At 40.8% G+C, this 72,089-nt stretch overlaps 4 protein-coding genes across 4 annotated transcripts in view; all 4 read left to right on the top strand.

Moving 5' to 3' along the window:
* Positions 1–23,536: 23,536 nt before the first annotated feature.
* On the top strand, positions 23,537–38,373 carry LOC307156490 (uncharacterized protein). Its single transcript, XM_079867883.1, has 7 exons — positions 23,537–23,601; positions 23,991–24,326; positions 24,424–24,504; positions 24,634–24,762; positions 37,485–37,544; positions 37,748–37,769; positions 37,881–38,373. Exons 1-7 carry the CDS (start codon positions 23,541–23,543, stop codon positions 37,942–37,944), a joined length of 753 nt encoding a protein of 250 aa, XP_079724009.1. The 5' UTR covers positions 23,537–23,540; the 3' UTR covers positions 37,945–38,373.
* Positions 38,374–40,340: 1,967 nt separating this feature from the next.
* Positions 40,341–46,529, top strand: LOC307165811 (uncharacterized protein; the record flags this gene model as incomplete). Its single annotated transcript, XM_079883793.1, has 3 exons — positions 40,341–40,347; positions 45,136–45,832; positions 45,943–46,529. 3 exons carry the CDS (start codon positions 40,341–40,343, stop codon positions 46,028–46,030), a joined length of 792 nt encoding a protein of 263 aa, XP_079739919.1. The 3' UTR covers positions 46,031–46,529.
* Positions 46,530–65,329: 18,800 nt separating this feature from the next.
* LOC307169263 (uncharacterized protein) lies at positions 65,330–68,088 on the top strand. The gene is made up of 6 exons (XM_079889799.1): positions 65,330–65,515; positions 65,905–66,216; positions 66,306–66,668; positions 67,215–67,274; positions 67,420–67,500; positions 67,612–68,088. Exons 1-6 carry the CDS (start codon positions 65,455–65,457, stop codon positions 67,665–67,667), a joined length of 933 nt encoding a protein of 310 aa, XP_079745925.1. The 5' UTR covers positions 65,330–65,454; the 3' UTR covers positions 67,668–68,088.
* Positions 68,089–70,755: 2,667 nt separating this feature from the next.
* The window catches only part of LOC307156453 (uncharacterized protein), a 6,839-nt gene continuing 5,505 nt past the window's right edge, over positions 70,756–72,089 (top strand). Inside the window, exon 1 of the mRNA XM_079867804.1 lies at positions 70,756–71,571. Coding sequence (XP_079723930.1) covers positions 71,511–71,571 — 61 coding nt within the window. The 5' untranslated portion in view covers positions 70,756–71,510. The remainder of the gene's footprint in view (positions 71,572–72,089) is intronic.

Genomic DNA, 72,089 nt, shown 5'->3' with positions numbered 1-72,089 from the left:
AGTGAGTCAAATGCTGAGGACTTGTTTCCAGTAATGAGGCTTTCTCCAGACTTGCCAGATACAGATACTAATTGTCCTTTAACAATGTCAAAAGGTTGGAAGGACCGAAATATTATGTTTATTGGTGGAAAGAGTTTTTATAAAATGTGTGTAAAAGTGTTGAATAAAGAACAATTGATGCATCGTTCTGACAATCCTTGGCGATGTCACTTAAGTGTGGATTCTAGTTTTAAGCCAATGTGGGGTACGTTATACAAGCCACCATTGACAAAGTTTATTGGAGACTTGCAATGGAGAATCATGCATGGCATTATTGCCGTTAATGCTTTTATTTCTATTCTTAATCCGCTTGTAAAAGAAAATTGTGCTTTTTGTGAACAGAGGGAAACAATATTTCATTGTTTTGCACATTGTGAGAGGTTGAAGCCTCTGTTTGAATTGTTGAAAGTGATTTTTAATGATTTTGGTGAAATATTTAGTATAAATGTTTTTATTTATGGTTTTAAGGATTCAAAAACAAAGAGAAAAATGGGGCGTTTGCTCAATTTTATTATTGGTCAGGCAAAAATGTCTATTTATGTAAGTAGAAAACAGAAAATTGAATATGGAAATGAATGCAATATAGTGAGTGTGTTTAAAGGTCTTATAAAAGTGAGAATTAAGCATGATTTTTCTTTTTATTTTCATATGAAAAATTTATTGGATTTTGAAAAGATCTGGACTTATGGAGATGTACTTTGTGAAGTTGAAAACAATGCTTTACTATTTTCTGATGAATTGAGATGAAATAATGTGTAAAACTTCTGTGAATGATTATTGTGTAGTAAAGTTTTTCTAAAAATCAAAATCTCTACACACTCTCTGTCTCTCTCTCTACTCTCTCTCTCTCTCTCTCTCTCTCTCTCTCTCTCTCTTTACCTCCTCTTTCCTCTTACTCTCTCTCTCTACACACACACTCTCTCTACACACACTCTCTCTCTCTTTACCCCTTTCCTCTCTCTCTCTATCTCTCTCTCTCTACACACACACTCTCTCTACACACACTCTCTCTCTCTTTACCTCTTTCCACTCTCTCTCTCTCTCTCTCTCTCTCTCTCTCTCTTCCGGTGCACGGCGGGGAGCGTTTGGGGTGTGCATGAGGGTTTCTTTCGCGGGGAGTACGGGAGTTTACTTTTTTTTAGTTTTTCTATTTTCTACTGCACTTTAATTAAAATGTATTAGAAGAGGAATACGTTTTGACCAAGGAAACAAAGACTTTTGTTTATTTGGAAACTTTTGTGGCGGCACCGAGATGGCGTCTCACCCCGCGGCCGCGGAGGTGGTGGTGTCACCTGTGTTGCTCCGTCACGGCGTCAGGTGTGTGCCTGTACAAGGCGTGACGGTGGAGGATGTGTTACTGGTGGTTGGAGAACTAATCGGATATGAAAACATTTCTTCGGCGTCGAGGATGAATAAGGCGGTAGTGGTGTTTGTAAAGGAGGAAGAACTGGCAAATCGGTTGATAAGCGAAGGAATTGTGGTAGGTGGAGATTTTCTTACCATTTCACCGCTGGTAACGCCAACAACCCGTATAACCGTGTCTAACGTTCCCCCTTTCATTCAGAATGATGAAATTGAAAGAGCGTTAGCGAGATATGGAAAGTTTGCAAGTGGGATTAGAACTATTCCACTGAGATGCAGAAATGAAGCTTTGAAGCACGTTATGTCTTTCAGGAGGCAAGTGTTTATGTTTTTGAATCAGCCAGAGCTGGATGTGTCGTTCAGAGTTGGCCACGAGGGAAAATCGTATGTGGTGTACGCTAATACTGGTAGCATGAAGTGCTTTGAGTGTGGCGATATTGGGCATAAGCGGATGGCGTGCCCACATAAGGCCCAGGATAGGCAGGAAGAGGTACATAGGCCTAGTGCTGTTGCTGAGGATGTTCAGGAACAAAATGAAGATGTCCAGATTAACACTGGTGAAACAAATGATGAGAGAGTACCAGCTCAGATTACAGAGGAAAGGAACGTTGTTAATGCTGATTTTATTGACAGTAATGATCAGAGAGATGATGTTGATGAAAACGAGATTTCTACTGGACAAAACGATGCATCTAAAATGGGGGAAAGTAGTGTGATGACTGATGATGTCACCAAAGGAAAAATAAATGTTGAAATGGTTCAAATTGACGATCCTGAAGTGTTTAACAGTGTTGAAATGTGTACTGATTCTGAAATGGGAGATGATGATAATTTCTCTGAAATTTCAGATATTGGTTCACAAATCATGGAGGACACATTGCAAGAAATAAATGATTTTCTAGATGCAACTTTTGGAAAGACTGTGGAAGTCAAGGATTTCTTCCCAGATATAGGGAAATTTATAGTGTCGGTGACTTTGTTACAAAGAAACGTTAGTCATGAGGTTCTTAGCAAGCAGAAAAGATTTCGGTTAAGGAAGATTTTAACGAAGTTAAGAAAGAGTAAGGCAAATGCTTCACAAAATGATTAAAACACACAGGGTGTCGGCTATTCTTTGTCTTTTCACTCTATTTCTGTCCTTTTTATACTTTTCCCTTTTTATGGAGTTTTTGAGAGCAGGCTCCTTAAATATAAATGGGGGTAGGGATGGAAATAAGTTGGCAATGGTGTCAGAATTATGTAGAATTAAGAAGGTGGATATTGTTTTTTTGCAAGAGACACATTCTAATACAGAAAATGAGTCGGAATGGGATAGATGGTGGGAAGGAAAATGTGTGCTAAGCCATGGGACAAATTTGAGTTCTGGTGTAGCCATATTATTCTCAAAAAATATAAGTGTAAATATTTTAGTTGTAGAAGAAGTTGTAAAGGGAAGAGTATTATTAATGCATATAGAATATAAGGGAACTGTGTTTGTGCTTATAAATGTTTATGCACCAAATATTGGGCCTGAGCGGGTGGAGGTTTTTATGAAACTAAAAAATGCTGTTCAAAAAATTGGAGATCAGGTGTGTGTTATCATTGGAGGTGACTGGAATTGTACTGTGGATTTTATAATTGATAGGAATGGGGAGGAACCTCATAATGAGTCAAGTGTGGTATTATCAAAAATTATAAAAGAGCTTAATTTGATTGATATTTGGAGTAAAAGAAACATAGGAATTAGGCAATATACATGGGTTAAAGCATCTGAGAATAGGGTTAGTGGGGCAAGGCTAGACAGATTTTATATTGATAAAACATGGAATAATAAGGTGATGAATGCTGTTATTGTACCTGTTGGGTTTTCAGATCACCATTTGGTTTTATTTGATTTAAACATGAAGGCAATTACAAAGCCAAACTATTTTTGGCATTTTAATGTTAAATTATTACAAGATGCTTTATTTTGTGATAGTTTTGAATTATTCTGGAATAAATGGAAAATGCAGAAAGAGTCTTTTGAAAACATGTGTCAGTGGTGGGATGTTGGCAAAGTAAATGTAAGAATATTTTGTCAAAATTACAGTTCACATAATACATCAAGGGTGAAGTTTGCAGTAAAAAGCTTGGAGAAAGACATTCAAAGAATGGAAAGTACTATTTTTAATAATAATGAAACTGGGCAGAGTGAGCTGTTGAATAAGAAAAAGAAAGAACTTGGCTCGTTACTACAGGAGCAAGTGAAAGGAGCAATTGTAAGGGCAAGAATCTGTTCTATTAAAGACATGGACGCTCCTACATCATTCTTTTTCAACCTTGAAAAGAAAAGCTCCCAACAAAAACAAATGTATCACCTTCAACGGCCTGATGGGACTATAACGTCAGACCCGGTGGAAATAAAGAAGCTGGCGGTTAACTTCTACAAAAACTTGTATGAAGCTGAGAACTGTGAAGTTGAGAGTGCTTCTGATTTGCTGAGTGATTTACCTCAGGTGGAAGATGAGGGGAGAACATCACTAGACAGTCAAATAACTTTTCAGGAGATTACAGAAGCAATGAAACAGTTATCAAGAGGACGTTCTCCGGGAATTGATGGACTGCCAGTTGAGTTTTACCAAGCTTTTTGGAATATATTAGGACAAGATCTGTATGAAGTACTCATTCAAAGCATCAAAAGTGGAACACTTCCTATAAGCTGCCGAAGAGCTGTGCTGTCTTTGCTTCCAAAAAAAGGAAATCTAGGTCTTCTAAAGAATTGGAGACCAGTTTCTCTATTATGTTTGGACTATAAAATACTGTCAAAGTGTTTAGCAAATAGGTTAAAGTGTTATCTAGAGTTATTGGTTCAAAAATGACCAGACGTATTGCATTCCCAAAAGGTCAATCATGGATAATCTCTTTTTATTGAGGGATGTAATTGATTTTAACCAATTTAATCATTTAAACCTGGGTATTCTTTGTTTGGACCAAGAGAAAGCATTCGATCGGGTTGACCATGTGTATCTTCTTAAGGTTTTAAAACAATTTGGATTTGGGGAGAATTTTATTTCTTATATTAAGTTATTATATTCAAATGTTTTTGTGATGGTTAAAGCTGGTGGAGGATTAAGTGGACCCATACCGGTATCAAGGGGTATTAGGCAGGGTTGCCCACTTTCTGGACAATTGTACAGTCTCGCTATTGAGCCTTTGTTGTGTAGGATAAGGAGAGATCTGAATGGAATTTTACTTCCTGGTATAAATAGCAGTAGTAGGGTGTCTTTATCTGCTTATGCGGACGATATCACAGTCTTTATCACGAGTCAAAATGATGTTGACATTTTAACTGGAATTATTAGTAAATATGAGAGGGCATCTTCAGCAAAAATGAACTGGGGGAAAAGTGAAGGGCTTATTATTGGTCAGTGGGGAGGGTTAGGACCTCCAAAGTTACCAGGTGGATTGCTGTGGGTAAGAGAAGGGTTAAAATTTTTAGGTGTTTTTTTAGGAAATACAGCATTTAAAGGAAAGAATTGGGAGGGAATGCTGGAGAAGGTGAATGCTCGATTGTCTAAATGGAAATGTCTATTACCACAATTGTCGTACCGAGGAAGAGTTCTGGTGGTAAACAACCTGGCTGCCTCTATCCTGTGGCATAGACTTGTGGTGCTGGAGCCTCCTGATGAGCTGATTTGCAGGATACAAAGGACTCTTGTGAATTTCTTCTGGAGTGGAGAGCACTGGATTCGTGCAGCAGTGCTGTATCTTCCAGTTGAAGAAGGAGGCCAAGGTCTAGTGGACGTGAGGAGCAGAATCTGTGCGTTCAGAATCCAAGCAGCACAGAGACTTCTCTACCATAAGGACTTGGTTTGGTCTCAGACTGCAAAGGCAATTCTTCAGAAAACTGGGGGTCTTGGATTGGATAGACATTTATTTTTAATGAACCTGGAGAAGATAAACATGTCTGAGCTTTCGCATTTTTACCGGACAATGTTGCATTCATGGAGAGCTGTTTTTAAAGTTGAAAGAGAGGTTGATGAACCTGGGAACTGGGTTCTAGAGGAACCATTGTTTTTTAATCCAATGACTCTAACAAGACTTTTGTCCTCTGTAAGTGTGAGTGCATGCTTACAGAGAAATGGAATTGTCAAGCTGGGACACCTCTTGAATAGAGATGGATGGAAGTCGTTGGAGGAACTTAAGGAAATGACTGGCTTAAGATCGTCACGCTTGACAGAAAAGTTGATGGAGGAGATTGTCAATGCCTTACCAAGCAGTTACAGAGAGTACATTGGGAGAGGAACTCTGATGGACTTGACGAATGAACAGGAACTCCCAGGAATTAAAATCTCACATCTTATAAAGACGGAAAATGAAGATGAAGATGTGGGGTCAATTCTATCTTTTAAAACCCCGCAGCTGGAATATTTTGAATATGCATCAAAAAAAGCAATATATTACTCTACAGTCAAAGTTTTACACCAGGACTCTCTTAAAGGACAGAAAGCCTCCAGGTGGCCAGGTTTGTTGAAGCCGGACTTCCTCGTGAGGGACAGGTGGAGAGCCCTGTATAAGCCTCCCATAGAGAAGCGCACCGCTGATCTGCAGTGGAGGCTTATCCACGGGGCGATAGCTACGGACAGACATGTAGCGCACCTGAATCCAGCAGTGGGGGAACAGTGTAGGTTTTGTGGAATGGTAGAAAATTTGGAACATTTGTTTTTAAGATGTAATAGGTTGAAAGGTCTTTTTAATCTTCTTGATAGATGGTTTCAAGCATTTGATGAGAATTTTTTAGAAGAAGTGTTTATTGGGGGTGTGATGTACAGATTCTTAATCAGAAGGAAAGCGTGTTTGTTAAACTACTTGATCGGAACTGCAAAATTAGCAATTTGGAAGACGAGGAAGAATGAGGGGCTGAATCTTCTTAGTACTGATGCTGAATTAATGTTCAAGAACCTTGTAGCTGCCAGGTTAAATATAGAGTTTGTATATTATAAGCTTATAAAAAATGAGGGATGTTTTGATGATATTTGGTGTCTTAATAATGTTTTGTGTGAAATTGATGAGGGCCAGTTGGTTCTTAATTTTTAAATTTTTTTTTTTTTTTGATTAACGAGTATTTGATGATGTTGTGAATAATGTTTTTATTATGTAAATAATAAAGTCTTGTTAAATATCTCTCTCTCTCTCTCTACACACTCTCTCTCTCTCTCTCTCTACACACTCTCTCTCTCTCTTTACCTCCTCTTTCCTCTTACTCTCTACACACTCTCTATCTCTCTCTACTCTCTCTCTCTTTACCTCTTTCCTCTTACTCTCTACTCTCTCTCTCTCTCTCTCTCTCTCTCTCTCTCTGGTAACATATTTCATATATGCTGGGTACAATTAGTGGTACAAGTTATAATCATCTCATACATCTATTTTGTAACTATTTTAAGACTGAACCCCTGCAGGAAATCCACCCTTACAGGCTATTCTTAGCATTACTGTTAGTTTCACTTCTTTATTTTAGCAGTTTCCAGCATGCCATTAAACTCTAGAAGTAAAATCATTACATTATTAGTGATAAAATTGGTTTGTTACTGAAAATGTTTCCACTATCCATGACTCCTGAATTATAAAACAGATTTTAAAAGTATTGTAAATTAATTATTAGCATCAGCTTGGTAAAATAAACCTGCATTTGCACATTGAGCGTCTGTAAAGCAGATATTAACTGTCTTCAGGGAGTTTCTGCACTTTACCTATTTTATCCTTTGATTTTCCATAGGAGTTTCATACATCAATCGATTCTGTTAAATGTGTATTATTTTTGTGTATACTCAAAATAAAAACAAAGTGTTGTGTTTTTTGCCAAATAAAGAAAAATAAACACGAAGCGAGTTCTGCCTTCTCTCTGTCCGTGTAGTCCATTCTGAAACGCGTCCAAAAATGAACAATAACTCAGCGAATACTCAGTCAAACAGACATACAGACACACAGGCATGAAGCTTGAATTCTCCTCTTTTAAATGAAGTAATTTATATAAAAAACAAATATTCTCATCTTGTGAAATCTGTATTTAAAGAGAGTGATTCCAGTCAACCTCATTAGAGCTAATTCAAATGTAATGTGACTCCGCCCACGGAGAGCATGCGCTATTCAAACGCAAATGGCTGAGGCAATCCGCGCAATTCTGTGAACGCCCCCATATCAGCTCGAGAAAACATACAAGTTTATCAGATCATTACATGTTTACACTGTTTCGCAGCGCTGTGAGGAATAATGGAATGTATCTCAGAAGTGCGGGTATATCGAGGAGCGAGCTGAGAAATGTAAGTTCACGTGAATCGGGTTTCTTTATGAATGAATGAATGGCGAGATGCGCGCTGTTTACCACAGCTGGCAAAGACAGTTTAAATTTAAATCGCGTGTGTTAGGGCTGAACGATATTCTGTTTTAACATCGACATCGCGATGTGCGAATGAGCGATAGTCACATCGCCGGAACATGCGATGTGAAGGGTAACGTTAGTAGTACCCATAAGAGAACAGTAGCACACAGTAAACACGAGTTTGTTGTATGGCTTTTTGCTGGGGTGACATACGCGTTCTGCGTGCCTGCACAGTGATTGGTTCGCTGTGCCGCAGCTCACCGCGCTCACAGCCAACATTCAAAAATGCGCGACGAAGAGGATCCGCCGCAAAAAAAAGTCAAAATCAGCTATTTGGGACTAGCCTATTTCGTCTACAAAAAGGAGGATGTTGACCAAAAAGAGGTAGGCTACTTTGCTGGAGTGTTATAAAGTTGTGGATGGTTGTCTTTTTTAAACATTCGTTTATTTTTCGTGTTCGCATTTATGAGGAAAAAACAATGTTACGTGATATTACGGACCGTTATGAAAGCGGCACTAAAAGACTGCTTTAAAACTTTCACAGAGACCTCAAACAGAAAGCACAAAGCCTTTCTTTAAAACGAATTTCGTTTTGTATTAATTGTATCTTAATTTTAATCAGTATTTCATTATCCAATTTCCTGGATTTAATAATGATTAATAATAATTAAATATAGCAGCCAGCGCCTGAACCCGAGATTAAGCTATGATCTATGAACCGAAACTCAGCGTAAAAGGTAGCCTACTCGCCTCACACACCTAAAAAAAAAAAAAAAAAAAAAGAAAGAAATATATCTATTATCTACAGAAATCTCTACTTTTAAACAGAACCATTAAAAAAAATATAGCTATATTTAATCTGTATGAAAAGTGCATTTCTCCCGATCACTGCTGCGAAGATCGCGAGTCAGTATATTGTCAACTTCATCTTTACAGAAAACACTTGTTTATTAATAAACAATTAAAATGTCTCATTGTAATATTTTACATATTATTAATCATTACTTTTGCTGGGTCTAGGTGCCGTTTACATGAACACGTCACTGAATCAGCACAGAAAACATAATTTTTCAGGTCCTAGAACCTGAAGAACGTTAGGTCCTGCGTAGAACGTTCACCGAATTCTGAGAGAAATATGTTTCTGGAATAAAATATTAAGTGGCCTTTTTGTTACTTGTAATGAAGCTTGCTTATTAGTGAAATTATTAATAACATGGAATGGTAATTATTGACTTTAGCCTGGATTGATGGCTCGCAATATCGCGATATATATCGTTGGGAAAAAAATATCGCAATGTAATTTTTTTTCCAATATCGTGCAGCCCTAGCGTGTGTGAATGAATGATGATGTTTTAGCAAACTGTATTGCTATACTGAGATGAGTAAAAATCGACTGAAATATGTTGAAATAAAATGTAGGCTATTTGTATAAGCAACGTATTAAACTGCAAATTAACATTTATATGCCCTAATATTTTATAAAAACAACGTTACAGTCAGGCGAAATATGAAAGACATATATATACTGATACAAATATACTGTAAGATTACACTTGAATTGTTGTTGTAATTGTAACCTTTTTAATAAAAAAAATATTTAAAAGGTAGATGTAAACAAACTATTAAAAGGTAAATATAATTTTTTTCTTTAAATAATTTGTATTGTGTTTTATTAGTGACAAATTTGGGGAGAGGATAAATATTCCAAAACTGAAAATACAGTATGAGAATTAACTGCACAATTACTAGACATGTTTACCTTGGATATTATACAATTTGCAAGCACAATTTGTGGAAAAATAAAAAAAAATTGCAATGCTTCCAACTGTGAACCAATTTGGTAGTGTATATATATATATATATATATATATATATGTATATATATATATATATATATATATATATGTGTGTGTGAGTGTGTGTGTGTGTATGCATATATATATATATGTGTGTATGTATGTGTATATATATATATATATATATATATGTGTGTGTGTGTGTGTGTGTGTGTGTGTGTATGAAGAGTTCAGATGCAAAAGCCTCTAAATGCCATCTGAAATTTTCTTCTAGAATGATCATTTTTATCAAGCTCGTATATTTAAGTTAGCTGTAGGTGACACACCTGAATGAATGGCTCATTAAGTATGCAGGGGCATTGTCTCACCAGGTGTGAACTACTAAATATGCATGATCGTTTACGCCCCATCCGCATATTGGCTTTCCAAACTAAATGTGTTTCACAAAACTAAAATCAATTTATCGTTTTAAGTGAATGATAAGGCAGGATGATTTTCACATAATTTTGAAGAAAAAACTCTAGGGAAGGACATCCATTAGTCAAAAGTCTTATTGCCACATATTTAGTATGTGTTTTGTGGCTTTATTTCAGAAACTTTCATTTTTAGTTTTTTCAATAACCATGCATAAACATTATTCTCTCAAAAATGAAAACATGTACATACATGTGGCTCACATATTATGGTAGCCCTGTTTGTGCTAAATAGAGTGTGTTTTTTTTTTTTGCCATTGATATGTTTATAAGCAACTGAAAAAAGCACAAATGTCAGGGCATGTCAGAACATCTCAAGGACCCCAAAAACACCCTAAACCTCAGAGGGTTAAAAAGCAATTTTAACCAGAAAAATCTAAAATTTATTCCCAATAAATTTTAGAACTATATTCACTATTTCTCTTGATATCAGTATGTTCACTTTTTTTTTTTTTCAGGGACCAGATGCCACTGACATGAGTCTCTGTACATGAACATGGTAAAATGAAAATGAAAAACATCTTGGAAATGAAAGGTATGTACAATGTTTTTAGGAATGGCACAAAAGTCTCTGTCTTTGGATTATTGTTTTCAATAGTGTGATTTTTTTTTTTTTTGTCATTTGTTGTGTATATTTGGATTATGTTGTGTTGTAAATAAATCCAAACAATCAAAAAGCCATTCTTTTTTAAATCTCCTCATTCTTTGCTCAGAATGATAGGGCCTGATAGCTCCTAAAATAGGGCCATTAGGGAGTGTCTTTGTCTTCCTCAGGTGTGAAAAGCTTGCATATTAATGAGGTGATCCGCCCCTTCGCATATTGCTTTTTCACACAAAACACGTCTTAGAAATTTTAAATCAATATATTGTCTTCTCTGAATGAGCAGTCAGGATGATTTTCACATAGTTTTGGAGCAAATATTCTAGGCTACGTCATACAATTTTCAAAAGTCTTGTGAAGAAATAATCAGTAGGGGTTTCATGGCCTTATTTCAGTGAGAATTTTTTTTTTGTATTTTCACAAACCACGCATAAATGTCATTATCTCAAAACTACAAACTTTTACATACATGCTGCTGATATATTATTGTAGCAGAGTTTGTGCTGAATACAGTGTAATCAGACTTTAGCCATGAAAATGTCACAAGTAACAGAAATAAGCACAAATGTCAGAGCATGTCAGAACACCTCCAGGCCCAGAAAACAGCTCAGACCCCAGAGGGTTAAGGTGTATGTGGCTGCTATTGGGGCTTTCCACTCACCTGTAGGTGATGGGCCTTTGGGAAAGCACCATCTGGTTGTACGTTTCCTCCGTGGGGCTCGGAGGATGAGACCTGCGGCTCACTCCAGAGTCCCAACTTGGGACCTGGCGGTGGTACTTGAAGGGTTGGCTGAGGCCCCCTTCGTGCCACTGGAGTCAGCTGAGGCAAAGAACCTGACCTTTAAGGTGGCCTTTCTCCTTGCTATCACCTCTCTGAGGCTCTCCAGGCTCTGGCTATAACGCCAACTTGCCTGGGAGTTTGCTCCCGGTGGAGTTAAGGCCATCTTACATCCTAGACCGGGCTATGTGCCCAAGGTGCCGTCTAGTGTGGCACAGTCAGTGGTTCTTCAGGCCTTCCATCCTCCACCTCACGTGACGGCGGAAGAGGGGAGACTTCGACTGCTCTGCCCAGTCAGAGCCCTAAGGGTTTACTTGGAGAAGTCTTCTCAGTGGAGGAAGTCAGACCAGTTGTTGGTGTGCTTTGGTTCACCCAAGAAAGGGCTGCCTGCATCTAAACAGACAATCAGCAATTGGATTGTCCAGGCGATAGCCACGGCTTATCAGGTGCGCAATTTGCCTTCACCAATGACCGTGAGGGCTCATTCCACCAGGGGCATGGCCTCCTCGGTGGCCCTCCTTTCTGGTGTCTCGCTTCAGGAGATTTGTGAGGCGGCTGGGTGGGCCACCTTTATACGTTTCTACAGTCAACGCCTGGTGCAAGAGTGCTTGCATTCATGCTTCAGATGCGCTACGCTAAGGGCATTCCCCAAAGTGTCGTCACGACGACGACGCAGTGTCTCGTTCCCTTCTCGGGGAACAAGGGTTACAGTCGTAATCCGAGACGTTCTCCTCTTGCTGGATCTGTCTGCTGCTTACAGTTAACCACCAAGAAGAGCATCTCAGGAACAGTGCTTCAAGTCTGACCTCTCAGTGGGTCCTTCAGGGTGTCGTGAGGTGTTTAAGACCCAATATCTAGCTCTCGGTTATTGAAGCGGCTTCTCAACTACAACTCGCTTCAGTGGACTTACAGATACATTACCAGCTCATGAAGGGGAATTAACATATTCGTAACAAACATCTCAGGAAAGGAGACTTATTAAACACAACTGCAGAGGTTTTATTAAGAAAATTTTAGCAATCATTCAAAATGAAAAAAAGATGCTAAAAACAGAAATGAACAGACAAGATCCAAGAATCCTCAAATCAGCTCCATCACACAGAACAGAGAGAGATTATACAGTCTGAGTCTGTCCATTACTGTATTAATATTATATTTAAAGCAGTTTACATATGAAGCGCAAGAGAATGACTTTCAACACTGTAGGCAAATATATCCATAAAATCCATATAAATAAAAATAAATCTTGGCTGTTATTTGCACACAAAAAACTTTCTTAACTTTATGGATTACATTTACATACATTACAGATGCTTTTATCCAAAGTGACTTACAAATGAGAACAACAGAAGCAGTTAAACTTACAATAGGACAACAATATGCAAGTACGATGACCCTTTCCAGTTTAATCTAACGCAGTAACAGTTGTTGTTGTTTTTTTTTAATATTGAAATATTGATTCATCAATATTTGTGCATTTGAATGTTTTCATACATGAAGCATTGTATGTTTTAGATGCCGTCAATACATAGATATTCCAAAGTAGGATCTGCTGCTGTAGTTCGGCTTGATGTCTTCTCAGAGTTTGAGCTTCTGACTGGAGTCAGTGTTGGTGAAGCGACTGGAGCTGCAGAAGATGAATGTTCAGACGCATCATCTGTAGGACATTAACATCATATGTTCATATCGATCATGACCTGCAGTTTGTGTTCATCATCACAGTTTACAGTGGCAGTAGTTGAGAAGAGACTGTACTGTATTACTGTATAACTGTATTACTGTATAATCTATTCCTGGTTTATATGAGAGTGAAACACAGTTGAGCTTCTGCAAATAAACCTTCAGCTTGAATGAAGGACATAAGCCTTATAATTCCTAAAACCGACCACCTACATGGGTCATAATTTAATACACTCGTCTGATTTATGCAATACATCATGTATGACCCATGTAGGAGGCCAATATTGGGGATTATAAGGACTGTTATGCAGTTTATGACTTTGACCACTAATATTTTACAACTCCAAAACGTATGAAGCCATCAGAAAGAGTAGAGCCAATCTGTGGAAGTTTTCACAAATCAGAAAAGAGTGTTTTCTCACCTGAATACTTGACAGTGTATCTGACTGAGGTCTCGAGCTGATTTCCCTGAGTAAGCTGACATCTCCACTCTCTGTTGTCATCTTCATTCAGGAGTGTTGTAGTCAGAGTGAGGATACAGTGATATTGATCTGATGATGATAATATCTGATATCTGGAGTCTGTCTTCAAATCATTCACCCACAACAGCTCAAGTCCCTCAGAACTGACCAAATCATCACAGGAGAATCTATATAGGAATCCAGCATATGAATACAACTGACAGGAGAGAGTCACAGAGCGGCCTGGACTGATCTCAGTCTGTGAGGATGAAGATGATGATGATGGAGACACTGAAACTGAACACAAGACACAAATCACAGACTCTTCAATCATCATCTGAGTTTAAAGGGAGAATCTGCCCTTTTTAAATTGACCACATAATCATAAACTTACCATGAAGAACATGCAGATAAACAAAAGCAACAGGTTCTTGTAGTCTGCCATTCACATATTGTCTGCAGCTGTATAATCCATAATCTTCTACTGTGACTTTCTTGATGTTCAGAGAGCAGTCAGACTCCAGACTCAGTCTCTCATGTCTCTCTGAGTCTTTATTCTTTATCCCTCCAGTAATCAGTTCAGCTAATGAATAACCTGACTCACTGATTCTGTCAAAGTAGATCCATGTAGTTGATTTGCAGCCAGAAAGAGCATTATTACAGGGCAGACGGACATTTTCACCAGAACTGATGAACACACGATCCGCTCCACTGGTTCCTGAAACACAGTATATCTCAGTGATCATTATGATATATATTAATAAATGAAACCATAAAACACACCAGCATAAAAAGCAGAAGTTTTAAATCATAGTATTTTTCCTGACTTAAAGCAAACCACACACTCTCCAGAATAAACTATTAGTCTTTATCAGAGAGCTGTTCAAATCACTGACACACTCTTAATATGAAGATAATTCTTCATCATCAGATGTTTGAGTGACACTATGTCCAGTATCAGGAATAATACAGTATGATCTGTGTGTATCAATACACAACTCTGAGATCACAACGTGAATGTGTACAAGAATAAACTGAGCATGTTCAAATGAACTCTTTCCAGACTAATCCCACTAAATGTCTTTAGAGAAAATACAGATTTCTTTACCTGTGAGAAGTGAATAGGGTTGTAACGGTATACCGGTATGGCGATTTATCACGATATTGGCATGTACGATTATCATATTGTAAACATTTGCTAATCCACGGTTTTGGAAAAAAAATCAAACCAGATCTCACCTGCGCATATGCAACTTCTTTTCACTTGACTGCTTAGACTCCACCCATACATGTGCAGCAGAGAAAATGTCTGAGACAGAGGCTGCGAATTCTAATCTCTATCCCCCGCCGAAAACAAAGTTAAAATCTGCAGTGTGGGAATACTTTGGTTATCTGAAAAACGAACGCGGGATTTTCCTTGAAGATGGATATCCAGTTGTGTCCAGAAATATGGACGAAGAGTGGCTGCAAAAGGAGGAAATATGTCGAACATGTTCTCCCATATTCGCGAACACCATCCCTCCCTGCAGATAAATTTATAAATGGTAAATTTACCATTTATAGCTTAAAGGGGGGGTGAAATGCTCATTTTCACTCAATCTCCTGTTAATCTTGAGTACCTATAGAGTAGTATTGCATCCTTCATATCTCCAAAACGTCTTTAGTTTTATTATATTTAGAGGTGAAAGATTGGCTGTACCGAGTCTTTCCGGAAAAAAACGAGCGGCTGGGGGCGGGCCGTGTGGGCGGTGTGCTATAGCTGTGCTAACTGATCTAACAACAACACAGAGAGACATTTTAAGTAGTTTACTCACCGTGACTGCTCGATCCTTAAGCATTAGACGATCTGCAAATAAGTCGATCTGGGCTTTGTTTATAAAACAATCATCGTCGAAATGCATGGAACAAAGAGTCGTGCACAACCTCCGTTGATGCTTCGAAAAAACAAACTCCATCCACTATTCCCTTAACGCTGGGTTCTTTGGGAATCTGTGCAGGGTTGTCTTGCCCTGCCAGCCAAAAACCCACTTCTTTGGTGACATTAACTTCCCTAAAAGCCAAGCATAGCGCTTTGAGGTAACGTACTGCTTTCGCTCTCTTCTCTCTCTGGTCTGCGAGTGCGCGCGCGGCCGCGGAGAAGTGCCCTTAGGACCCATATAAGGAAATTCCGCTCTATCTTACGTAAGACAGAGCCATACTCGGAAAAAACTTTCCGAAACTTGTGACAAACCGGAAGGAGTATTTTTGGAACAAAAATACTCCTTCAAACGTACAACTTAACTTTTGAAACTTTGTCCATGTTTAGCATGGGAATCCAACTCTTTAACAGTGTAAAAAACTCAGTATGCATGAAACAGCAATTCACCCCCCCTTTAAGGCCATATTATTTCCGTGTTGCTGAGGAAATTTACAATATAACAGATGTCACGTAAAATGCTCGATTTTATAGATAGATGAATAAATCTAAAATATAGCTGCGCAATTAATCAAATCGCTATATGAGTGTGTCTATTAATATACAGCGGAAAAAACTGCTATACTGTAAAACTATATTCTGCTTGTTCTGCGTGTCTGTATGAATGAGCAGCGCCATTTCGCCTAGTACATACTGAAGTATGAGTGACGCTCATGGTGTTTAAAGCGTCTGCCGTCTCACTCACTATATGAGGACGTGAACACATGAACATATCCAGAGCTGCTCTGCTTTTATTTAAAAGAATCATCATCAAATACACTCTGACTAAAACTCATAGGTGTTTAGTACAACCTGTCAAAATAAAAGTTTGATTTAGCTTAAAGAAATATGTTACTATTGTACAATATAATAGCTATAACTAACTTAAAGAAATATAGTGTTTTATCTGTTTTAATTTAGTAAACAGTGTTGTGCAGAGTATGCACACAAATAAAAGTTGTTACATTTCATCTGATTGCATTTTCAATAATATATTTGTATTAAATCATAGAATCCAGACAAATTATATCAGACAAGTTACCCAGAATTTCTGAGGAAATAAAATACATTTCATAAGACTCTACTATCTTATAATTATCTTAAATAATAATTAATAAATTAAGAATAAAAATAAGTTAAGGTTTTATGAATTCAATTGATTAGACATGTTTGTTCAAATGGGAATTTATTTTTTCTTTCTTTCTTATTTTTTCAAAAGGTAGACTCATACAAAAAAGTTTTTTTTTTTTTCATTAAAAAAGTTTGTTTTAATAAACCATATGTTCAACCAAAAAAACCCTATCTGTTTTCATTCATTTAAGAGCCATTGTAGCAGATGATTCAAATAATAATAATGATTGTTTAATACCGTATATCATGAAACCGTGATATTTTCTGAGACGATTATCATACCGTGAAAATCTCATACCGTTACAACCCTAGAAGTGAAGAGAGAATGATCAGTCCCAGCAGACACAGATCACACTTATCAGCCATTTTCTGTTTCTGTCAGTCTTCCTCTTCATTATATATAGTTACAGCTCCTCCTTTAAACATCATCAGCTCCTCCTGTGGTTATTAACTTCCTCTCATCTGATCAACCGAGTGTTTACATCCGTTGCTATATAGTGACGTATATACTGTAGACATATATAGACTGTCTATAAGTCTATAAGTCTCCAGAAAAATGGAGCGCAACTGGAAGAAAACAAAACTAGAGGTATTTCGCATTTCATGGAAAGAGAGCTCAATTACTTACAGAGAGGCTTTAAAAGCTGCTAGATCTGCTTATTTTTCAACCCTATTAGAAGAAAATAAACATAATCCTAGGTATTTATTTGAAACGGTGGCTAAACTAACGAAAAATAAAGCTTCAAGCACCGAAGTTTCCAAGCAACACAGCAGTAATGACTTTATGAACTTCTTCACTTATAAGATTGATAATATCAGGGACAAAATTATAACTATGCAACCGTCTACTACAGTATCGCATCAGGCAGTGCATTGTAGTCTCCCTGAGGAAAAATTTGATTCATTCGTTGCTATAGGAGAGGAAGAATTTACTAAACTCGTTAAATCATCTAAATCTACAACATGTATGTTAGACCCGATACCGACTAAGCTACTGAAAGAGATGCTTCAAGAGGTCATAGATCCTATTCTTAATATCATTAATTCGTCTTTGTCTCTAGGATACGTACCAAAAAACTTTAAGCTGGCTATGATTAAACCGCTTGTTAAAAAACCGCAACTTGATCCTACAGAATTAGTCAATTACAGGCCGATCTCGAATCTACCTTTTCTGTCAAAGATATTAGAAAAGGCAGTATCCTCACAACTGTGTTCCTTTCTTGAAAGAAATGATATCTGCGAGGATTTCCAGTCCGGATTTAGACCGTACCATAGTACCGAGACAGCTCTCGTTAGAGTCACAAATGATTTGCTCTTATCATCCGATCGTGGTTGTATCTCGCTATTAGTCTTACTCGATCTTAGTGCTGCATTTGACACCATTGACCACAACGTTCTTTTAAATAGATTAGAACATTATGTTGGCATTACGGGAAATGCACTAGCATGGTTTAAATCATACTTATCTGACCGTTATCAGTTTGTAGCAGTAAATGAAGAGATGTCTCATCGATCACAAGTTCAGTATGGCGTACCACAAGGCTCAGTACTAGGACCGTTGCTGTTCACTCTGTACATGCTACCATTAGGAGATATCATTAGGAAACATGGCATTAGCTTTCACTGTTATGCCGATGATACTCAGCTCTATATTTCTTCAAAACCTAACGAAACTTATCAATTCACAAAATTAACGGAATGCATAGCTGATATAAAAAATTTGATGACTCGTAATTTCCTACTTCTAAATTCTGAAAAAACAGAGTTTCTAATTATTGGACAAAAAAACTTCCTTATGTAATAATCTAGAATACTGTCTAACACTTGATGGCTGCTCTGTTAAGTCTTCGTCGTCGGTTAGGAACCTGGGTGTGCTCTTTGATACCAATCTTTCATTTGAAAGTCACGTGTCTAGTATCTGTAAAACTGCATTTTTCCATCTTAAAAATATATCTAAATTACGCCATATGCTCTCATTGACAAATGCGGAACAATTAGTTAATGCCTTCATGACCTCAAGGCTAGATTATTGTAATGCTCTATTGGGTGGTTGCCCTGCACGCTTAATAAACAAACTACAGCTGGTCCAAAACGCAGCAGCTCGAGTTCTTACCAGAACCAGGAAGTATGACCATATTAGCCCGGTTCTGTCAAAACTGCACTGGCTCCCTATTAAACACAGCATCAATTTTAAAATATTGCTGATTACTTACAAAGCACTAAATGGTTTAGCTCCGCAGTACTTGAGCGAGCTCTTAACGCATTATAGTCCGTCACGTCTATTGCGATCTCAAAATTCCGGCCAGTTGATAATACCTAGAATATCAAAATCGACTGCTGGCGGTAGATCCTTCTCCTATTTAGCACCAAAACTCTGGAACAGTCTTCCTACCATTGTCCGGGAAGCAGACACACTCTGTCAGTTCAAAGCCAGATTAAAGACACATCTCTTTGACCTAGCATTCACATAATACATTATAGACTTCTATAATTTAATGTTAGGCTGCATATATTAGGTCAGCCGGAACCGGGAACACTTCCCAAAAATCCTGATGTACTCGTTACATCATGAGAAGAATGGCATCTACGCTAATTTTAGTGTCTGTGTTTATCCCGAGGTTTTCCTGCAGCCTGCCGGATCCAGGCCGTATCCAGATCTGACGAAGGACCTTCGCCTGGACCGATGACAACGCAGTGCTGAAGTGCCAACTAGTCTCTCCCTATGGAGGATCCCACTACCACTCTACAGATAAGGCGTTGTCGGGAAAATTCGTTTCGCGTTCCTACCCCAAAGCAACAAAATAAAATAAAATTCTTTATCAAATTTATAAGGAAAGACAAGTACTTTGTTTAGGCTTGGCTTGTAGGGAATTCCAAACCTGCGTATATTCAAACGCACATAACTATAGAACCCATTCTAAATGCTCATGTGAACGCCATCAGTGTTTCTCACAGGTTTGCGTTTAAAGTCTGTGTAGAGAGAATGGTGTCGTCTTAGCGACCCCTAATTTAATAACAAATGATCATTGCGACGGAAGCAAATCAATCAAAACTAACTTTAGATGGAAATAACTTAACTCTGCTGTAAAGCCAAAACAATCTCTGTTACCTTAAATTATACGCTTATCTCTGTAAAGCTGCTTTGAAACAATCTACATTGTTAAAAGCGCTATATAAATGAAGATGACTTGACTGACTTGACTTGACTGTATTTTAACACTGGGGATTTTGCTCTGTGGTCTTTAATGTTCTTGACTCTGAGTGACACTCAACTTTCCTGTACAAAACCCCCATGTAATGTATTGAGTGAGCGTCCACAGCACACTCATCAGTCTAAACGCTTCTCTCCTAAGTGTCAGGGACCCTGGGTCTAAGATAAATCTGATCATCCAGGAAGGAAGAGGGGAGGGTTAAAGATTGGGCTTAAAGAAAGGCGCATTTTGGCTTGCTTATTTGGGGGAATTTAATATTCAACAATATTATTGATCTGCCTGCATTGACACCATTATATGAACAGTCTGGCTGAGGAGGCTGAAAGGAAGGCAGGAAGCAAGATGGCTGACCTGATCTCCAGGTCCAACCTCCTGCGGAGAGGCCATAAGGAGAAGTTGACGGAACTGGCTGTCCTTGATAAAGAGATTGCTGCCCTGAGTGAAGAGCTAAGGAGTTGACTGTGTTTCTTAATTTAATTTATTGTTGAGTTCTGATTTTCTATGTTTATTTTTCAGGGGTCTCTCAGTTCCCTATATTCCCAGCATGGAAAAAGTGGCTAGCTAATGTTAAAAAACAACTTAACATTGTTCGGCAAACTTTCTTGTGGCCTACTGAAATGTTTTTATTTCTCACACCTGCTTGGCTTATCATCTTTTACCAATTCCACATTTGAAAAATAAATGAACACAAGTTCAAGGATTTTGTTTTTCTTTGCTGGTAGGGACGTGAAATAGGTATTAAATTTTTATATAAATGGTCTTAAAAAGGTCTTAAAAAGACTTGAATTTAACTTGAAGAAACCTGTAGGAACCCTGTGTTCAGTTTAAGTAATTCTTTAGCCATTTTATCAGATCCTTTAATTTCCTGGTAGCCTATATCAGCATGTTAATTATTGTTCCAGCTTGCCTTAATCTATACATAATATTCAATATTTCTATATAGATATCATATCTAACTGTTTGATATGTTTGTAGGCTTATAAGTGATGCCATTGAATCTGAACAAATCACAACTTTATTTGGCATCACTTCTTCCAACTAAGTGCCATCTGAACTGCCACCAATTCTGCGGTATACACTGAAGTCCCATCTGTTAATCTCCCATATTTTCCTATTTTAAACTCTGGAACATAAAATGCTGATCCAGTGCGACCTATCTCTGGATTTGTTTGATCCATATGTGTATATTGGAAGAAATGCATAATAAACTGTTCTGATATATTCAATTGTATAGCTCTTAATGTCAATTTGTCCTTTTTTAACACTCTCATGAGTTTGTAAATCAACTTCAGGTTGGCTAATAAACCAGGGGGGTATTGGGGAAATGGTTACCGTTAATGAAAATTATATATTATTTAGCGACATTCCTGTAGGCCATTCCTTTGCTTTCCATGCAAAACCTGTTCCTGTTAAGTTTATTGTCTCCCAACTCCCCTCTATTATTGCTTTTGTAAAATGTTCCTGTTTATGCCCTTGTAAATTGATCCAGTAAGCAACAGATCATTTGTGGCGTCTTATTTCTAATGGGGACTCTCCTGTTTCCACTTCCATTGCTGAGATTGGAGTTGTTTTAATGGCTCCTGTAATACATCTCAAAGCTCGTGCTTGAATTAAATCTAACCTTTTTAGCATACTAGTTGATGCAGATCCATATATAATGCATCCATAATCCAAAACGGATCGTAAGAGAGCACAGTATATGTTGATCATAGATTGTTTATCAGTCCCCCATTCTTGGCCTACTATACATCTCATCAGATTTAGTACTTTGCTGCATTTCTCTTCAATATATTTGACATGAATTTTCCATGTTAATTTGGAGTCGAATCATAAACCTAAATATTTAAAATTTGATACCCTTTCTAGTGGCTGTTTATATAAATAAAGTTTAATATTTTCTGCAATCCTCTTTTTAGTAAAAAACTGACAACACGTTTTGGATATAGAGAATCTAAATCCTCATTGCACTGACCATTTCTCTACAATCTCAATTGCTTCTTGAATTTTTGGCACTATATATTTAACATTTCTTCCCCTCTTCCACAATGCTCTATCATCTGCATATAATGCTGTTTTAATTCCTGGATGAATTCCTTCATATATATCATTGATCAATATGTTAAATAATACAGGACTGTGGTGTTCCATTTTCTACATTCACCATCTGAGATAATGTATTGCCTACCTTGACCTGAATCGATCTTCCAAATAAGAAACTTAAAACCCAATTATAAAATCTTCCTTCAATTCAAATTCTTTGCAACTTTAATAGCAATTCTTCTCTCCACATCATATCGTATGCTTTTTCGATGTCAAAGTATACTGCCACTAACACCTCTTTCATTGCTAGAGCCTTTTTTACATCAGTTTCTAATCTTATTAGTGTGTCTAAGGTGGATCTACCTGGTCGAAAACCATACTTATCCGAGCTGTTAATCCTTTGCTTTCTAACACGTAATAAAGTCGATTAACTTGTCTGATAGGTTACTGTTTTTATTATTGCTTGACACAAATTTTCAATAACTTTATTGTGATTTGAATCTGATTTGAATTCAATATCGGTTAATTTCGATAAATATTAGTTACAGATACATGTTCATTTTTACAAGAAAAAAAAAAAATCTCACCTAATGCTGTTAATATAATGCCCTGTCAGCTTTTATTATTATTAAAGGTTAAAAATAACAACTCAAATGAAATATAATAGGGTTTTATTATAATTTTATAATATTTTAACGATATATGTAAAAAATGTTTAAAACAATTTAAAAAAAATAATATAATATAGTGCACATATTTAGCAAAATACTCTATATAGCTAATTTGTCTACTAGCGTGCTATGGTCATTAATGTTCCTGAGGTAAATGTACGTCACGTGTGTGTTATAGTGTTCTCCAGCTGTTATTGAGCTCTTCCGCAGGTGAAAAACACTGACTGATCGATATTATGTATGAGGGATATACATTTCGGTAAGTTGTACTGTGTTTCAACACACCTATTGTTCATTCGTGTTTATTTGCTATTAACTAGTAGTGAAGAGTAAGAGATGATCGGTTCAGGCGATACAGCGATCTGTCATGTCACATTTACAAGCGCCTAAACCGTATTTATTGTTGAATTTCGTGATAAAATGGACAAAATCTGAGAGCTGAGAGTGTTTCATATCAATAGTAACCCTGTCTGTCGGTGTCAGTCCTCTTTGCTTCATGATTTTCCTCTGCGTGAGAAACTGGATGTGTGTCGTGAGAGCGAGTGAAAAGTGTCGATTGCCTGATTCTCAGCATTGGCAGCCCTGCATGAAGTCAAATTAATTTCCATAACACACCACTGAGAATTTGTTCTGCATGATATTAGCATTGACCAGCAGGTGTCGCTGTGTGCATTCCAAACCTGGAGAAATCAACCACTTTTACACACATCAGGCTGGAAAGCTTTAAAGCTTCATGAAGCTTCATCTCACCATCACTGCCTTCAGGTTCACTCAGCTCAACAGTTATACGCTATATTAGCAATAATGATTATTTTGGGAGACGTGGATGAGCTTTGATTGGTGGTTCCCATCATGCACTGCAACATTAGGCTTTTATGTTTATTTCAGCAGTGATGGTTGGTTGGTCAGATGAGAGGAAGTTAATAACCACAGGAGGAGCTGATAATGTTTAAAGGAGGAGCTGTAACTATATATAATGAAGAGGAAGACTGACAGAAACAGAAAATGGCTGATAAGTGTGATCTGTGTCTGCTGGGACTGATCATTCTCTCTTCACTTCTCACAGGTAAAGAAATCTGTATTTTCTCTAAAGACATTTAGTGGAATTAGTCTGGAAAGAGTTCATTTGAACATGCTCAGTTTATTCTTGCACACATTCACGTTGTGATCTCAGAGTTGTGTATTGATACACACAGATCATACTGTATTATTCCTGATACTGGACATAGTGTCACTCAAACATCTGATGATGAAGAATTATCTTCATATTAAGAGTGTGTCAGTGATTTGAACAGCTCTCTGATAAAGACTAATAGTTTATTCTGGAGAGTGTGTTGTTTGCTTTAAGTCAGGAAAAATACTATGATTTAAACCTTCTGCTTTTTATGCTGGTGTGTTTTATGTTTCATTTATTAATATATATCATAATGATCACTGAGATATACTGTGTTTCAGGAACCAGTGGAGCGACCAGAGGAGGGCGTTCTGTGTTCATCAGTTCTGGTGAAAATGTCTCTCTGTCCTGTAATAAAGCTCTTTCTGACTGCAAATCAACTACATGGATCTACGAGAACGGCTATAGTAACAGTCATCCAGGGAGAGTTGAACTGATTACTGGAGGGATAAAGAATAAAGACACAGAGAGACATGAGAGACTGAGTCTGGAGTCTGACTGCTCTCTGAACATCAAGAACGTCACAGAAGAAGATTATGGATTTTACAGATGCAAACAATATGTGAATGGAGAACCACAAGGACCTGATGCTAATGTTCTTCTGGATGTTCTTCATGGTAAGTTTATGATTATGTGGTCAATTTAAAAAGGGCAGATTCTCCCTTTAAACTCAGATGATGATTGAAGAGTCTGTGATTTGTGTCTTGCGTTCAGTTTCAGTGTCTCCATCATCATCATCATCATCCTCATCCTCACAGACTGAGATCAGTCCAGGCCGCTCTGTGACTCTCTCCTGTCAGTTGTATTCATATATGTACCCCTGTAATTATTGGGTCAGTTTTGATGAACTTGAGCTGTTGTGGGTGAATCAGACTGGTGTTGATCTGAAGACAGACTCCAGATATCAGATATTATTCTCATCAGACCAATATCACTGTATCCTGACTCTGACTACAACACTCCTGAATGAAGATGACAACAGAGAGTGGAGATGTCAGCTTACTCTGGGAAATCGACTCAAGACCTCAGTCAGATACACTGTCAAGTATTCAGGTGAGAAAACACTCTTTTCTGACAGATTTGTGAAAACTTCCACAGATTGGCTCTACTCTTTCTGATGGCTTCATACGTTTTGGAGTTGTAAAATATTAGTGGTCAAAGTCATAAACTGCATAACAATCCTTATAATTCCCAATATTGGCCTCCTACATGGGTCATACTAGCCTGGTAATACCAAACTCTGCTACTTCGCTTTGCTTCGTAGACAGAGTCTGGAAGGTCATAATTGAAAAGCGTTTTCTTTCTCGCGGGGGGCGCTTGTCTGAAGTTTAAAATCATTGGTTACCCATAAGCCAATCACATGACGTTTGGTTATGGCGTGTGTTATGCAGGCTCAGCCGCATCGAACTTCCACTGTAAACACATGTATGATGTGAAAACAAAACCATCGAGTGAAATACCGGAGTGAACATGGCTGTGAACGACTTTTGCAGATTATGTGAAGTAAATCTACGCATCCACGGTACAATCAGCGTCTACGTCATGGCTCTCAGCCCCGCCCTCTGTTCGCTGATTGGCCGGCTGTTTTCAGGCCGGAGGAAAACTGAGAGATAGGTCACTATCTCAGACTGAGTACAGAAGCGAACTGAAATTGAGTGGAAATACGAAGTCTGAGGGCGCTCCACAATAGACTATGATCACTTCCTCACAAACTACATTTCCCATACTCACTGCCGGGACTCATCAGCACTCATCATCTCATTCACCTGTGACTCATACACCTGCAGCTCATTCACACACACCCATATAAACCTCTTTCATTCTTCAGTTCTCTGCGAAGTATTGCATTGCCCCGGCTTTCAATTCCAAGCGTTTATCTCTGTGTTTGCTAATCTGATTACTGACCTAGGACTGTGTACCCCGACTTCTGTTTGTTCTCTGCCTGCCTTGACCCGGATTGCTTATTGGACTTTGCCTTTTGCTGCCTGCCCTGACTTCTGCCTGTGACCTCGTTTTGCTCTGTGTTCTCTCCATTGATCTGTTTGCTGTTGATATAGGTTCAGGTTCAGGTTCAGGTTTATTGATATAGCCCATTTCATACTCATAACGGTAGCCCAATGTGCTTTACATAATCATAACTATTAAGTAACAAGTACATAATTACTTCACAGGGAACATAATACACAGAAAAACTAAATAAATAATTACAAAAAAAAAAAAAAAAAAACAGATAAAAACATAAGAGCTTACAGACCACAGATACAAAGGAGGGTTAGTGGAAGCATCATAGAAGAGTTTTGTTTTTAGTCTGGATTTGAAAATGGAGATAGTGGGAGAGGTCTTAATGTCTATAGGAAGACGGTTCCAGAGACGGACCGCATAGCAGCTAAAGGCTGCCTCTCCCTGCTTGGTACGGGCGCTGGGTTGTACCAGTTGGAATTTTCCTGCTGATCTAAGTGATCTTAAGGGGCTATATGTTTCAAACATCTCTGCTATATAGAGAGGTCCTTGGCCATTTAGTGATTTAAAAACAAGAAAAGGGACTTTTTAAAATAAATTCTATAAATCACTAGTAACCAGTGTAGAGATTTTAAAATTGGTGTAATATGATCTTTTCTTTTGGTTCTGGTCAATAGCCTTGCTGCTGCATTTTGGATCATTTGAAGAGGTTTTATTGTCTTTTTAGGGAGACCTGTGAAAAGACTGTTACAGTAATCCACCCTGCTGGTGATAAAAGCATGAATAAGCTTCTCTACGTTTTTAACCTTCGCAATGTTTTTTAGGTGATAGAAAGCTGATTTTGTGACTGCCTTCGTGTGGCTATTAAAGCTTAGGTCACTGTCAATAATGACCCTGAGGTTCTTCACGATTTCCGCTACCTCAAAACCTTCCATTCCCAATAGTGTGGCAGTCTTTAGTCTCTGATCCTTTTTTCCAAAGATAATTACTTCAGTTTTGTCTGTATTTAATTTAAGAAGATTTTTAGCCATCCAGTCATAAACTTGATTAAGGCAATGATAAAGGTGTAAGGACCACCCATTGGCCCAACGACGGAATCCAACGGCCTGGCGAAGGTTTAATGCGTGTATGTCTTTTCAGCGATCCAGTGAAGTTCACTTAATTTATTGGAACTTAGTTTTAGTATTACTTTAGCTCTATGCGTAATCTGACTCCAATTTCAAATGATAATCAAATTTAGATTGTATTTCTGATTAGAAAATAATCATAAATATTTGTTATGAATTAATTTAGATTTTTGATTATTCTGATTATCCCATACTTTCAATTATTCGTTCATTACGGACCTAGTGTCGCTTTGAGACGTCACGTCGCGACTGCTTGCTCACAATCACAAACTAGCCAGTCCTGAAATAGTCAGAGGGTGCAGTGCAAGCATTTTACCCTATGCAGCCGCGCACTACAGACCCATAGGTGTAATTTTTTAGAATATTTGCAGCGTACAACATGCTAAGTCAGGGAATAGTCAGAAATCAGAAGGTCTTCCTAAGATGTGCCCCATGGTCCATTCAAAGTGCCTTCAGTTTGATCTATCCTGGACAAAGATTTGCGGAAACACCAGACTACACATTAATCTACTAAAATGAATGATTTCTAAAACTTCAGAATAATTCAAGATGTAACATTTATTTGTCAGGTAAAAATGTATCATGCCAATTACAGAAGTAAATTATTAAAAGCCACTTCAGAAAATACATAACATAATTTACTCAAAGATGACTCTAAAAGCAGACTGATCTCATGAAATGGCGTATGTATGACACGCCAATTCGTATTTCCATTTTTGGCGTGTTATCAACACGCATAATCGCTTTTCAGCGTGTTTATCAACGCCGTTGATTTACGTTACATTACTGTATATAAATATATATGACCTACCCCAACCGCGTCCCTAAACCTACCCATCACTCGGGTTAATACCATTTATGAGTGTTCCCCTACCATCCTAGGAAAAAAATATTGCTCCCCAGATGTAGATATACATTTTCCTCCGTTTCGCTCGGACATTTAACGGCGTACACATACACGCGGAATCACTCGGACGTTTAACGGCGTACACATACACGCGCGTGGACATACACGCGGAAAGCTCAAAATGCGTATAAATAACACGCCACTTGACTTGAAAGTGGCGTGTATGTTTACGCAAAGTCATGATGTCATGTTGCTAAAAGTAAGTAATGTTTTCCTGACATCAGGGGATGATCCTGGTATAAGAGTCCCAAAGTATGCTCTGTCCCCTTGCCTTAAATACCAGATCAGTACAGAAGGGGGTTATACAAATGTTGTTTAGAGTTGTTTTTTCCTATCCATGTACCCCAGGGGGGTAGCACCTGGTTTCTTGAGATATCGTAAAGAGATATCAGCCATAGAGGAGATACAGGCTTCTCCTAAGTTCTCAATCTTTCTCATTAAACCAATGACTGCAATGAAATTAAGACCATTTTACCAATCGCACTGCAACCATTAAAATGACACCAAACATGAAAAGGAAAAACAACATATTCACAAGATACACCATATGTGATATATAGACATTCTTAATGCACTTTCAGTAACTTGAGGAGGGAGAAGAGGAGGGAGAGGGGGATGCAGAGATAAGGAAGAAGGACAGTTTGGACAGGCGATGTCCTGTGCTCTGTCTTTGCTATCTTCTGTCCAGGGTGCATTTTACTGCTTTATTGCAGGGTGTGTTTTGTTTTAACAGGAAAATCCGTTCTTACAAAGGGATTTAAGGGGAGCAAACTCATTGGGAGACAAGGATAGGTATAACTGTGTCATCTGCGTAACTATGGTAACTAATGGAATGGTCCTTCATAATTTGGCAAAGCGGGAGCATGTACAAATTAAACAAAAGAGGGCCAAGGATTGAACCCTGAGGGACACCACATGTTAGGGACATAGGAGCTGAGGCATGATGACCAATAGACACATAGAAACTCATGTCCTCTAAATAAGACTTTAGCCAGCAGATGACTGAGCCAGAGAGACCCACACAGCATTCAAGTCTTTCTACTAGTATGCTGTGGTCAACAGTGTCGAACGCTGCACTGAGGTCCAACAGCATAAGAACAGTGGTTTTTCCAGCGTCATTATTTAGCCGAATGTCGTTGACTACTTTAACCAAGGCTGTTTCAGTGCTATGGTATTCTCTAAAACCTGACTGGTATAGATCAAGACAGGAAGTTTGCCGATGAAAAGTAGATTTGATATGGGTCTGTAGTTGTTAAGGACAGACCCATCCAGGTTGTTCTTTTTAAAGGGCATATTGCAGGTAAAAAAAACAATCAAAATGAATATATAGCCGTGAATGAAAATATCATATGAAAAGATAATGCAGGATTTAAAATGTTTTAAAACGACATAAGGACACCAATTTAGTAGATAAAGTGAGAGCTTTTTTTCAACATCGCGTCATTTTACGTCACATGAGGGAGATGAGTGCTATGCTCTGCAGCTCTGCCGCAGCTCAGTGCAGAGTAGGTTGGTATTCAGTAAGAGCGGTCGTGAGTCAGTGTGTTTTCAGTAGTTTTTGTATTTCAATTTATCATCGTCATGGTAAATTATTGTGTTTGTGGAGCTTGCAAAAACTCCAGCCAGTCAGGACATCGAGTCCACCAGTTTCCTAACAAGAAAAGAGACGGTGCTATCTTTCCTGCCTGGGCGCGGTTTGTGCAGGTGAAGAGATGGGATTTCTCTTCCGCGTCGGCTTCAGAAAACGAAAACTGAGCTACTCGTTATTGTGTTTGTGTGGACCGTTTATCAGTTTGGACCAGTGCAGCGCGAGCCTGATCAAGCAACACTGTTACTGCGAGATCCAGTAAATAAAGCATTTGAATTCGCCACTGAAGTAATAACATCGCTGCGAGATCTAGTGAGAAATATTCACATTTCTCCGTTATTAACGAATCAAACAGCGCTGACGTGGAAACCAGGAATAAACTGTGCAATGAATGAACTATCCAGTGTCCACAGATCAGCAACATTCACCATGGCTTTACTGTAGTAACACTACTGTCTGCAACCATGGACGTTTGGCAGGAATAGTAGGATAAAATGCTTTCAATTTACATTACGTCGGTTTTATTTTGACATTATGAATACAATTGCTGCCCTCAAATGTTAATCTGAACTAAAATAAACCTTTGTTTATACTACCAATATTACCTTTCATTTTGTCCAAGGAGCTGTTTTCTTTTATTTGCTTCTAAGAAGATTCAAGTAGCCTATAGCTCCATCATTGCTCAAAGTAAAAAAAAAAAATCATATTTATGATGTTAGTTTTAATAATAATAAAAAAAATGATTCAAGGAAATTTCAAGGAAACGTATCTATAAGCTAACTCTGGTCTCTCACCAAGACACCTGCCCTGTTCTTCACTATCTCCTCACACCACAACTCAATTTGTCTCCTCTGACCGTTGTTCTGTCTAACATTATTCCTGGCCTGTCCCTGCTTTCTTGGCTGCCTAGCAGGCTCATAATTGTATAGCTGTGCTCCATCATACGAGTAAGTATGAACAATTTCCTCAGCGTCCGAAACGTCTTGCGATCCATTATTTCTTATACTGTTGTTTGAATCGACCGCTCTCCCTCGTGCTACGTCACGCCCGCCACACCCATTTTCAGATGCGGAAGTAAAATTTTCTCACAAAAACGACTCCAGAAGCCACTGTAGCGCATTTAGAAGTTTTTTTTTAAAAGAAAATCTAGTTCCTACATTATTTTTCTATACATTGACTCATTGGGTCTTCTAACCTGCAATATGCCTTTTAAGCAAAGGCTTTACAACGGCTGTTTTAAGAGACTTGGGAAATACGCCGCTCAGTAGAGAAGTATTAATTATTAAAAGCACATCAGTTGCTATTAGATGAAACACAGATTTAAAAAAACTAGTGGGTAAAATGTCAAACTCAGATATAGAGGAACTTAGACTTTGTACAGTCTTTTCAAGAGTGTCAAGGTCAACAGGGCTGAAATTTGAAAAAGTGCTTAACTCCTCTCTCAAACTAGTTGGTGATTCAGAGTGAGAGATGCTATGCGAGGTATATGAAATATAATGTCTTATGTTCTCTACTTTGCTCTTAAAAAAAGAAGCAAATTCATTGCACTTGTCAACTGAGAGTAGTTCAGGAGCCAGATGAGGGGAGGGATTTGTTAACTTCTCAATAGTGGAGAATAGCGCACGGGTGTTATTTGCTTTACTGTTGATGATAGTGGAGAAATAAGATTGTCTTGCTCTACAAATTACAGAATTGTATTCGTAAAGTGTCCCTTTATGGATCAAATAGTCTGAATTAAGTTTGGATTTACGCCATTTCCTTTCTGTTCTCCTACATTCTTTCTTTTGCAGTTTAACTGACGGGTCATTCATCCATGGAGCTTTCTGTTTGCCAGTGAATTTTTTCAGTTTTAAAGGAGCAATGTCATCCATTATATTTGTCATTCTTAAGTTAAAATCTTCCAGCAAATTATCAGCAGTCTTTGGGAATGGGCTTTTAGACTCAAAGGGTGCTTGCTCAAAACGAACACAAGTTTTGTCATTTATAGCTCTCTTTCTGATCATAATGGAGTTATTCTGACGATAGGGGGACAAGCAGACTTCAATAAAGATACAACAGTGATAAACAGATAAAGCTAAATCCACAACAGATGTAGAGGCAGTTACACCCTTTGTGATGACAAGATCGAGTGTATGGCCCTGAAAGTGAGTGGGGCCCTGTATGTGTTGTGTCAGATTGAAGGCATCGATCAGCGCCAGAAAATCTCTTGCATGAGGGTTTTCAGAATTATCTACATGGATGTTAAAATCACCTGATATAACAATGCTGTCAAAGTGAACACAGATTTCAGAGAGCAATACACAAAAATCTTCAAGGAAGACTGCAACTGGTAAAATAGGAGGTCTATACACAGTTAGCAGCAGGATTTTTGGACAACTTTTAAGAACAGCACAAAGATATTCAAAAGAAGCATAGTCACCATAGGATGACTGTTGACATTGAAAAGAAGGTTTAAAAATTTTAGCTATTCCTCCCCCACGTCTATTTTCACGGTTGACACTCATAAAGTTGTAATCGGGGGGAGAAGATTCAATTAAGGTAGTATTATAGTTTACTGAGTCAAGCCAGGTTTCAGTTAAAAGTAAAAAGTCAAGTTTATATGTGGAGATAAGATTGTTAATTAAAAAAGACTTTTTTATGAGTGACCTGATATTTAGCAGAGCAACTTTTACTGTAAGAAAAATGTTTTTTTTCCACAGGGACAGGTGGTTTCTTAGGAATAGAAAGTAGATTAGATGGGTTAAGTCTGCGAGCCAGTGTGTATTTAGGTCTATTCCACTTTGCTGTTGTGGAATTAATTTGCACAGTGATAGGAGCCTGTAAGGACATGATAGGAGTATGCAGGCATGCCGGGGTCATGTATAGATCTATGCAGGAGGACAGTTTAGCAAGACCCTCATAATTACTATGCTGGGTAGAGTGAGGGCAGACTGAAGGAGGGTCAGGCTGAACATTATGTCAGTCAATACCAAAGGCTATATAGTTCAATAATAGGGGTGTAACGATACGCGTATTCGTATCGAACCGTTCGGTACGAGGCTTTCAGTTCGGTTTTCGGTACACACTACGTACCGAACGGTTCGTGGACAATTGTTTCTGACGACCAAAATGTCGTTATTTCAAATGAAGGCGCGTCGCGGGTGGCAAGCGCGCTCATAGAGGCTGCCGCGACCACAACATCAACTGGCAAATGCAATGTAAGGAACGAAACTGAGCTCCTCTTATTGTGTTTGTGTGGACCGTTTATCAGTTTTGACCTGTGAAGCGGGACTCGCGAGCCCTATGCGTGAGCCTGATCAAGCAACACTACCACACAGCGCTAAGAGATCCAGACCAGTAAAGGAAGCATTTGAATTTCAAATGCTTTTTGAATTCGCCACTGAAGTAATAACATTGCTGCGAGATCTAGTGAGAAACATGCACATTTCTCTGTTATTAACGGATCAAACAGCGCTGACGTGGAAACCAGGAAGAAACATCGTGCCATGAATGAACTGGCCGGGGTCCACAGATCAGCAACATTCACCGTGGATTTACTGTAGTAACACTAACTGCAAGGTATGGAAGTTTGTCAGGAATAGTGGGCTATAATGCTTTCAAGTAACATTACGTCGGTTTTATTTTGACATTATGAATACAATTGTTGCCCTCAAATGTTAATCTGAACTAAAATAAACCTTTGTTTATAACTAGTCTACTAGCCTACTACAATATTACATTTCATTTTGCCCAAGGAGCTGTTTTGTTTTATATGCTCATAAGAAGAGTCAAGTATAGCTCCATTATTGCTCAGTAAAAAAAAGCAACAAAAAAACCAAAAAAAAAACATACTTTATGATGTTAGTTTCATTAAATAAAATTATAATAATAAAAAAATATAGAAAACGTACCGAACCGAACCGTACCGAACTGTGACACAAGTGTATCGTATCGAACCGAACCGTGAATTTTGTGAACCGTTACACCCCTATTCAATAAGTTGGAGGTGAGCAGCTTGCCCCCCCCCCCCCCCCCTATTTAGGTGAGATCTGTCACCGGTGGAGCACAGCCGATGTCGCCACTAACTTCAGAGTAAGAGAGCCAGCGACGGCGCTTTTCACATCTTTCTGTAAGCATGGGAGAGGTGGACCGCTTTCTCGACTTGTGGATGGAAGTTTTGCCTGGCGGCTGCAGATACAGTGGGTGGCTGTTTCTCCGTAGAGTATAACGGGAAGTTCATAGCCCCAAGCTCGACCTCCAGGCCAGCCCCTTGAAGTGTCTCCAGCGGTGCATAAAAATTTGAAAGAGTGAGGAGGCTCTTGTCATCATCCGGAGAGAAAAAGGGAATAGAACCCCGTCGGCCGTCCTTCGCCCCGACTGTTGTCCAGGTGATCAGTGGATCGGTCAGAGTAGCGACACTGGCGGGGACCTTGGCGGCATCATCCGTGGCGCCGGGTTTAGAAGCTGGATGTAATAAATCCACCCGTGAGAGGAGTAAAGACTGTCGCCGGAGAACATCATCCAGGAGGGCCTCTGTGGAGCGAAGCTCAGACCTCAGGTCAGCCGCTTCGGCGTTCGCGGTGTTCGCAGAGAAGGCAATCTTCGGTGGTCATAGTTCCTTCTTTGGAACTCTTCATGAATAAAACCGGCGTCTCAGTGTGAACTTGGTCTCCAGTCCCGGGATAAAGACAGAGGGAACGTGATTTACCCTGCCTGTTGACCATTCTAATAAAAGCTGCAAATGGATCCCTCAGCGTCTGCGACATCATTACAGAATACTTCGCCACTACAAGGATCCAGCAGCTTTCCCTGTGAATATCGGCCAGGTTTGGACAATGCACTAATGTTATTAACCCTTGAGCAGGGCTCTCGATCGCTCGAGGATTATATCCAAGAGTATTTAGATCTCGCCTCCTGTTCTGATATGCCGGACTGTGTGCTCATAGATTTCTTTTGTGAGGGCATTAATCAGCCGCTCAGATCACGTTTAATCCATGAGGGTCCCCGTTCATCTCTCAGTCAGTTTATGGACTATGCCTTGTTGACTGTTCAGCATTCACCGTGGGGGTCCCAGAGGAATGCACCATTACTTCGGTGCCTATAATGGCAGCCGCACCAGAGTCTTGTCATGTCTCAACAGATCTTCCAGAGCCCTGTCACTTCTCAGCAGATATTTCAGAGCCCCGTCACGTCCCAGCAGATCGTCCAGAGCCTCGTCACATATCAGCAGATCGTCCAGGGCCCCGTCACGTCCCTGTTGACCGTCCAGAGCTCCATCACGTCTCAGCAGATCGTCCAGAGCCCCGTCACGTCTCAGCAGATCGTCCAGGGCCCCGTCACGTCCCTGTTGACCGTCCAGAGCTCCATCACGTCTCAGCAGATCGTCCAGAGCCCCGTCACGTCTCAGCAGATCGTCCAGAGCCCCGTCACGTCCCTGTTGACCGTCCAGAGCTTCATCACATCTCAGCAGATCGTCCAGAGCCCCGTCACGTCTCAGCAGATCGTCCAGAGCCCCGTCACGTCTCAGCAGATCATCCAGAGACCCGTCACGTCCCTGTTGACCGTCCAGAGCTCCGTCACATCTCAGCAGATCGTCCAGAGCTCCGTCACGTCTCAGCAGATCGTCCAGAGCCCCATCACGTCTCAGCAGATTATCCAGAGACCCAAATCATGGTTAGTCTTCACAAGTCTCCTCATGTCACCGCTGACCAGCCGGAGTCCTCTCACGTCCTCTCTGCCACACCCAGATATTCAAGGTCAGTGCTCCGATTTCCCAGTCTGGTTTTCAGTGTGAGGGATGCACCGCTGGTGTCTGCACGCACAGCTGGTATCCCCAAACCTGCTCACTTTAATCCTTCTGTTCCTGCACTAATTACTCTATCAGAAGCGCTTCCCACGATGGGGATCGTTTTATGTTGCGTTTGGGCTGCATACACCACCTCGGAACTGCCCCAGGCGATGGCACCCGCTGCAGTTTCTCCAGAGGTGGCGGCAGATGCTGCAGAACCTCTCAAAGTGGCGGTACTCGCTTCAGCCTTGTGTATGGTGGTAGCGCCCAGTAATGTCCTCTCAGCCTGTCATTTTACAGTCAAAGGAACTGTAGAGGAGCACTGTACCTGTCCTGTTAGTGAACCTTACCTGATTCTTGATGCTACCACTGTAGAACCACCATAGGTGGTGGCGTCTGCTGCAGAACCTTTGGAGGTGTCAGTGATAACTGTTTATGAATCCTTGTCCTGCCCTGTTACGGACCCAGAGACTATTCAAGTCATGTCTGCCGACCCAGAGAAGGTTTGCGTCACATCTGCCCAACTAGAACCGGCACTTCACGCCAGTCCAGCTGAGCCCGCACTTCACGCCAGTCCAGCCGAGCCCGCACTTCACGCCAGTCCAGCCGAGCCCGCACTTCACGCCAGTCCAGCCGAGCCCGCACTTCACGCCAGTCCAGCCGAACCCGCAATTGACGCCAGTCCAGCCGAGCCCGCACTTCACGCCAGTCCAGCCACGCCTGAGACTGAAAGCGTCATGCCCGCCGAGCCTGAGACTGAAAGCGTCATGCCCGCCAAGCAGGAGTCTGTGAGCGTCATGCCCGCTGAGCCAGAGCCAAAGCCCTCTTCGCCGCTGGTCCCGTCCAGCCCAGAGTTTCACAAGATGCTGGTCCCGTCCAGCCCAGAGTTTCACAAGATGCTGGTCCCGTCCAGCCCAGAGTTTCACAAGATTCTGGTCCTGTCCAGCCCAGAGTGTCCGGACAAGATGGTCGCTGCCGAGCCAGAGCTTCACGTCAGTCCTGCCGCCGCCGAGCCAGTGTCTCCGGACAAGATGGCCGCCGACACAACTGAACCTGAGCCCTCAGCAGAGATTGCCGCCGAAACGCCTGAACCTGAGCCCTTAGCAGAGATGGCCACTGCCACGGTGTCCGTTCCTGTTCCTGAGCCATTGTCGGTTTCTGAGCATGTGCCTGTTTCTGTTTCTGTTTCTGAGCATGTGTCTGTTTCTGAGCATGTGTCTGTCTCTGAACATGTGTCTGTTCCTGAGCATGTGTCTGTTCCTGTGCCATGGCCGCCTGAATGGTCGTCTCCTCCCTGGCCTCCTGAAGGGTCGTCTCCTCCCTGGTCGCCTGCACAGCCTGCTCCGCCCTGGTCGCCTGCACAGCCCGCTCCTGACCTGGCCCTCCATTCCGCCCCCGGATCTGCCTCCGCGCCACCTCCCACTTGGACAGTTTTGGAGCACTGGAAGCGTCTGGAAGCCGCTCTTTGGGGGGGGGGGGGCTATGTAACGATCACCAGCTGGAGTGCCCTCGGGAGCCACCGGAGGGCGCTACACAATAGACTATGATCACTTCCTCACAAACTACATTTCCCATACTCACTGCCGGGACTCATCAGCACTCATCATCTCATTCACCTGTGACTCATACACCTGCAGCTCACACCCATATAAACCTCTTTCATTCTTCAGTTCTCTGCGAAGTATTGCATTGCCCCGGCTTTTAATTCCAAGCGTTTATCTCTGTGTTTGCTGATCTGATTACTGACCTAGGACTGTGTACCCCGACTTCTGTTTGTTCTCTGCCTGACTTGACCCGGATTGCTTATTGGACTTTGCATTTTGCTGCCTGCCCTGACTTCTGCCTGTGACCTCGTTTTGCTCTGTGTTCTCTCCATTGATCTGTTTGCTGTTGATTTACCCTGCCTGTTGACCATTCTAATAAAAGCTGCAAATGGATCCCTCAGCGTCTGCGACAACATTACAGAATTAAAGCCTAGTATGACCCATGTAGGAGGTCGGGTTTAGAAATTATAAGGCTTATGTCCTTCATTCAACCTGAAGGTTTATTTGCAGAAGCTCAACTGTGTTTCACTCTCATATAAACCAGGAATAAATTATACAGTAACACAGTAATACAGTTATACAGTAATACAGTACAGTCTCTTCTCAACTACTGCCACTGTAAACTGTGATGATGAACACAAACTGCATGTCATGATCGATATGAACATATGATGTTAAATAAATAATAAATATATTTATTTTTGGTGAATGGCGATAGTCATTCTCCTCCTGACAGCTCGAGAGTGAAGTAAGAAGATAATAGATGACAGACTCCTGCACATATTTATCATTTCTGTGATGTGAAGCTCCAGTATTATGTGATGATGATGTTGTGTATATGTGGCATTATGTGTTGAACTGAACTAACAGACGTGATCCACAGATCCAGCTGATACAGCATCAGAAACTGGAGTCAGTGTGACTGCTGGATCATTATACGGAGGTACGACACGTTCATTTATACTGACAGCTTTATAACATTAAACTATCAGTCAGTCTGTAAATGCTTCATCAATAACTGTTGATAGTTGAATACCCTTGACTTCAGTCATGTACAGTTTCTCTTCTTCCTCTCATGTTTCCTGCAGTGATTGTGATTATTGTTGAGATCACAGTTTTGCTGCTCCTACTGTGATTCTTCTTCAGATCATCTGTGCAAGAAGAGCTGGTGAGTTTTGAGCTGCACACAATCTGATGATTCACACTCATCTGATCTGGAACAATCTGCAATCATGATAAAAACACATACGAGAGGTCAGTCAATGCTTTTATTTTGCAGGGAGGAAGGACTCGAAGCACCCAGAGGAAATAGAGATGCCGACAATATTAGAATAAAATACTAATGAGTTTAGAGCCAATCTGCAGCAATATTTACAATAGCAAAAGCTTACAGAGGATTGTTCATTGTTTTATTTTCTTCTTCTCAGCAAACAGAGAAAAAACTCTGAGCACTTATAGTGACATAATCAAGTTTAGATTAAAATGTTTTTTTACATATAAAAAGCCAGATTTATTTTCATTTATATGGATTTTATGGATATATTTGCCTACAGTGTTGAAAGTCATTCTCTTGCGTTTCATATGTAAACTGCTTTAAATATAATATTAATACAGTAATGGACAGACTCAGACTGTATAATCTCTCTCTGTTCTGTGTGATGGAGCTGATTTGAGGATTCTTGGATCTTGTCTGTTCATTCCTGTTTTTAGCATCTTTTTTCATTTTGAATGATTGCTATAATTTTCTTAATAAAACCTCTGCAGTTGTGTTTAATAAGTCTCCTTTCCTGAGATGTTTGTTCCCCTTCATGAGCTTGTAATGTATTGTAATATAGGATAGTAAGTGTGAGTATTAATGGGTCGAGTGTTGATGAAATATATGCATTTTCAGCCGTTTCTTGAAGATGGCTAAAGCCTCATGAGCTCAGGTTGAGTTCGGCAGGTCGTTCCTCCAGCAGGAACAGTCCAGGTGAAGGTCTGTGAAAGTGATTCTGTGTCTCTTTGAGATGATGCACCACAAGACACCGTTCACCTGCAGAACACAAGCTTCTGGAGACACATCGGTCTGGAGTAGTGAGTTTAGGTGTAGAGGAGCAGAGCCAGTGGTTGTTCTGTAGGAAAACATCAGGGCCTTGAATCTGGTGCAAGCGGCTGTTGGAAACCAGTGCAGGTTTATGAGGAGAGGAGTAACGTGCGTCTCTTCGGCTCGATAAACACACTCCTGCTGCAGCACCTGGATCCGTTGCAGAGGTTTGACAGTGATGCTGGAAGGAGAGAGCATTACAATAGTCCAGTCTGGAGAGAACAAGAGCTTGGGCAAGGAGTTTTGAAGCTCCGATAGGAAGGGCCTGATCCTCCTAATGTTGTATAAGGCTAATCTGCAGTTCTAGCAATGTGGTCTGTGAAGTTCAACTGATCATCCATAGCTGAATGGAGAAGTTGTGATGAAGTGTTGGGTTGGCCGACACCATGAGCAGTTCTGTCTCAGCAAGGTTTAGTTGAAGGTCCTTCATCCAGCAAGATATGTCTGTTAGGCGAGCAGTGAAAGGAAGAAGAAATTAGATTTCTGATTGGCTACAGCAGTCAGATGACATCACAGGTGCCCTGATAGGCTGTAAAACATCATCAGCTCTTTTGTCTTCAGAAAGCTGTTTGTCTGTAAAAGTGTCACACAGATGGCTGGTTGGGTTAAAAAGTGCATCACGTCATGGAAATGCTCCACTACGCCTGATGATGTGTGATCTGTTTTGGAGCAAAGCACGCTGGGTTAACTCTCGAGGGTCTGGCTGTACTCAATGCGATCGATTCACAGTGAAGAAGCTCCGCTCCCGCCTGGCTCTCTTTAAGAGGGATGGGAGCAAAGCATTTGCACATAGCGGTCCAGTCCCACTGCTTTGTTTATGAGGCTCACAGGTGGAGCTGGCGGAGGAGTTTGAGTCGGATCTCTGCCTTTATCAAAACTCAGCCGCTAGCTCCTCATGCCCAAACCAGAAGCATCGGCAGGCCCGTCCGATCCGGCAGAGAGCATGTTGTTGGCCTGGTCTATCTCTGAGGAGAGTTGAGACAATGTTTTAAGTAAGCCTGTCTCCTCCCTCTCTCCAGGAGTTGGACATGATGACCCTTGCCATGGCCGGTGGAAAAGAGGAATCTCCTCCAGATAGATTAGAGGAGTGATTCCTTGCCAGGCATGTGTGGCAGTGGGCCCGGCTGGAGGCGATTCCTGTTGCACACCAAGGCGATGTTGCAAGCCGACTAAATGAAGGACCTCATCAAGGCGAGGGAGTGTCTCCAGATGCAGTCCTGGAGCTCCGGCGCTCCACAGACCTCCTGAAGTCCTGAGCCATCGGCCGCTCTCTTCCTGCAATAGTTGCCATTGAGTGGCATCTGTGGGTAAACCTTTTGGGCTCAAGGAGGAATAAAAGTCTTCCGGGCTTTCAATGACACCATTGAGACAGTGGTCCAAAAGTTCAGGGAGGCGAAAGTTAAATCAGTGGTGCTTGAGAAATACATCCCAGATCTATCTTCCAGAACATCTGTAGTGTTGATAAAGGAGGCTGGATCTGATCTTTGTTCCTCAGAGTGAACAGCACATTATAATCCATGTGTAGAAACACTCCCTGAGACAGATTCATCTCTTCTTTAGAGACGCTCATGTAGCGTGTGCATATACTTTCTGTTTGACCAAACTGGAACTGATGCTAATAATTTTTAAAAAATACTTTTTCATAATTCAGGAGTCATGGATAGTGGATAACTTTTAAGTAACAAAACAATTTTATCACTAATAATGTAATGATTGTATTTGTAGAATTTAACGGCATGCAGGAAACTGCTAGAATAAGAAAGAGAAACTAACAGTAATGCTCTCGTGTGCAAAAGAATATCCTTGTGTTCAGAGCAGATGTGTGTTGAGCCAGTGCGGTTCACAATATGCACTTCTCAGACATGTTTCACACACATGTAAAGACACTTAACTGTGGTGTAGTGTCAATAAATATCAACTCTAGCATGATTTACACACTCAGATTATCAGGAGTATGACAGCGCCAACATGTGTATTACATGGTTCATGATACTTTAACATATACACATGTAGCGCCCTCTCCCTTAGATATAAGCGGGAGGGGTCCTGGGTTCGTTTATTATTAGATCTCTCTAAGTAGCCTCTGAATATTATTAACTTAATTTCAATAAACCCATATCTCAATATTGGTGTGCTTATGAACAGACTAAAATTACCACAAAATCTTGTAAGTGAAATAGAAACTTTAAGTACTTTTAAATAAATTAGTGAAATTCGAATAGCAGTTGAAAATAAAATAAAAGTCAAGACCACAGACACATACACTGTCAAGAGTTCAGGTGAGAAAACAGACAAAACTGTTGAGATTAATTTTGACTCTGGCTTCATACATGCTGTCATTGTGAAATAGTTCTGATCTAAGCCATTCAGTTCCTAAAAGTGACTTCCAACATGGGCCATAATTGGCTAAAATAGACTGTTTTTTTGTGAAACACAGTGCAGGCTAGAAAATGAGGACAGTTTTACTCTTTTAGATCATTCTCATTAAATCATCTATTCTCTTAAGCTGCTAATTACCTGTCCGCTTGCAGTAATTATGAGACTGCAGCCAGTTTTGCAGAAACAAAGGAGATAATGATCAGGGATGGGAACTGTAAAAAATATATATTTTGGGTTCCATTAATGATTATTTTAGTTCAGTTTAATTTTAAGAAAGGAATATTTGGCAAAATTCCATTGCCAGATGATGAGAATTTTTATAATAAATAGATTTCTCTTTACAGCGAGGTGTCTATGGGCTGTGCTCTAAGTGTGACATTACATGATTTCCATAGTGTTTTCATAGCTGTGATCTCACTGTTGAGGTCTGGAGGTCACAATAGAGCCGTGATCATCTCTGAACCCAGTTGATGAATTTAAAGACTGCCCTTCTGCTGGTTCTGGCATCGGTCCAGAGAGTTGCCGATCTGTCTTATCTGCTCTTTCAGTGGACGCATCGTGCCTCGAGTTTGGGTCTAATCTCCAGTCATCCTACCACCTGCCCTCTAGACCCTGTCCCCTCACACCTTCTACAAGCCGTCTCTCCCACACTTCTACCAGCACTCACACACATCATCAACTTATCCCTCCATACTGGCATTTCCCCTACAGCATTCAAGCTGGCTCGGGTAACTCCACTGCTGAAAAAAAACACATTAAACAGAGAGTATAGAGAGAGTATAGAGAGAGAGAGAGAGAGAGAGAGAGAGAGTGGAGAGAGAGAGAGAGAGAGAGAGAGAGAGAGAGAGAGAGAGAGAGAGAGAGAGAGTATGGAGGACACACTTTGAAAATCTGTACAAAACAACTGAAACAAATCCTGCTCGAAATGAATTAAAAACCAAATTAGAAATCCTGAAAGAAAAAATTAAAGACAATCAGAACCCCCTAGATTTCCCAATCACTGTAGATGAGCTTACAGATAGACTACATGCTTTAAAACCCAACAAGGCATTGATGGAATATTAAACGAAATGATCAAATACACCAACGACAAATTCAAAACCGCAATAATCAAATTATTCAACATAGTTTTGAGTGTAGGATATTTCCCCGACACCTGGAACCAAGGCCTGATTACACCGATCTTTAAACAAGGAGACAAATATGAGCCAAACAACTACAGAGGCATATGTGTCAATAGCAACCTGGGGAAAATATTCTGTTCGATTATTAATGTAAGATTGCAAACCTTTCTCAAAGCCCACACAATTCTGGACAAAAGTCAGATTGGTTTTCTGCCCAAACACAGAACATTTGACCACATCTACACCCTCCACACCATCATCGATAAACATGTTTACCAGAATAAATCCAAAGTCTTTGCATGCTTTATTGACTTTGAGAGAGAGAGAGAGAGAGTGTAGAGAGAGAGAGAGAAACAAAACATCAAGATAACAACTTTTTTTTCTCTCAAGGATAGCTACACTTTAGTCTAACTGGAAAGTAAGGCTTTAACAAAGAAATGGTCCCTTAAACCATTGGCTTCAATGACCCCTATATGTCCCTATAAGATCTTTCTCAAACACAAAACCAGTCCCGATTTCATTTCTGGAAGCCGGGATAATGAGCAAGCACTGTTATTGCATTCAGATATCAAATACAGACATTAGAGAATACATGAAAAGAACATTTCAGTAATCACACTGGTAACTTCTATAACAAAGTAAAATCTCCAGAGAAGTCATTCAACTCATTTGATATTTAGAAGTAAAAATATTGATTAATACCTTGATTATAATCATTCATTACATACACATTGAAGCAGCAGTGGATTCCAATCCACCCCATTCAATCTCCTCTTTAGAGACACTCATGTAGTGTGTGCAAATACTTTTTGATTTAACAAGCTGGAGCTGATGTTAATAATTACTTTAGAATACTTTAAAAACTGTTTTATAATTCAGGAGTCATGGGACTTCAGTAGCAAATACATTTGTATCACTAATAATGTAATGATTTTATTTCTAGATTTTAATGGCATCCAGAAAATGAAGAAGGGAGACTAACAGCAGAAATACTCTCATGTGCAAAATATATCCTTCAGAGCTAATATCCATCGTTCAGAGCAGGTGTGTGTTGAGCCAGTGCAGTTCACAATATGCACTTCTCAGACATGTGTCACACACACGTTACACAACCCTTCACTGTGGGATTGTGTAACTATACAGTAACTCTAGCAGGGTTCAGATGTTCAGATGAGAGGAAGTTACACAACCACAGGAGGGGCTGATGAAAACTCGATACTAGATAATTTAGAGTCTTGTAATTATTTGCCATTACTATTTAAGTTTTATATCAAAAGTCATTAGTTTAGACACTTAACATCCATAATGTGAAAACGTCACATCCATAACAGTGGTTTTCCCTACATAATGTAAAATGAGTTTCAAAAACACACTTATTGTGTTCAAGCAAGTCTTTTTCATGCTACATCGGCAGTTTGTTTAATAATTCACAGAGTTGATTGAATTTTAACAACGCGTGTGTGTTTGTGTGTGTGTGTCTGTGCATGTGGATTTGTATGTGTGTGTTTGTGTGTGTGTGTCTGTGCGTGTGGATGTCAGTGTGTGTGCATGCTTGCGTTTGTTTGTATTCCTGCATGTGTGTGTGTGACAGTATCATCCTAAACCAGCAACCCTTCACTCAACAGCACCATCTACAGGCCGATGAGTGTACAGTCACTAAATGTGCACATAAATGAATTTATTTTATACCCCCCCATGGATGAAATTCTACGAAACTTAGCATACCCCCAGAGGATGTCAAGTTAATCATACACATGAAATATGGTGCAGTTCTGAACATCTCAACTGAAGATAGGGGCGATTAAAGCAGAATAATATTGCATTTTCATTTTTTATGGGAAGGGGCGCAAATCACAAATGAGTGATTATGGGCTAGGTTGATGTGGGCCCTTAAGAGCAACATACCATAAAACATTCTTTATCCTCGGTGCCACGTTTCAGGTAGTTATTTAGGAAAAACTGCATTTTTTGGGTTTGGGGCGGCCCAGCGCGGGGGGGGAGTGGCCCCCGGGGACCAAACGAAATTTTTCCGTAAAAGTCTAGTGGGGCTACATGCCCACCAAATTTCATGTTCCCCGGTGTTTCGGTGTCCCTGGTATCGTTGACGAAAAATTCAGTTGATGACTGACTAGAAGCACGTGAAGAGACGACTCGACGCCTGATAAGAGATGACTCGACGCTGGCTATATGTTTATGCCCTAAAAAAAAAAACCTTTGACAATCCCTATATGACCGCTTTCGCTAGCTATGCTAGCGGTGGTCATAATAATAAGTCCTACAGCAACTGTGTCATTCAAATGTTTTGTTCATTGGGATGTCATTGAAAGGTTTATTTGTATATTTAATAAGCATATTTGTCATTAGCAAGAAGGCAGGCCAAATGTCAGTGTATTGCACAATACAAGGACAATAAAGACTTTCTGTTCATCATTTTTACTCACCTTCTAAATACAATGTTTAATAATGTTTTAAATTGTCCAGTAATTTCAGCAACTGGACTCGTTTCCATCCTTTCTGGCCTCTTCTGCACTTGAAGTCATTGCTTTCATCTGATTCAGCGACTGTCGATCTGCATTTCTGTTTGCTTTACTCTGCTTACATTTTGGTAAAATGGATGGAGTGCGTTGTTGTGTTTGGAGCTCCGTCGAATTAATTCATAAACCTTGATTTTCGTCTTTACACTCTTTTACAAACGAACATTTTTCATTTTTATAGCGTGTGAACATATCTGGAATACTATTCTCTTTAAAAAACAATCGGATCGCTTTGATATCACTACTTATATCCAACCTTCCGAACTTCCGCTTCTAGCCTTAGCCCGCTAGCATTGCACGCGTGGTCGCGCCTATCTACACCCGTATCACTGAAAGCTATAATTCGCCATTGTAGCACATCTGCTATAATGGCGAATATAACGGATGTGTGTCTAACGTTACCTTTGAGTGCAGGTGAGGACACCCTCGAGCTACATGCTGTGCAGTTAGAGCTTGAGTCGGTGGAGAGACAGATCCGCGACCTACTAGAGAGACAGGCCGAGCTGCGAGATCGGCAATCCGCTCTTGAAACATCACGCGCCGATGTTCACAAGTCAGTGGTTAGTAACCTTTTGACTCCGACCTCGTCTACTCCATGTGTTTCTCTGCACAGGACCCGAGCACCCAGGACGCGATCATCCCTGGTTTCGTTCACTCCGGCACCGACACAACACCATGGACCCTGGGTGATTCCACAGCGGAAGACGCGGGCCAGGACCAGAGCAAGGACCTCTCCGCCCCTCCCGGCCTTCGAGATCTCCACCCGGAACTGCTTCTCCCCTCTACGCGAGAAGGAACACGACGCTGTGATCATCGGCAGTTCCATCGTCCGGCATGTCCACGCTACCTCAGGTAGAGGTAAGGTGCGCACTCACTGCTTTCCTGGTGCTCGTGTTCTCGATGTGGCTGCGCAGGTTCCCGAGATCCTGAACAGTGATAAGCGTGTCGGAGCTGTCATGTTGCACGCGGGAACGAACGACATCAGGTTGCGGCAGACGGAGGTTTTGAAGAAGGACTACAGGAGCCTGATCGAGACGGTACGCAGCACATCGCCTGAAACAACGATCATCGTGTCTGGACCGCTTCCCACGTACCGACTAGGACAAGAAAGGTTCAGTAGATTATTTGCTCTAAATGAATCCCTGAATGGTTAATGTCATGGTGTAATGAACAGAGACTTCTCTTTGTAAATAATTGGAATCTGTTCTGGGAGCGACCTAGGCTCTTCCGTGCTGATGGCCTTAACCCCAGCAGAATCGGAGCGGCTCTTCTGTCGGACAACATCTCCAAGACGTTACACACCATATGACTAGTAAGTCAAAGTCCAAATCACACTCTTTGCTGTCCAAACTTAATTGATATAAGTACCAATGTAGAACATTATATTGAAACTGTGTCTATTCCTCGTTTAGTGAGAGGTCAAACTTTAAATCTACTGTAGGATGCAGGAAAAATCTAATTGTGATTAAACCAGAAAATCTCAATATTAGTGAACAAAAACAATTTATAAAGCTAGGTCTTCTTAACATTAGATCGCTCACACCTAAGGCGGGTATTGTAAATAAAATGGTCACAGATAATAGCTTCGATGTACTGTGCCTTACTGAAACCTGGCTTAAACCTAATGATTATTTCGGTCTTAATGAGTCTACTCCACCAGGATACTGTTATAAGCATGAGCCCCGTCTGATTGGTCGTGGCGGCGGTGTTGCAACAATCTATAGAGATTTTCTTAATGTTACTCAGAAAACAGGTCACAGGTTTAATTCGTTTGAAGTGATTGTGCTAAATGTTACTCTCTTAGATGTAAGAAAAAAAAAATCCCTATTAACTCTAGCATTGGCTACCGTATATAGACCGCCTGGGCCTTACGCTGATTTCCTAAAAGAGTTTGCAGACTTTCTGTCAGATCTATTGGTCAATGTCGATAAAGCATTAATTGTTGGAGATTTTAACATACACGTCGATAACACAAATGATGCGTTAGGGACTGCGTTTACAGTTTTATTAAACTCATTTGGGGTCAAGCAAAACGTCACTGGTCCCACTCATCGTCTTAATCATACGCTGGATTTAATTATATCACATGGAACAAATCCAACCGATATAGATATTATACCACAAAGTGATGAAGTCACTGATCATTACATGGTAACTTGCATACTACGTACTGCTGAAATTTGTCACGTTACGCCGCGTTATCGACCAGGCAGAACAATCCTTCCAACCACTATAGATAGATTCTCAAATAGCTTACCTGATCTAACTCAGCTGATTAGTGTACCCAAACAAACAGATGAACTAGAGGAAATGACTAGCACTATGAGCACCATTTTCTCTAGTACATTAAACATTGTTGCACCAATTAGATTAAGAAAGGTTAGAGAGAAAACTAAAACACCATGGTATAACAATACTACGCATGCTATCAAGAGAGAAACTCGTAATTTAGAGCGTAAATGGAAACAAACTAATTTAGAGGTCTTTAGAATCGCGTGGAAAGACAGTATGTCACGTTATAAAAAGGCCCTAAGAGCAGCCAGGGCTGAGCACCTCCGCAAACTAATAGAAAATAACCAAAATAATCCAAGGTTTTTATTTAACTCCGTGGCTAGACTAACAAATAAACAGACATCACCTGAGCAAAATATTCCGTTACAGTTTAGTAGTAATGATTTCATGAATTTCTTCACTGAGAAAATAGAAAGCATCAGAAACACAATTGTAAATGTACAGTCTTTAATGGTGTCTTATGATTCAGCCTCAATTATCGCCCCTCAAGAATAACTACAGTGCTTTACAACTATAGGACAGGAAGAGCTAAATAAACTTATCATTGCATCTAAACCAACAACATGTATATTAGATCCAATACCAACTAAACTATTGAAAGAAGTGTTACCTGTAGTGGAAGAGCCTCTCCTCAATATTATTAACTCGTCTTTATCTTTAGGTTATGTTCCAAGAATATTCAAGTTGGCAGTTATAAAACCGCTTATTAAGAAACCACAATTAGATCATAATAATCTAGCAAATTACAGACCCATTTCAAATCTACCTTTTATGTCTAAAATACTAGAAAAAGTTGTGTCTGCTCAATTGTGCTCTTTCTTGCAAGAAAATGACATCTATGAAAAGTTTCAGTCAGGATTCAGGCCACATCATAGCACTGAAACTGCGCTCGTTAAAATCACAAATGATTTACTCTTAGCTTCTGACCAAGGCTGTATCTCAATACTAATTTTACTTGATCTTAGTGCTGCGTTCGACACTATAGATCACACAATACTCTTAGATCGACTACAAAACTACACTGGTGTTCATAGACAGGCATTAAGCTGGTTTAGATCGTACTTATCAGACCGCTACCATTTTGTCTATTTAAATGGGGAAAAATCGAAGATTACGTCAGTAAACTATGGAGTGCCGCAAGGATCTGTGTTAGGCCCTCTATTATTCTCAATATATATGATGCCACTTGGAAATATTTAAGAAAACATGGAATTAATTTCCACTGTTATGCTGATGACACTCAATTATATATTTCATCACGACCAGATGAAAACAATAAATTATCTATAGTGTGTCTAATAGTGTGTTAAAGATATAAAATACTGGATGACGTGTAATTTTCTGCTATTAAATTCAGATAAAACGGAGGTATTACTTATTGGTCAAGAAAATTGCCCACAAAACCTCTTACAATACAACTTTACTTTAGAAGGATGTCCTGTTACTTTATCCACTACAGTAAAATACCTGGGTGTTATATTAGACCGCAACCTGTCTTTCGAAAATCATATTTCATATGTTACAAGAACAGCATTTTTCCACCTTAGAAACATTGCTAAGCTACGTAACATGCTATCTGTTTCTGATGCAGAAAAGTTAGTTCATGCATTCATGACCTCGAGACTAGATTACTGTAATGCTTTATTAGCCGGTTGTCCTGCAACCTCAATAAACAAGCTACAGTTAGTCCAAAATGTCGCCGCTAGAGTTCTTACTAGGTCAAATAAATATGATCATATAACACCTATTCTATCATCTCTACATTGGTTACCTATAAAGTTCCGTATCAATTACAAAGTATTACTAATGACCTATAAAGCCCTAAATGGTTTAGCTCCTGGGTATTTAACGGAACTTCTATCGCCCTACAATCCATTGCGCTCTTTAAGATCACTAAATTCAAGGCTTCTGGTCATTCCTAGGATATCCAAGTCCACTAAAGGAGGTAGGGCTTTTTCACATTTAGCTCCTAAATTGTGGAATGGCCTTCCTGATATTGTTCGAGGCTCAGACTCGCTGTCCCAGTTTAAAACTAGATTAAAGACGCATTTCTTTAGCCAAGCATTCACATAATACTTACCTTTTATACTACAGTTGAATCAGATTGAATGCATTATTGTTATGAACAGCAGCTACGCTAATTATTTCCCATCTGCTTTTCTGTTGTTATCTCGGGACGCTAGTCCCGAGGTAAATACAGATTGTCAGCTCAAGTATGTATCCAGCCTCCCATGGAAACTACAGATGCCCCAACACCCATGCAGAGACGACTAGAAGCACGTAAAGAGACGACTCGACGCCTGATAAGAGATGACTCGACGCTGGCTATATGTTTATGCCCTAAATTAATGCATGTTTAACTAACTGTATTTTTCTATGTATTTTTCTATGTACATTTATGCCATAAATTAATGCATGTTTAACTAACTGTATTTCCCTTTCGTCAGCAGGGAACTCCGACGCCTCGTCGGGGGAGTTCCCCTGACGAATTGGGATCACGCTAGGGAGACCAATTGCCTTCGAGTGAATTAAAACGAGCCAATGAACATTGGCATGCAAGGTTTGCATTCCGCGGCCCGCCTACCAGTGCGGGTATAAGGCGGAATCAAGCGCATACACAAACGCTTTCTGCTTCGGAGCCGACCGGTTGTGTCCTCTCTGAGTGAATGAGTTTTAAGATTGTATTTATCTTACGCTCTACGAGTCTGCTGTTTCGGGAAGGGACCTCTCTGTGTTGGTGAGACGGCGTTTCAGCGACCGCGCGATTTCCTGTCTGCCGGCTGCGTCTACACGCTGTTAATTCAAAAGCTGTTTTTACAGCTGGTAAACGGTTGAGTGCGCACAGCGGGCTTGCAGTTTCCCCGCTGTGTCGCCGCGTTGGGTCCCTGTGTGCTTCAGCACAATAAAGAGAGTCATTTCTTCCTGAAAGAGCAACACGAGTGAAGATCGCGTCCTTTTCAGGATGACGTTTCACTCGTGTGTTTCTGGATGCGATCGTTCCTGTCCTTATTTGACGGCCACGTTCATTGTTTCACATGCCTAATCAGTGTGTGAGACTGCGTTCGTGGGTGGTTCATGTTCTCTCATGAGTGCATGACCACGTCGGCACGTTGTTCGTCTCCCCTTTTTAAAGGCTCGAGCCGCTCAGCGTGCCGTGTGCCGTCGAGCGCCGGTTGACAGCGTGGGTTGTCACGGCAACCCAGCGCGCGTCATTCGGCGCTCAAGATGCGTGGTCAAGATCAAGACTCGCGTGCCTCTATGAGGTGAGTCCCTTTGCTTGTTTCCCGATCTAGTTCTCTTCTGGTGCACCAGGAGAGGGCTACTTTGGCAAATAACATTGGTGATCTGAGGGTTACAGTGCGGAATGTCTCGCCAGGTGAAAGACCCTCACGAGCTTCCCACTCCTCTAGCGCGTCACAAACATGCTGAGACTGTGTTCGTGGGTGGTTTGTGCTCTCTACATGAGAGCATGACCACGTCGGCACGTTGTTCGTCTTGCCTGAGGGCTTGAACGCTCAGCGTGCCGTGTGCCAGCGATGGCCACGTTCACTGTCTTGCATGCCTGGTTGACGGCCATGATCGCTGTTTCACATGCCTAATCAGTGTGTTGAGACGGCGTTCATGGGTGGTTCATGTTCTCTCATGAGTGCATGACCACGTCGGCACGTTGTTCGCCTCCCCTTTCTCGTAAAGGCTTGAGCCGCTCAGCGTGCTGTGTGCCGTCGAGGCTTTGAATGGGTTTTTGGTCCTTATCATGAGGGACCAAGCATTTCATTCGGGGCCCCAGGGGAGGACAGATGTCGATTGCTACATCGGAGAGAGGGCTGTTATACTCTGAAAATGATGCTGAGTTCCTACTGTAATGGTGTGTTCTCATGCTGAAGGTTCAGACTTGACAGCCACACTTCCTGGGTCTAAAGTGCCTAGATGTGTGTGAAAAATTTTGGCAGTATGGAAGTATTTTGGTGCCAATATGGCAAGCCAAACATGCCTAAATCTGCAGAAGTTTTTCCTCTCTCACTACCCCTGCACATTCAGTGCATGTGGGTAGTTCTGACTCGGAGTAGAGCTGCGCTTTATGACTGACCGTGATTAGTCACAGCGCTGGCCTTCGGTCAGACGATGTCCACACTGTGGTCCAGAAGCGCCTTAAAACCAGCCCGCTCGGAGTTCGTTTCCCCCCCAGCAAAAGGAGGGGAAATGACCCTGAGAGGAGCGACCCAGAGAGTGTGACGAAAACTGCTCTTTGGGAGTGTGTGTCATCACCACTCCTTCCCCCGGAGGAGGGCCGGGTGGAGAATCCTTTGTTAAATTTTTTGTTTCTGTTCCGCCGCCGACCAGCTGGTCGGTGGTACCCAAAACCTAAAAAAGAGCAGTTTCTTCCTCCTCTGGGTCATTCACGGTTGGGTCTGCTGAACAAGCAGTCTCTCCCGTTACAGAGTGGGACGGCAGTGTGCGCCACCCTCGGGTCTCGCCACTCTCAGTCCCCTCTCCCCAGCTGGCAGATAGCAGTGGCGCCACCTCGGTCACGTCACTCCTGTCTGCCGCTGGGCGGGAAGGCACGGAGACCAGCAGCCGCCCTTGGGCCTCGCTCCTCGTCTCCTCCCCTTCCCTCGCCAGGCGACAGCCCGCAGCAGAACACTCTCGGGTCTTCTCTGCCGTCTGTCCTCCGGTGGAAGCAGGTAGGTGTTGTCCAAGTACACACCCAGACCCCGCTCTCGGCCGCTACAATGCCACCGGAGCCGTGTCCCTGCCGTCCGCCTCGCTGCCCCTCCGCGGGTACGCCGGCGGTGCGGGTGGGCTCGTTGCGGCAGTTTCTCGGAGCCTGGCTAGCGCTCCCGAGACCCTCGCACTGGCTCATTCGCACCATCCGGCTCGGCTATGCAATTCAGTTTGCACGCCGGCCTCCCAAGTTCAGGGGCATCCACTTCACCCGTGTGCGTCCAGTGGATGCTCCGGTCTTGCGGAAGGAGATCGACGCCCTGCTGGCGAAGGACGCGATCGAGCCGGTCCCTCCAGCCGATATGAGGTCAGGGTTTTACAGCCCTTACTTCATTGTACCCAAGAAAGGCGGTGGGTTACGGCCAATCCTGGACCTGCGAGTATTGAATCGGGCCCTGCACAAGCTCCCGTTCAAGATGCTCACGCAGAAACGCATTTTTGAGTGCATCCGTCCCCAGGATTGGTTTGCAGCGATCGACCTGAAGGGACGCGTACTTTCATGTCTCGATTCTTCCCCGACACAGACCATTTCTTCGGTTTGCTTTCGAGGGTCGAGCATATCAGTACAAGGTCCTACCCTTCGGGCTGGCCCTGTCGCCCCGTGTCTTCACGAAAGTCGCGGAGGCGGCCATTGTTCCCATGAGAGAACAAGGCGTTCGCATTCTCAACTACCTCGACGACTGGCTCATTCTGGCACACTCGCGAGATGTGTTGTGCGATCACAGGGACATGGTGCTTCGGCACCTCAGTCAGTTGGGGCTTCAGGTCAACTGGGACAAGAGCAAACTCTCCCCTGTGCAGAGGATCTCTTATCTCGGTATGGAGCTGGACTCGGTCGCCCAGACTGCGCGCCTCACGGAGGAACGCGTCCAGTCAGTGCTCAACTGCCTCAAGTCTTTTCGGGGCAAGTCAGCGGTTCCACTGAAACAATTTCAGAGGCTCCTGGGGCATATGGCAGCCGCAGCCGCAGTAACGCCGCTCGGTCTGTTGCATATGAGACCGCTCCAGCACTGGCTTCACGACCGAGTCCCGAGGTGGGCGTGGCAGAGCGGCACGTTCCGGGTCAAAGTCACCCCGCACTGTCGCCAAACCTTCTCCCCTTGGTCGGATCCTGCGTTTCTATGGGCCGGAGTGCCCCTAGTCCAGGTTTCCAGGCATGCTGTGGTGTTCACAGATGCTTCTGCCAAGGGTTGGGGGGCCACGTACAAAGGGCATGCAGTCTCGGGTCTGTGGACGGGGCCCCAGCTGCATTGGCACATCAATTGCCTAGAGTTGCAAGCAGTACGCTTGGCCTTGTGTCGCCTCAAGGGGTTTCTCAGACACAAGCATGTACTGGTCCGTACGGACAGCACTGCGACCGTTGCGTACATCAACCGACAAGGTGGTCTGCGCTCCCGTCGTATGTCGCGACTCGCCTCCCACCTCCTCCTATGGAGTCAGAAGCATCTGAGGTCGCTTCGTGCCATTCATGTCCCAGGGGAGTTCAATTATGTGGCCGACGAGCTTTCACGTCAGCCTCCCCTTCCGGGAGAGTGGCGACTCCATCCCCAGGCGGTCCAGCTGATTTGGCGAATCTTCGGAGCCGCACAGGTAGACCTGTTTGCCTCTCCGGACACGACCCATTGCCAGTGGTATTACTCCCTGACCGAGGGAACTCTCGGCACGGATGCCCTGGCACACAGCTGGCCCCGGGACTTACGCAAATATGCGTTCCCCCCAGTGAGCCTTCTTGCACAGACACTGTGCAAGGTCAGGGAGGACGAGGAGCAGGTCCTTTTGGTAGCCCCGTATTGGCCAACCCGGACTTGGTTCCCAGAACTCATGCTCCTCGCGACAGCCCCTCCTTGGCCGATTCCTCTGAGGAACGACCTTCTTTCTCAGAGACGGGGCATTCTATGGCACCCGCGTCCAGACCTCTGGAAACTCCATGTCTGGTCCCTGGACGGGACGCGGAGGTTCTAGATGGCCTGCCACAGGCAGTGGTAGATACCATCTCTTCAGCTAGAGCCCCCTCTACGAGGCGCCTCTATGCTCTGAAGTGGAACCTGTTCGTCGGCTGGTGTTCTTCCCACGGGGAGAACCCACGAACTTGCCCGATCAGAGTCGTGCTCTCCTTCCTACAACAAGGGTTGGAGCGAGGGCTGTCTTCCTCCACCCTTAAAGTGTATGTTGCCGCAATAGCCGCACATCACGATGTAGTTGAAGGTAAGTCCGTGGGGAAGCACGACCTGGTCATCAGATTCCTCAAGGGTGCTAGGAGGCTAAATCCACCTCGCAACTTGCACCCTGTACCCTCTTGGGACTTAACTCTGGTGCTTAAGGCACTTCAAAGTCCTCCTTTTGAGCCTTTGACGACAGTTGAGCTTAATATCCTGTCCATTAAGACAGCGCTCCTGTTAGCATTGGCTTCCTTCAAGAGGGTAGGGGATCTGCAGGCTTTTTCGGTCGACGTATCGTGCCTAGAGTTCGGGCCTGGCCTTTCTCATGTTACATTGAGACCCCGGCTCGGATATGTGCCCAAGGTTCCTACCACTCCCTTCGCGGACCAGGTAGTGAACCTGCAAGCGCTGCCCCAGGAGGAGGCAGACCCAGCCCTAGCTTTTCTCTGTCCCGTCCGGGCCCTCCGGGTTTATATAGACAGAACGCAAAGCTGTAGGACCTCAGATCAGCTCTTTGTTTGTTACGGAGGCCAGCAGAAGGGGAAGGCTGTCTCCAAGCAGAGGTTAGCCCACTGGCTAGTGGATGCTATCACCAGGGCTTATGAGTCCCAGGGTGAGCCCTGCCCTCCCAGGTTGCGGGCTCACTCCACTAGGAGTGTTGCCGCTTCCTGGGCTCTGGCACAAGGCACCTCGCTAACAGACATTGTAGAGCTGCGGGCTGGGCGACACCGAACACGTTCGCTAGGTTTTATAGCCTACGTGTGGAACCTGTTTCCTCCCGAGTACTTGCTATGGCCAGTAATTAGAGGGAATAGGTGTGTCGGCTTGCGACGCCATTCCGTGAGCGGATACGTGCGTCTTTCGCTCCGTTGGTTACCCAACAAACGGCTAACCTCGTGAGTTCCTCCATCACCCCCTCCGGTGTCAGGCGTTGCGGACCGCCTGGCACCAGGTCTGCTACCTTCAGTAAGGAGTTGTTAGTAGACTGGGTGCCTTTCCAGTGGTCCCTGCGGCGACCCATGATTGCCACGTGCAGTTCAGCCGTGTCTTCCCCTTGACAGACTCATTCTGTCATCCCTGTTGAGTACGCTCCTCACTCCTCTGGACTGGGACTACCTTCAAGGACTGCCATATGTTTCACTACCCTACGTGGTTAGTACATGTGTGTATTTGAGGGCCTTCCTCTAGGCTGCCTCAGCTTCCGCAGCGTTCCCTCCCCCTATTATATCCTTGGGGTCGGGCACGCTTTCCCAGTGTTATCCAATATCCACTGATTGGGTCTTGCGGAACAGCAGTGTGATTCCCTAGCTAGCTCCCGCAAAATTTCTGGAAACTGCTGCAGGGCTGTAGCTTAGCTGGGCGCTGGAAGGGGCCAGCACCATGGCGTTTTGGTAGGGATCCCAATTCGTCAGGGGAACTCCCCCGACGAGGCGTCGGAGTTCCCTGCTGACGAAAGGGAACGTCTCGGTTACGTATGGTAACCCTCGTTCCCTGAGTCCAGGGAACGGAGACGCCTCGTCCCGTCGCCATGCTGCTGTACCTTCGCGGAGGACTGGACACCGTTCGGCTCCTCAGCGAAAAGCGTTTGTGTATGCGCTTGATTCCGCCTTATACCCGCACTGGTAGGCGGGCCGCGGAATGCAAACCTTGCATTCCAGTGTTCATTGGCTCGTTTTAATTCACTCGAAGGCAATTGGTCTCCCTAGCGTGATCCCAATTCGTCAGGGGAACTCCCCCGACGAGGCGTCTCCGTTCCCTGGACTCAGGGAACGAGGGTTACCATACGTAACCGAGACGTTTTCTATGTACATCTCTGAAATGCACTTTCTGTAAAGCTGCTTTGAAACAATATGTATTGTGAAAAGCGCTATACAAATAAATTTGAATTGATTTTTTTTTAAATTTTGAACCCTTAGCAATAATAAAAGAGTTTTCCATTTGGGCTGTAGTTGTACAGTCAAGATTGATTTTCCGTGATTTAATGTGCTTGTGTGGAGATTTGCTGTACGACAATTATTTATTTCACAGCACTTCATATATGGGAGTATGCAAAGATATATATTGTCAAGCAGAGGCATGAAAAATAACCACTTATAAGCATTGATTCATTCATTCACATGTTTAATCAGTTAAATAAATAACTGCACAATGGTGGATTCTTTCACTATTGCATGAATATGTGCAGTGTGATTTACATTGTGGCATTACATTACAAGCGCAAACTATTTAACTAGTCATAGTAATGGTGGGGGAAATGATTTAATGTAAACAATTACATGGTTTCTGATATTTTTATTCATTTTAAAAACAATACAATCATTATAGTAAATATAAACTGGTTTAGTTGGTTCTTTGTAATATAATCAGTAAAGAATCATTATAAAGGCCATGTTTAACAGAATATTGAGTAGTAATCTTATCCAATATTAAGAAAGTTAATATTTTTTCCATTGTTTCAATTTATTATTTGTATTAGTAAAACCAGCAACCACAATTAGCCGGGGCTTTTCTATTTTTACCACGGTTTATTTGCAGTAAAATCATAGTCCTGTTAATCTGCAAAAAAGAAAAAACGTGGTGTCTGCATAAAAGCCATTATCAAAATTACTTTAAGGGATTTTTAAGGAATAACCACAATCCTTAAGGTTAAACCATGCCAGCGAATGCTACGAAGCGGACCAAATGCGGACGTTCGGGACGGGGGACGAGCTTTGTTTGCTGGGATGACTGGTTACGGTTTTTATTGACACAAATTTCACTATTACAATTCAATTCTTGTGATTTGAATCCGATCTTGATTCAATATCAGTTAATTTCGATAAATATTAGGTACAGGTACAGAAAAACAATATCTCACCCGCTGTAAATATACAGAAAGCCCTGTCAGCTTTTATTATTATTAAAGGTTAAAAATAACAACTCAAATTAAATATAATAGGGTTTTTATTCTAATAATGTTATAATATTTTAACGATATATGCAAACAAATATAATAAATATGTAATATAGTGCACATATTTAGCAAAATAGCTCATTTTTTCTAGCCAACTAGCGTGCTATGGTCATTAATGTTCCTGAGGTAAATGTAACGTCACGTGTACATTATAGTGTTCTCCAGCTGTTATTGAGCTCTTCCGCGGGTGAAAAACACTGACTGATCGATATTATGTATGAGGGATTTACATTTCGGTAAGTTGTACTGTATCTTTCAACACACCTATTGTTCTTTCGTGTTTATTTGCTATTATCGCACACCCCTAACTGTATCACGCCAAAATGACGGCTGAAGCGCCACCTAGTGGATGTTTCCAAAAAAGCATCAAAGTTTCGCTTCTTGTTCTTCTATACTCTTTGGTTTGTGTTTCACATAGGCTGTGTGTGAATAGGCTATGACCGTCAGATGCTCCTGTCAGTCACAGTCATGATCACTGAGGCTTCATCAAGATCCTGAATGAGTTTTCTATCTGAGAGTGTGCGCTCACCAGGTTTGCGTTTCTGAATCCCCCTTTTCTTCAAACTGAGAGGACGAGGTATGAAGACCCCCCCCCCCCCACACACACACACACACAATTTGCTTTATTGGCATGACTGTAAATACAATATTGCTGAAGAAGAACAAGAAAATTATAACAATTTAAATTGAAATAAACAGTGTAACAAATTAGAACGTGTGAACATTTGATCCCACAGTGCTTTAACATATACACTGAGGGTCACTGTGGTTCTCTGTCTCCATCTGCTGGTTACACGTGTTACTAAAGCCTCTGTGTGTGTGTGTGTGTGTGTGTGTGTGTGTTCAGGTGTGTGTTTGTTCTGCCATAGGATAAAGTATAATAATAATAATAATAATAATGTAAGTAAATGGAGTCTCACCCCGCAGTGTTTCCAGTATTGTCCGCAGGCGTTGCAGAGCAGCTTTCCCTCAGCATCCCGTCTCCAGCAAGGCCTGGTGCTCGTCTGACAGTTTGAACACCACAAATCATCTCTATTAAAAAAAATAAAATAAAAAAAAGTCATGCAATAACAAAAAGTCATGTAAAATATTTATTTTTTTTTTGGCTGCAATTAAAAAACCTTCTACAATAAAAATAATAATTTGAAAATAAAAAAAGCAAAACCTGCTGCAAACAATGAAACATAAAAAAGAAAACATCATGAATACATTGCAATAATAGAAAATAGTGCAAAATAAAAATAGAGTACAAAAAGTAATGAAAAATAAACAATAAAAACACTGCAATAGCAAAACAATGCAAAATATTAAATAAATTTGCTGCAAACACTGGGACATTAAAACAATGAAAACATCACAAACGCATTGCAATAATAAATAACACTGAAAAATAAAATAAAACTGCAAAAACGTATGCAAAATAAACAATGCAAAAATAAAAATAAAACTGCTGCAAACACAGGAATATTATAAAATAGTTTAAAATAAACACTGAAATACTAAAAATCATGCAAAAAAAAATAAACGCTGAAATTACAAAATTAAAACATGCTGAAAACACTGCAATAAAAATAGTACAAAATAAAAACTGAAATAAAACATTATATAACAAAATAATAAACTTACTGCAACTGAAACACTGAAATAAAATTAAAACATGCTGAAACCATTGCAATAATAAAAACTTTTAGCAAAATAATAAAAAAAAAACACTGCAAAAATAAATATCTAATAATTTATTATATAAATATGGATTTAATCTGTGTTGCACGTACAAGTTCTTATTCATAATTAAAATATCCGTGGCTTTACCTCGTGTCTCTCTGATAAACGTTCATGTGACTAACAAACCCTGATTTACCAAATTAAGACGATACAGAAAGTGATATATATATATATATATATATATATATATATATATATACAATTGTAAGGCCCGTGAAATTGGTCCAATCTGCCGGTCCGCCAATACACGGGGAAGGTTATCACGTGCTCTGTCCTAACTCTTGCAAAGTATTGGTTGGTTAAATTTACAATACATTTAGTTATGTATACTCTCGTTTATTTCATCTGACTCCATAAATGAAAAGGTTTTAATGATATCTGTGGATCATTAATCATGAGTGAATGTTTGACTATTCCGTTTAACTCTTCAATGGAAATAATATCAGAGTCAGTTAGAAAAATCAAATGTAACAATTTATTATGTCAGGTAAATGTATCATGACAATTTCATAATCAATTCAAAGATAATCGATACAAAACATCAAATGCTCTGGAATAGAGAGAAGATGCAAACCCAACATTTAAGAAATACTAATTCTAATCTCCAGAGAGGTCCTTTTGTTCTCTCAGGGCCTGGTCACCCCCAAAACAGACTGTCTGGAATTTCCTAATTTATCAATTCTTACACAATTTTATGCACATGTTGATTTTAATGTCCTCCCCTTATTTTATGCAAGATGAAGAGAAATGTGCAGAGAAAGGCAGAATATTGGGTGTAAGTTTTACGAAATGAGAGGAAGGTGTTCTTCAATAGCAAGCTATATTAATATATGAATTCCTTTAAACATGATTGCATGCTGCCAGTGTTGTTGTAAGCAGTTTAAAGGCCTCTTCACACCAAGGATGAGTCCACACTGCAGCTATTTAACCCTCTGGGGTCTAAGGTGTTTTTGGGGTCCTTGAGATGTTCTGACATGCCCTGACATTTGTGCTTTTTTTCAGTTGCTTATAAACATATTAATGGCAAAAAAAAAATTACACACTATTTAGCACAAACAGGGCTACCATAATATGTGAGCAACAAGAATGTACATGTCTGCATTTTTGAGAGAATAATGTTTATGCGTGGTTATTGAAAAAACGAAAAACTAAAGTTTCTGAAATAAGGCCATAAAACAAATTCTAAATATGTGCCAATAAGACTTTTGACTAATGGATGTCATCACCTAGTGTTTTTTCTTCAAAATGATGTGAAAATCACCCTGCCTTATCATTCACATAACACAATACATTTTCTGTTTGGAAAGGCAATATGCGGAGTGGGCGTCAACGATCATGCATATTTAGTGGTTCACACCTGGAGACAATGGGGCCTGCATACTTAATTAGCCATTCATTCAGGTGAGTCACTGAGCCACAAGAATGCAAGAGCAGCAGTTGGAAGCATCTCAATTCTTTTTTATTTTTCCACATATTGTGCTTGCAATTTGGCCTATAATAATCCAAGGAAAACATGTCTAGTAATTGTGCAGTTAATTCTCATACTGTATTTTCAGTTTTGGAATATTTATCCTCTCCCCAAATTTGTCACTAATAAAACACAATAAAAATTATTTAAAGAAAAGGCTTATATTTACCTTTTAATAGTTTGTTTACATCTACCTTGTAAATATTTTTTTTTTATTAAAAAGGTTACAATTACAACAACAATTCAAGTGTAATCTTTCTTTGTAAAAACTAAAGTATACATTTTATCATACATATTTCAAAGTTAAGGATTTGATTAATTATTTGATTACTTTATTTTTGACAAAACATACTATATTTTACATGAGCAAATATTGGCAAACAAAAGCTTATTTGAGGTGGCAGATATTTTACAGTAAAAATGTATAATCTATCCAAAACTAATCAACGAAATGTTGTCTTTCATATGTCTGTAACATAGGTCTTTCATTTTTATTATAAGAAATATAAATGTTAATTTGCAGTTTAATACGTTGCTTATACAAATACATTTTATTTCAACATATTTCAGTCGATTTTTACTCAGTATAGCAATACAGTTTGCTAAAACCGAAACATTCATTCACAAACAGAAACGCCTGACTGTAACGTTGTTTTTATGAAATATTAGGGCATATAAATGTTAATTTTCAGTTTAATACGTTGCTTATACAAATAGCCTACATTTTATTTCAACATATTTCTGTCGATTTTTACTCAACTCAGTATAGCAATACAGTTTGCTAAAACATCATCATTCATTCACACAGAGACGCAATTTAAATTTAAACTGTCTTTTTGCGAGCTGTGATAAACAGCGCGCATCTCTGCGGCTGCCGTTCATTCATTCACAGAAACGCGATTAACTTGAGAAGGAAAAAAAACTTACTACATATTCGGATCCTCTCTCCTGCAATACCCGCACTCTGAGGTAGATTTTCCATTATTATTATTCCTCACAGCGCTGCCAGATGGTGTAAACACGGCTACAATGATATGATTAAACTTGCATCACGTTTATTTTTCTTTATTTGGCAAAAAGCACAACACTTTGTTTTTATTGTGAGTATACACAAAAATACACATTTAACAGAATCGATTGATGTATGAAACTTGCTTGTAATATCAAAGTCCACAGAGCAAAATTAATTTCTTTTGAACTGAACTGAAAAAAAGCGAGCTGGTATCGCCGACGATACCGTCGACCCCAGGGGGTTAACACATAATGACACAGAGGAACAATATCGTTGGAATCGCTTTCAGAAATGTTGTTTTAGGGTTAGAGTGGGTGCAGTTAAGGTTATTAGTGGGTAGGTTTTAGTGTCAGGGTGGATATACCCATTACCCATAGGTAGGTTTAGGTCCAAGGTGGGTATGACTGTAGGGTTTTCTAACGGCTAGATTTAAGGGCTAGGGTGGGTATATTAATAGGGATTACCGTGGGGTAGGTAGAGGGTATAGCTAGAGTTGATATAGCCATAGGAATTCTCAAGGGTATGTTTTTTAGGGCTAGAGTGGGTACCATCCCTGGGTTTTCTATTGGGTAGGTATAGGATTAAAGTATTTTTGGGAGGGATTCAGATCTGGAAGGACAAATTGAGCCAAGGCTCTTTTGTCTAAGTCCTTGATCATCATGTTCCCTTCCCTTTTTGGTGTGTTGAGTGAGTGACAGTAGTCTGTAGTGTGTGTGTGTGTGTGTCACCTGTCTCTGCGCGGGTCTGAAGTATCCGCTCGTGTCGCTGGACTCTGACGCTCCTGGTTTCTCACACAGTTCCACCGACTCGATCGCACCGAAGCGGCTGAAGACGTGTCTGAGAACATCCTGCAAACACAACACACACATCTGTGTGTAACAACAACAACACACACATCTGTGTGTAACAACAACAACAACAACATACATCTGTGTGTAACAACAACACAAACACACATCTGTGTGTAACAACAACAACAGATCACTGGCCAAATGCATCATGTAAAAGTGTGTGAATGTACGTGATCTGACTGGAATGGACAGCACACTGCATCATGGGACACCTTGTTCTGCAGTGTGAGTGTGTGAGAGAGTTGTGTGTGTTGTAGAAGAAAATTGCATCATCGTCCACCCTAAATAGGCAGAGCAATAATATTGTTGAATATTAAATGTCCCCAACTAAGCAAGCCAAAAGCCAAGGCAACAGTGGCAAGGAACCAAAACTCCATCAGTGACAGAATGGAGAAAGAAACCTTGGGAGAACCCAGGCTCAGTCGCTCAGTTCTCCTCTGGCTAACGAGCGGACAGTGTGTGATTATGATCCAGGCAGCATTACAGGTCAGAGGTCAGATTGGTCGTGTCGATGAGGCCTTCACAGGGCTGATGAGGCTGGCACTTCATGGTTAGATCCAGGCGCAGGTCCTTCATCGGCTCTGGATACGGCCGGGGTCCACCTCACTTCAGAAACGGAGAGACTGGTTGACACTTCAGGACTGCGTTGTCGTCGCGTCCAGGCGCAGGTCCTTCATCGGCTCTGGATACGGCCTGGATCCGGCGGAAGAGGAGAGACTAGTTGACACTTCAGGACTGCGCTGTCGAAAGAATGAATCAGTCAAGCCTAAACCTAACCGAAGCTCATCATGCAAAACCTGGACTGTTATCATCATCACGAGCGAATATACGCATGTTATTACATTTATAAACGTTAATGAACTAATTGTTACCAGTAAAGCCTCCGGGAATGACCCACGCTTGTTGATCTCCGGACGGCGCCATCTTCGTTTACACGAGTCACCGGAAACAGAGACGCAATGGCTGCTGGGAACTGTAGTTCCAATGAGGAATTGTGCTGAATGTAAAATGTCGGACTTTGAGAAATCAGAAGCTCAAAGTCTGAGAAGAAATCAAGCCGAACTATCAAAGAACTTATCAACTTCGCAGGCTAGCCAAAGTTAAATCATTTTTAAGTAGAGACAGCTTTGAGACAGTCATTCATGGTTTCATTTCCACGCGACTGGACTACTGTAACTCACTATATGTCGGGCTTCCTCTGTCTGCAATCTCTCGTATTCAAATGGTCCAAAACGCGGCTGCCCGTTTGCTCACCGGCAGCCGTAAACGTGGTCATATTACCCCAATTATGCGCTCTCTACACTGGCTGCCAGTTTGATATCGAATTGTAAAATCTTAACTTTCACCTACAAAGCTCGTTGTAATCAAGCCCCTAAATATCTCTCTGATTTAATCATCAATCACAACCCACCCAGATCCCTTAGGTCAAGAGATCAACATCTTCTGTCTGTCCCTCGATCTCGCTTACGATGCAGAGGTGATGGAGCTTTTGCAGTGGCTGGCCCTCAGTTGTGGAATAACCTCCCACTATATGCTAGATCTGCGTCTACACTAGCCAAATTTAAATCTGTGCTTAAAACTCATCTTTTCTTTTGTGCTTTTAATTCTTTGTAATTCTACTGCGTTTCTTGTCTTCATTTTTATTTTCATTTTCATTTTTCTAGTCATTTTTGCCTTTTCTGTTTTTTGTTTTTTCATAAACTGCACTTTGGCCAACCAAGGTTGATTGTAAATGTGCTTTATACATAAAATTTGATTTGATATAAATCATGGTTTTATCATCTGCAGTGCTTTTAAAACATTGTCAGCTTTTTTTTTACTTTCTTTTTTTACTTTGTTACAAAAGATTTATTTATAATTTAAAGTATTTAAAAAAAAATAATAATAATTTAATTTGATAAGAGTTTACTTTACTTTCCAATATGTTTTTTTTTTTGAAAAAAAAACACATCAAATAGTACAACAAATAGTATTTGTACAAAAGACAACAATAGTACACAAACACTGTCATTATTAACAGCAGCGCTAGAGGGCGCTTGACTTTAAAACGTAACTATAGGTGGTAATAAGCTGTTATTACTGTAATAAGCTCATATGACCTTCTCTATTAATCACTTTCACCCTCTTTTATTCAGTCTAAAGAACTCTGTTCAACAAAAGCACTGCCCACTTACAAGAGGGGAACCCTCAAATTTTGTGCATGCAACAGGGAAAAATAACTCACTGTTGGACAACATATTGAGTATTGTGCTATAGAAATATTTTTGGGACAAGATTGTCACTGTGGCACCACGTATCAGCGTGGTCTTATTCTCTTGACCCAGAGAAAGAGGGACTGTTTCTAAGAAATGGCAGGATGTGGAGTTGACGTGACAGCTTTTGTTTCAAAGATCTTCAGCTCACATTTAGACACAGTACACAGTAATTTTACACTAAACTATTGTCTGTTGTCATGCAAGCACACACATTACATGAAGTAAAATACATTTTTCATAACACCACTGAGGTTTTGTATTAACATAAGCTTGTGAAAGCACATATTCAGACTATCTACAGATCGTATCACCCTTGTCTTATGCAGCACACACACCAAAAGCTCTATATGGAAAGTTCCCCTGTTCCAGCCCCTTTGACCCTCTTCGGCTTCACACCTTTTCTATCTGTGGAGCAAGAGATGCTCCAAGTTCTCTTCAAAAACACATGTGGTTTTCACACCCTGAAACATGTCATGTACCTAAAGCTACACACATACACTCTCTTCCTATGACCCTTAAGTTCGCAGGCCAAGCTCAAACTAGGCTTTAGGTTGAGCTCGCCCTGCAAATTCAACACATCTTTATTTTAACATTTTATTTAATTTTCAACCATAAAACTGTATGCAATGTCTATTATTTTCTTATTTGATCTTTCAACTTGTCTGATAATCTTTATTAACTGCTGTGCACGATGAATCAGTTCATCTCGAGGGGGTTGAGTCTTGGTGGAAGACCTTTGCCAGCGTCTTTCTCTCCTTCTTCTCTCTGTTTGCGTGATTCCTCTGGAGGTGTTCAACTACAAGATCGTCCATAACAATCTCACTCTGCTCTGAAAAATCTCTGCACTGCAACATTAGGCTTTGTTTATTTCACCAGTGATGTCTGTGACACAAAGTAATTGTAGTCTGACTACAAGTATATTAAAATGTAATGTACAAGTACAAGTACTATATATTTGGAATCTGATTATTTAATCCAGATTACATGAACCAGTTCCTACCCCGGGTTTACATCCAACACTCAACACATTACATGGGGGTTTGTAGAGGAAAGTTGAGTGTCACTCAGAGTCAAGACCATTCAAGACCACAGAGCAAAATCCTCAGTGTTAAAGTACACAGTTCAGAGTCTATATGAGCCCAATCTACAGAGAGGACAGAGTTACACTGGTATAGTGTCACTATATAGCAACGGATGTAAACACTCGGTTGGTCAGATGAGAGGAAGTTAATAACCACAGGAGGAGCTGATGATGTTTAAAGGAAGAGCGAAGAGGAAGACTGACAGAAACAGAAAATGGCTGATAAGTGTGATCTGTGTCTGCTGGGACTGATCATTCTCTCTTCACTTCTCACAGGTAAAGAAATCTGTATTTTCTCTAAAGACATTTAGTGGAATTAGTCTGGAAAGAGTTCATTTGAACATGCTCAGTTTATTCTTGCACACATTCACGTTGTGATCTCAGAGTTGTGTATTGATACACACAGATCATACTGTATTATTCCTGATACTGGACATAGTGTCACTCAAACATCTGATGATGAAGAATTATCTTCATATTAAGAGTGTGTCAGTGATTTGAACAGCTCTCTGATAAAGACTAATAGTTTATTCTGGAGAGTGTGTTGTTTGCTTTAAGTCAGGAAAAATACTATGATTTAAAACTTCTGCTTTTTATGCTGGTGTGTTTTATGTTTCATTTATTAATATATTTCATAATGATCACTGAGATATACTGTGTTTCAGGAACCAGTGGAGTGTATGATCATGTGTACATCAGTTCTGGTGAAAATGTCTCTCTGTCCTGTAATAAAACTCTTTCTGACTGCAAATCAACTACATGGACCTACTCTAACAGACATTCAGAAGTTAAACTGATTGATGGAGGGATAAAGAATAAAGACACAGAGAGACATGAGAGACTGAGTCTGGAGTCTGACTGCTCTCTGAACATCAAGAACGTCACAGGAGAAGATTATGGATATTACACCTGCAGACAATATGTTAACGGAGAACAACAAGGACCTGATGCTGATGGTCTTCTGCATGTTCTTCATGGTAAGTTTATGATTATGTGGTCAATTTAAAAAGGGCAGATTCTCCCTTTAAACTCAGATGATGATTGAAGAGTCTGTGATTTGTGTCAGTTTCAGTGTCTCCATCATCATCATCATCATCATCATCATCTCCATCATCTTCATCATCATCATCCTCACAGACTGAGATCAGTCCAGGCCGCTCTGTGACTCTCTCCTGTCAGTTGTATACTGTAGTCTCCTGTTATTATTGGGTCTATTCTGTGGGAGTTGAGCTGTTGTGGGTGAATCAGGCTGGTGTTGATCTGAAGACAGACTCCAGATATCAGATATTATCTTCATCAGATCAAGATCACTGTATCATCAGTCTGACTACAACACTCCTGAATGAAGATGACAACAGAGAGTGGAGATGTCAGCTTACTCTGGGAAATCAACTGGAGACCTCAGTCAGATACACTGTCAAGTATTCAGGTGAGAAAACACTCTTTACTGACAGATTTGTGAAAACTTCCACAGATTGGCTCTACTCTTTCTGATGGCTTCATACGTTTTGGAGTTGTAAAATATTAGTGGTCAAAGTCATAAACTGCATAACAATCCTTATAATTCCCAATATTGGCCTCCTACATGGGTCATACATGATATATTGCATAAATCAGACGAGTGTATTAAAGCCTAGTATGACCCATGTAGGAGGTCGGCTTTAGGAATTATAAGGCTTATGTCCTTCATTCAAGCTGAAGGTTTATTTGCAGAAGCTCAACTGTGTTTCACTCTCATATAAACCAGGAATAAATTATACAGTAACACATTTATACAGTAATACAGTAATACAGTACAGTCTCTTCTCAACTACTGCCATTCTCCTCCTGACAGCTTGAGAGTGAAGTAAGAAGATAATAGATGACAGACTCATATTCATCATTTCTGTGATGTGAAGCTCCAGTATTATGTGATGATGATGTTGTGTATATGTGGCATTATGTGTTGAACTGAACTAACAGACGTGATCCACAGATCCAGCTGATCCAGCATCAGAAACTGAAGTCAGTGTGACTGCTGGATCATTATACAGAGGTACGACACGTTCATTTATACTGACAGCTTTATAACATTAAACTATCAGTCAGTCTGTAAATGCTTCATCAATAACTGTTGATAGTTGAATACCCTTGACTTCAGTCATGTACAGTTTCTCTTCTTCCTCTCATGTTTTCTGCAGTGATTGTGATTATTGTTGAGATCGCAGTGTTTGCTGCTCCTACTGTGATTCTTCTTCAGATCATCTGTGCAAGAAGAGCTGGTGAGTTTTGAGCCGCACACAATCTGATGATTCACACTCATCTGATCTGGAACAATCTGCAATCATGATAAAAACACATACGAGAGGTCAGTCAATGCTTTTATTTTGCAGGGAGGAAGGACTCGAAGCACCCAGAGGAAATAGAGATGCCGACAATATTAGAATAAAATACTGATGAGTTTAGAGCCAATCTGCAGCAATATTTACAATAGCCAAAACTTACAGAGGATTGTTCATTGTTTTATTTTCTTCTTCTCAGAAAACAGAGAAAAAACTCTGAGCACTTATAGTGACATAATCATGTTTAGATTAAAATGTTTTGGGGTTTTTTACATGTAAAAAGCCAGATTTATGGATATATTGCCTACAGTGTTGAAAGTCATTCTCTTGCGTTTCATCTGTAAACTGCTTTAAATATAATATTAATACAGTAATGGACAGACTCAGACTGTATAATCTCTCTCTGTTCTGTGTGATGGAGCTGATTTGAGGATTCTTGGATCTTGTCTGTTCATTCCTGTTTTTAGCATCTTTTTTCATTTTGAATGATTGCTATAATTTTCTTAATAAACCTCTGCAGTTGTGTTTAATAAGTCTCCTTTCCTGAGATGTTTGTTAGGAATATGTTAATTCCCCTTCATGAGCTGGTAATGTATCTGTAAGTCCACTGAAGCGAGTTGTAGTTGAGAAGCCGCTTCAATAACCGAGAGCTAGATATTGGGTCTTAAACACCTCACGACACCCTGAAGGACCCACTGAGAGGTCAGACTTGAAGCACTGTTCCTGAGATGCTCTTCTTGGTGGTTAACTGTAAGCAGCAGACAGATCCAGCAAGAGGAGAACTGAGGATTCAGAGGCTCCTCTTGCCAGTCTCAGAGCTTCAATAACCGAGAGCAGGGCCGTCTCAGTTTAGTGGCGCTTCTGAAGCCAGACTGGTTGTTGTCCAGGAGGATGTTCTGTGTGAGAAATGTAGATAGTTGGTCGAAAACGACTCGTTCAAGTGTTTTAGCAAAGTGGTCCAGAAGTTCAGGGAGGCGGAAGTTAAATCAGTGGTGCTTGAGAAATACATCCCAGATCTTCCAGAGCATTTGTAGTGTTGATAAAGGAGTCTGGATCTGATATATTTCTCAAGGCTGGAGAGAGTAAAGCAGAACGTTATAATCCATGTGTAGAAACTCCCTGAAGACAGTTAATATCTGCTTTACAGACGCTCATGTGCAAATGCAGGTTTCTAGAAGACAGCAGGGCTCCAGACTTTATTTAGGTCACGCTGGCGCGACCACAACATTGCAGAGCACCGAATCCAAACAAAATGAAAGCGTAACGAAAATGCGCTACTCATTTATGCTTCATGGACCGTTAGTTCGGACCAATAATAGACAGGGCAGCGCCCCGAACTTGCCAGTCACGGGCAGGGGGGTAATCCAGCACTCGTAAAGCGTACCATCCCCGGGGGCCGCCATTGGCTAACAAGCCATCACCTGCTGTTCATTGACTCCCATTCATTTTGGCGTCACTTTGACAGCGAATAACTTTTCATCTGAGGTGTTTGAAGACTCTATTTGTCCATTGTTTATTTCTAAAGAAACACGACAATGTATAAAAGGCTCCATTACCTTGTATCTTAAGTTATGGCCCCGTAGAAGCAGTTTCTGTAAAAATAGGCTAACGATTGCGTCATAACCACGCGACTCTCTGGAAATTACTGTATAGACAGGAGGAGAAGCTCGCAGTCAATCGGGGGGACGTGGAGGAATAAAGTCTGATAAAGTCAAGGGAGAAGCCCATAGAGAGTCATAAAGTTGCTCCTGCTCCTAGCTCATGGACACCTCCTACTCACGCTCTCCGTCTCTGCAAGATTCGGAAGGGAATGATTCAGATTTCTCTCGGCACAGCTACTATAGGACAGACGGGTTGCTCACATCACATCTACGTCATCAAGCTCAGTTTGAGTCTGCGCAGTCGCTCAGCCATCAGGAAGAAGTGCTTCTAATTGACTTCACTTGTCTCCGTTGAAGTCTGTGGGGTCGCTGTGTTCATTTCTTTTGCTGTCTATGGTCGCGGGCCGATCTCGATCATGCGACACTGTTAGGAGATCCAGACTCTGGAGATCCAGTGAAGAAATCCATTGAATTCGCCTCAGAATTTATATCATCATCGCTGCGAGATCCAGTGAGAAAAACTCAGATTCGGCGCAGAGTTCTCTGTTATAAACCATAGATATCAGATCAAACAGCGCTGACGTGGAAACCAGGAGAAACACTTAGAGAAGGCTTTCAGTCCACAAATCAGCAACATTCACCATGGCTTTAATGTACCGGTAGTAACTGTAACCATAATGTGACAGAAATAGTCAAACGCTTACAAGTCTTTTTCCAGCACTTCAAAACTATCATATACTGTAATGCTGTTTTAATTCCTGGATGAATTCCTTCATATATATCATTGATCATTGATCCAAATAAGAAACTTAAAACCCAATTATAAAATCTTCCTTCAATTCCAATTCTTTGCAACTTTAATAGCAATCCTTCTCTCCACATCATATCGTATGCTTTTTCGATGTCAAAGTATACTGCCACTAACACCTCTTTCATTGCTAGAGCCTTTTTTACATCAGTTTCTAATCTTATTAGTGTGTCTAAGGTGGATCTACCTGGTCGAAAACCATACTGATCCGAGCTGTTAATCCTTTGCTTTCTAACACGTAATAAAGTCGATTAACGATCTGAATGTGAAAATGTCGTCATCAGAAGAATATGATATGGAAAGTTTCTGTTGTGCTCTAAAAGTACTAAAAATATCGTTACAATGTTTACATGGTACAATAACTGGTAGGTTACTGTTTTTATTATTGCTTGACACACATTTTCAATAAATTTCTTGTGATTTGAATCCGATTTTGTTTCAATATCCATTAATTTTGATAAAATATTAGGTACAGATACATGTTCATTATTCTCAAGAAAAAAATATATCTCAGCTAATGCTGTAAATATAATGCCCTGTCAGCTTTTATTATTATTAAAGGTTAAAAATAACAACTCAAATGAAATATAATAGGGTTTTTATTATAATGTTATAATATTTTAACGATATATGTAAAAAATATGTAAAAAAAAAAATACTCCTCTAGCTAATTTGTCAACTAGCGTGCTATGGTCATTAATGTTCCTGAGGTAAATGTACGTCACGTGTAGGTTATAGTGTTCTCCAGCTGTTATTGAGCTCTTCCGCGGGTGAAAAACACTGACTGATCGATATTATGCATGAGGGATATACATTTCGGTAAGTTGTACTGTATCTTTCAACACACCTATTGTTCATTCGTGTTTATTTGCTATTAACTAGTAGTGAAGAGTAAGAGATGATCGGTTCAGGCGATACAGCGATCTGTCACGTCACATTTACAAGCGCCAAAACCGTATTTATTGTTGAATTTCGTGATAAAATGGACAGAATCTGAGAGCTGAGAGTGTGTTTCATATCAATAGTAGCCTTCATGATTTTCCTCTGCGTGAGAAACTGGATGTGTGTCGTGAGAGCGAGTGAAAAGTGTCGATTGCCTGATTCTCAGCATTGGCAGCCCTGCATGAAGTCAAATTCATTTCCATAACACACCACTGAGGATTTGCTCTGCATGATATTAGCATTGACCAGCAGGTGTCGCTGTGTGCATTCGAGACCTGGAGAAATCAACCACTTTTACACACATCAGGCTGGAAAGCTTTAAAGCTTCATGAAGCTTCATCTCACCATCACTACCTTCAGGTTCACTTAGCTCAACAGTTATACGCTATATTAGCAATAATGATTATTTTGGGAGACATGGATGAGCTTTGATTGGTGGTTCCCATCATGCACTGCAACATTAGGCTTTATGTTTACTTCACCAGTGATGGTTGGTTGGTCAGATGAGAGGAAGTTAATAACCACAGGAGGAGCTGATGATGTTTAAAGGAGGAGCTGTAACTATGTATAATGAAGAGGAAGACTGACAGAAACAGAAAATGGCTGATAAGTGTGATCTGTGTCTGCTGGGACTGATCATTCTCTCTTCACTTCTCACAGGTAAAGAAATCTGTATTTTCTCTAAAGACATTTAGTGGAATTAGTCTGGAAAGAGTTCATTTGAACATGCTCAGTTTATTCCTGCACACATTCACGTTGTGATCTCAGAGTTGTGTATTGATACACACAGATCATACTGTATTATTCCTGATACTGGACATAGTGTCACTCAAACATCTGATGATGAAGAATTATCTTCATATTAAGAGTGTGTCAGTGATTTGAACAGCTCTCTGATAAAGACTAATAGTTTATTCTGGAGAGTGTGTTGTTTGCTTTAAGTCAGGAAAAATACTTTGATTTAAAACTTCTGCTTTTTATGCTGGTGTGTTTTATGTTTCATTTATTAATATATATCATGTAACATAATTTAGTGATTCTGACAGGTCAATTTATAGGGAATTCGAAAGAATCACTTATTACGACCGAGCAAATGATTCGTTCAGGGTTCATCTGAACCGGCCGTAACTATCAGCTCTGCAACGGATATAAATATCCAAACTATAGTGAAACACTAT

This window comes from Squalius cephalus (assembly GCF_949319135.1).
Source record: "Squalius cephalus genome assembly, chromosome: 1".
Classification (NCBI taxonomy): domain Eukaryota; kingdom Metazoa; phylum Chordata; class Actinopteri; order Cypriniformes; family Leuciscidae; genus Squalius; species Squalius cephalus.
Note: the sequence above shows the minus strand (reverse complement) of the source record. Positions and strands in the feature narration are given on the sequence as shown.

What these genes read in the sequence shown, in the direction of transcription:
- LOC307156490 (XM_079867883.1), top strand. Translation starts at nt 23,541, where the DNA reads ATGGCTGATAAGTGTGATCTGTGTCTGCTGGGACTGATCATTCTCTCT. An exon ending in TCTCTCTTCACTTCTCACAG is followed by an intron (nt 23,602 to 23,990) that starts GTAAAGAAATCT and finishes ACTGTGTTTCAG; the next exon opens with GAACCAGTGGAGCGACCAGA. An exon ending in CATCTGTGCAAGAAGAGCTG is followed by an intron (nt 37,770 to 37,880) that starts GTGAGTTTTGAG and finishes TTTATTTTGCAG; the next exon opens with GGAGGAAGGACTCGAAGCAC.
- LOC307169263 (XM_079889799.1), top strand. Translation starts at nt 65,455, where the DNA reads ATGGCTGATAAGTGTGATCTGTGTCTGCTGGGACTGATCATTCTCTCT. An exon ending in TCTTCTGCATGTTCTTCATG is followed by an intron (nt 66,217 to 66,305) that starts GTAAGTTTATGA and finishes GATTTGTGTCAG; the next exon opens with TTTCAGTGTCTCCATCATCA. An exon ending in ATACACTGTCAAGTATTCAG is followed by an intron (nt 66,669 to 67,214) that starts GTGAGAAAACAC and finishes CGTGATCCACAG; the next exon opens with ATCCAGCTGATCCAGCATCA.